The following is a 52,962-nucleotide window of genomic DNA, read 5'->3' as shown; positions in this document are numbered from 1 at the left end:
AAGCATTAATGTTGATGTGAATCCTCCACTGCAGGAGTAACAACATCTGGAGAGAACTGATGCTGCTGTCCAGCTGTTTCCTCAAACCTTTGGTGGAGATGAATCACTGCAGCAGCTACCAGACACCAAAGAGCCACAACGTTACTCCAGTGGGGCATCTTTTGTCTTCAGATATCAAATTTATGTCAGTTGGTCATGTGATGTATTAGTTGTGGAGTCAAATCCAAATATGGTATTCGGCAAAGCATAAATTTATTTCATAAAATTTTTTTTTACATTATGTGTTTTTGTGAGGAAAAAAACATGTGAAATACCTGGTTTTCCTCATGTGAGCGTGTTGGGTATTTGTGCCCCACCTTTTTGTACTGTCATGACACTGATCGGTGTGTGTGTGTGTGTGTGTGTGTGTGTGTGTGTGTGTGTGTGTGTGTGTGTGTGTGTGTGTTGCCGCTAATCTGCATATAGTAAACAAAAAACATAAACAATATGGGATATTTTTCAGAAGATAATCCAGTGTCAAACTTGGAAGCATACCATGAGTCAACCCTCAGGTAAATCTTCCAGCAAATTTGCAAAGGTGTCCGTGTTTGAAAGTATTGTTGTCAGTTTGGTTAAACAAAGACAAAAGGCCAAATCCACAAAGAATGGATTGCGCCTGCTAATAGCACCGTGAATTGCATAGCATTTGCACCCGTAACCTGCCCCATTTAAGGTCCAACTCACAAAAGATTTGAAAAGAAACTGCAGAGGGCACTAAAGCCTCAAATTGTGTCTTTAATTAGCAGAAGTGTGCACACACAGAGCTCTCCACAATCACAAACCAACTTTCATTTTTTTTTGTTTTTTTACTTCTCTAGTATTTTGCATCTCTAACATGATCTATTCAAATGTCAAATGTCAAAATACAGCTATTATTGTGACTCAGGCAGGTCAGAAACATGTTAGATTAATGTCTTACAGTAAAGGTGTTCAGGTGTCAGTGAATGTATCCGGGATTTCACAGATTTGTGAATTAGACTGTTTTTGCAACAAGGCTTACTTGCCTTATTTGCAAATTTTGCACTGAATGTATGAATATTACCTCATTTACATACATGCAGATGGTACAGGCGACCCATGATGTCAGCACAGTTTGCAGTGCATTCTGCAGGTGCTTCTTTTTGTCTCATTTGCACAGGTTTAGCAGCTGCAAAAGCCACGCACTCCTATTGTGGATTTGGCCCTATGTGTGCATGTCCCCTGACTGAGTGGCTGTCCAGAGCTAACAGTTGCTAACATTAAGCTTAGTTTGCTGCTGACTGAGCAGTTTGTCTTGACATGTTGGCGCCAGCGATATGTTGGTGATTTCAACTTGTTTTTCCGTCACAAGCTCAGTGTGACACGTTTTTGAGCTTTAACAACCGTTAGTGAGTGTATCCTTATAGTCGTCCTCTTTTCAAAATAGTAATGTTATGTGTGTGTGTGTGAGTGTGTGTGTGTGTGTGTGCAACTGTGTGCAGTGACATTCAATGTTAGCCTATGCAATAGATATATTCACAATGTTCACATATGCATTTATTAGTTTAGAGTTTAGTTTATTGGTTTGAATGTGGATTAGGAACTGAATGTTAGTTTTAAAATTATTTTCTTTTCAATGATGTTTATTATAATTATTATAGTAGTTTATTGAAGAACACTTATTTTACACTTTAATATCCTGAAATTATAAGTGTAATAAAAACAAAAACAAATACAGGATCGTTACGTCTAGGTCCACTTTTATTTGAGTACAGATACAAATAATTTTGCTGCCTAAACAAATACAGATACAAATACAAATACTGGGCTCTCTGCACATCCCTGTGATGTACTGTCTTTGATGATGATTATTCGAGAAATGTAGCACTTTAACCTCTGCTTCTAATGCTTTAAACTTTAAATGTCTAACTACTTATGTGTGACTTATGTCTTAGTCTTCCAACACACATTGCTCTTCTACTTCAAGTAACAGCTGTAACTCTTTTTAAACATAAATTTGTAAACGTTCCCACAATTTTACACATACAGTTAGTGTAGAAATTATCTCCTGTCTGTACATAAGGTCAAATATTTTTTTATTTATCTTTCCCTTATTTGGTGAACTTAATTTTGTCAAGAGGAGCTGCTACAGTTTCTAGTGTCATTTCTGTTATCATTTGTTCTAATAGTATTTATTTTTACCTTCAATTAATAAATAAATTCTCCTGAAAACCTGCTTAAGAGGTCTCCCTGTTACATCATACCTGTGTTTGCATCAAATGTTCACATGTAGGTTTAAAGGTTTTGTCCCAAGTTTTGGGAAACACTCTTGTGAAGCTTGTTCCTGATACCTGGAAAGCATGAGCTTACTTTTTAAAATTTTATCAGTTGTTGAAATGTGTGAGGATAAAAGACAAAGTTTACACTACTACAAAATAAAAAAAATAATACTAATAAAAAAAAACACACATACACACACACACACGTTCCACAAATGTTGGTTTATTTTTGAAGTACACTGAACCTTGAGTCTCAGAGTGTGTCTTTCCCTATATCACCACTAGAGAGCAACATAACTCTGAAATGTCTCAGCTGTGAGGTCACCACATAGAAACAGCTGCTAGAGCATTTACACACCTCCAACATAACAAAGAGTTTCCTGACTTAAAGTTTTCTACAGTTAAAGCAAGATTCTTACAAAAAGCCTGTTTCTATGGAAGATCAGACCAATACAGTTAAAGTTAAAATTAAAATTAAACTTTAACTTTTCAACCGTGTTACTGAAGATTTAAACACTTGCAAATTATTATCAAATAAAAAGCAAAAAAGGCCTTTAATTAAAACTTAGCAACAGATAAACAGCAAATTACTTTTGGGAACAATCACCTGCATAGACCTCTGTACTGTAAGTGATGGTCATGATGTTTTGATGTCAAAAAGGAGGTTGGGAGTAAAATTTCCTAGAAAGGCTAACAGATTATACAGACTTATATTGTCTTATTTCCCTAATGTTGTGTTGTGTTGATGACAGCAGTAACCGCCATTGCCATTTAGAAACTTTTAATGCAATTGTTGCATCTATCAGAGGAAAACAAACATCTCAGACAGTCTTCTTCACCACTTCCTTTTGAAGTCCCCACAGTCAGGTTAATGATATAAAGTATCTTCAATATGGCAATTAGTGCTGGCCTTTGTGAATTAGACTGTTTTTGCAACGAATATAAACTATTCAAATCAGCACTTATTTCATGTCAAATGAAGATGGGAAATCATTCATATTACAAAATGTGAAACACACATAAAATGTGCAAATGAATTTAGAAAATTACCTAATGTAAAATGGGGAACACGTCTCAACCAGACAACCTACACCAAACAGACAAAGTGAAGGCTTTTCAGTATAAAAACAGAGGCGTCAAGACAAAAACTTACTGACAGAGACAGACAGACATATGATTACATTACTGCAGAAAAACTACAACCCCATGATCGTGATACACAAAACATAACTACATAAAAATTATCTTAAAAAAACATTTTTTGTGTATGTTGGTGTTAGTTGTTAGTGATACACCAGTCTGATACACTGGATCAATATCTGCACTGATATTGATCTTATTCAATGTAATGCAACACAATTTTATAAACCTTCTGGAACAATATAACTAAAATTTGTCTGAAAAGTTTAAAAAGAGTGTCAGTTTTGAACATCTTCACTTGTAGTGAAGAAGTTATGTGTAGCTACAGCCTCATGTTACTGAAATAGATGAAATAGAAAAATTAAGCACTGGAATCGGGTTGGTGCTCTGTACCACCCTGAGTTTAGGTAACAGGTATCATCAGGAGAGTAAAAGTAGGATTACTCCATCCCTAATTAGACAAATTATATACATTTCTTGCATCCAAGCTCAACACACATAAAGACAGACCTGGTGTACAGAGTACAAAACCTGGAGGAATGACAAAAAAAAGATTACAGTCTGATAAACTTGGACATGTCTGCATTTAAAGAAAGCCAAAAAAAAAACCTTTAACCTACAATATCTGTTGGCAGCCATTACTTTAAACACATCAGTGATGGTACAGATGTGTCATTTTGATCTGATGATTGCTCTGCATGGTGGTAAGACAGCTGAATGTGCAAACACCGACCCCTCCTTGCTGTTGCCAAAATCACCCTCAGTTCTTGATGTGGCTAGTTCAAGTAAAAGAAAATCTAAGTAATCACGCTACATCTTCACCGCTGCAAGATCGCATTCATTTGCTTTACCTTCTCAAACTGGAGCTAAATTCTGATTTGACTTTACTGATTTGGTATTATGTTTTTGGAGCATCATCACAACATTGTATCTGTAGCTTGCAAGGTTAGGTACACTAGCTGATGGTTCCAATTACTGCTTAATAGAGTATGGTTTTATTGCAATAAAATGGGTAATAATATCAGTGTGCTCCAAAGTCAAAGAGGTGACTGGATACTAAAAATCTGCCTGAGGACATTTCCAGACACCTTAAGCTGACTTCCTTATTTTGGTGCTGTCTTGGCTTTAAAGGACTGTTTTTATAAAGAGTTTTTAATGTCAGAGTTGGCACAAAACACTTAAATCTGAAACCTCACACTGATAATAATAGAACTATTAAGCTTTTGATGAGGTCTGAGCTTTGTAGCAGTTTTTCGGGCTGCAACTAATGATTATTGTCATTATCGATGAATCTGCTGATTATCCTCTTGATTAATTGATTAATTGTTTTGTCTCTGAATGTTTGTTTTGTTGGTTTGTCTGATCAACAGTTCAAAAATAAAAGGAATTCAGATTACTGTCGTGTTTGACACATAAAAGTTTCAAATCTTCACATTTGAGAAGCTGTAAACAGCAAATGTTTGGCATTTTTCCTTAAAAAATGACTGAAGTGATTATTCGATCATCAAAATAATTGCAGATTAATTTTCTATCGATCGGCTAATCGGTTAAGTGACTAATCGTTGCGGCTCTACAGTTTATTGTTATGATGTTATACTGCAAGGTGACTTATAATGCATGAGGTGGCAGCATGTGAGTGTCCTGTCATGTTTTTTTGAGCGAAACACTGAACTTGTATAGTAGCTAAAGTGAAGTGACACAACAAAATAATGAATGTTTTGTCCATTTCATACTTTAAGAAACAACTTCTTCACAGGAAAGACAGATGTCAGACGCATTCTCAGACAGACAGACAGAAATTTGAATCAATCAATATCCTTGTCATTGAGTAGAGTCTACTTCAAGTTCACACGTTCTCAGGGGCGTCTGCAGCCGGCTGCTCATTTTGTCCGGGGGAACTGCGCTGACCCCTGAGCCACTACCAAGGATTGTCCTGATGCAAATCAGGAGGGGGAACCAATTCATCGTCGCACAATTCGATTAGACATCTGCATATTGAGCATCTGCACCCCACGAAAATCTGCCAATACCTACTCTCCCTCCCCCCGCAGCCCCCACATTCTCTGGCCCCCCCACGGGGGTAGCGCCCCACGACCTCAGGGGCAGCCTCTGTCCCTGCTCCCCACCGCCTCCCCCTGTCTCCCCCTCTTGTCCCCTCCTGACCCTGTCAGACCCGGCTACAATACCTGACCCCGCCCCAGAGACGGGACGATTAGAGTTCAAGGCCTTTCTCTGCGTCCGTCTGCAGGCTGCCCTGCCTGGCCCCTGTCCGGCCCTTGTCCGCTAATCACATGCACCGCTCTTTTTTTCATACTTTCTCACACACACAAACACACACACACACAGTTTTTCATTACAACTTTTTTTTTTTTTTTTGAAAAGACATGACTTTGAAAATGAAGGCTTTGCTTTCTCTGGAGATTTGCCATTGTGATCAATTCTGACCGCTGGCTCTTATTCAGACGTCTCTGCCACTCAGACGATTTCCCTCTTTTTTTTTTTGTGCTCTTATTGATTCATCAGGCTCTCATTCAGCGCTGGGAAGAGTGAGCAAACATGTCAAGAAGTTTAAAGCAACATGTGTTGAACTTTACCACACACAATGTTAAGTTGAGATGTGATGCCCACACCACAAACTCACCTGACTGTCTTCACTGCTTATACAGCTCAAGATTGGTTTTTGGCAATACAGCATGTTCCTAAATGTGTCTGTATTCTGTCATAAATGTAAAACATTAAGTAATTTCTGGCCATTTCAACAACTTTTGTCTGAATAGTAAAGAGTATTTCATACAGGTTGAAGTAGCACATACTTGAAACATCAAATCAGTCATAACATTTTGCTTTATCTTCTATTAGTGTCATTTTAACCCAAATAAAATATTGCAAATACTTTAGAAAGATCATCATACCAGCTTAAAATCAACAATTTATTGTTCTTATAGAAAACTTTAGTTGCAACTGGTTGCTGTGTGTGAATGCGTGTGACTGCATGATGTGACACCGTACGACACCAGCTGCTCCACATTTACATTTACCAAATAAATAATACTTTGAAAATGTACAATATAATTATCTATATAATCAGTTTGTATTGCTGCTGGTCCAAAAAGTACCTGTTATAACTATGCAGAGGGGGAGTCCTCACTGCATGTCCAGTGTTGAGGAGAAAATGACTGGATGCAGTTGTTTTTACAGCTTAGGGAGCAGACAAGACACTTATTCTATGTGTTTTTCACTCTGATTTAACATATTTTATTAAAAGATGTCTGTGTTTTGTGATATGTCCTTTATTAAATACATCATTGTTTTTTACTTGGGGGGTTTTTTTGCCATAAAAATCTCTCTGTACATCTGCGTTCCATCTGAGCAAACAGAGAGAGACAAATCAGAGTGACATTTTGACACCTTTTTTAGGAACATCCAGTATAACTGAAGATTGTACTAACAAAATGTTTGATTGATGAATATTATGTAAAAGAAATATAGAGGAGGATACACACCGAAAACTTATTTATGATGTCTGTGGTCAGTGCTAGTCTGGATATGTGACAAAAGCGAAACCTGATGCATGTAACTGACATGCACATTGTATTTGAATTACACTCAAGCTGGAATTTGCCAGTGACATGACAGTGAGTAAATCTTACGTAATCCACCCGTGGCAATCGAGGTTTTGCAGGTGCATCATGAATCTCCCAGCAACCACAGCGGTCTCCATTATGGAGGTTTATCAGAGTACTTGCTCTTTGCCTGAAAATAACAACCAGGCTTGACAAAAAGAGACATCTGAGAAGGATTACTGTGGTTACCGATTAAGATGCACTAATGTAGATATGTGTCTGTAATGAGGTGTTTACTGTGACATTGTCCTGTTTTAAAGGAACAGTTCTTTTGGGGGATTGGCTTGTTTGCAACAAAGATTTTATTAGAGCCATCTTGCAAAGTGTGACATGCAATAAACTTACATGAACGTTGCTGTCACACAGTCTAAAGGTGCATTTACTGTTGGTCTTAGAGGTGCTTGAGGTGCTGTTATTGACTCTTTTGTTGGACTTACTTTCTTTCAAAGTGTCGTGTCTATTTCCTCTTCTACTTTTCCCAGAATGCCTCTTGACAGCACCCAAAGAACAGGTGTGGCTTGTTACATTATCTGTAATTTCTGTGAAATTTTTCCAAACATTATTCGTCTGAGTTATGCAAGATTACGTTTTTAGAAAAGACAAAAACATTCATTGAAAGCAGCATGAGGTCCGATGGTGTGAACACATCCAAAACCAAATCTTAGAACACGTGTGCCAGGGTTTGTGTGTGTGATTATGTGTGTTTCTCGTCGCACGTGTGTTGGTATGTGTGCCGCTGATCACTTTGAACCTCGCCTCTCTGATTCTTGGCAGGAAGTGAGCGTCAGCAGCTCTTGGTCGTAAAACTGCTTTTGGTCGCTCTCCCAGGGTGCACTGGGAGGGGAGAGGACAGAGAATCTCTCTGTCACCTCTCCATGGCACGGGATGTGAGGAGATCGCCGGGAATGTCAATAATCGCTCAAACCGAGGACGAGCTGCTGCCTGCTCTTAGTGTGACAGAACCACCTGAATATCAATTCAAGAGAAGAGCAAATTAAATTATGGCTTCTTTTTTTTCTTCAAAAGACACCTGTTAGACAGTTGAAATGAAATGAAAATATAAGGATAGTAAATTCCACTGTCAACTATTGATGATTCACTTAAATGAGTAAATTTAAAAGTCTGCTATATGTCACAATGTTTGTTTACTGTGTGAAAACTTAATGTATCCAAAAACGTATTTGCTTTGTGAGTTTTATAGAAGGGAAATATAAGACAGCTGTTTTGTGCACATGTGCAGAAGTTCTTGCACCCATGCACTATGTTTAAAAAAGAAGAAAGGAGTTGAGCATGTTTCTGCACATCTATTTTCATGTGAGAGAAACAGCAGTTCTGCTGACAAATTTGCTGAAGAAAAAAGGATTCATAAAACAATCTGCTCTGGATCGGTATAACCAATAGAGGTATAGAATAAAAGACAGTTTGGAAAAAATCTGTAGTTTAGCTTCTACCTATCAACAGTTAATATAACACAATACTCCATGAGCCATCTCCATGACAACTGAGCAAATGTGCTGTTGAAGACTGTGAGATGTGGTTGATAGCTCTGGGAAAAGTTAGTAAGTGGGCTTTTTTTTTCCTTTTTGGTCAAAATATTGCTACAACTTATAGCCTGTTAAAAAAAAGAACTCGATTTCATATCATCATCTAGGATGTTGTGGGTCTTTCCTGGAAAATAATCCTCTGGTTTATTAACAGGAAGTGATGGTGTTTTATGTTTCTGGTTTGAAAAACTGCATAGTTAGTAAAAGCAGCAGAAGCCACTAGACAAGCAAAACAAATATATAGGATTAGTTATTGTTGTCTTCTATATTTGGATGTTTGTATGTAGGTATGTAGGTGAGTATACACACTATATATACAATATCCATCGTAGAGTGTTCATACCCAGATGTGTACAATGTATATGCTTGTTATATATAAATGCATATGACTGTAAGTTTATATATGTGGGAGTAGGTATATATGTTTACATGTATGCATTTTTGTTCCTTATTAAATTTGGAAAAAGTGTTTTTTCAGATTATCACTGTAAAAAAACAAATATGTCCTAAAATTACAAGGCTCTAATAACATTGTTTTCTCTTAATAATCATGATACGTCAACCAAAAAATTAACTTTTCTAATTTCTTTTTCGCAATTTCTTACAACTCAAATGTTTTGCGCTATTTGATTGAAAAAAAAAAAAAACATGTTCTTATGTCAATATAATTAATATCATCCTCTCAGGGAAATCCTTGAAACATGAAAATGAATTATGAAAAGTTGCAGGGGCCTGGGCCATTACGTATAACATTTTATTTCTCCTTTCTTCTCTTAGCATATATAGAGAAGAATAATCTAAACTCTCTCTTTGAGTGAATACATTTTTTTTTTCCCAGTAAAATAAAAAAAAAATAAGCATCCTATATCAGGATTTAGTCTTCACTGGTAAAGGGACAAAATAATGTTTTATTGATTTAAAAGGAGAAAAACAGGTTTTCTCGAACACTTGATCCATCCTAAAAATTGATTGAGTTGTCTAAATCGCTGTCTGTTCATTTTATGTGCTGTGGAACTTGGGGCTCGGCGTTCTCCCATCAGGGTATATTTGTAGCTACAACACAATATTCAAAAGCCTTTGTCCCTCATCCTATTGCTGTGATCTGCGTCTCAGGGCTTGTGGACAAAAGGTGTCAAACGGAGCGTTGGACTTGGCCTGCCATGTCCTCCTGAGGCTGCTCCTAATCCTATTACTGCGGGCTGTGGAGGAGTATGGATCCTGTCCCTTCATCCCAGAAACTATTAAAGTCTGAGGGGGCCCTGTGTGTTTACTCTCTGTATGTGTGCGTGTCTGTGTGTGTGTTCTTGTGTGTGTAATTGCATTGTAAGCGACTTCTTATCCACGTTGTCATAATGTGTTATCCACTGATGCGGCTCAAGGTTTGCCGTCTTTTTCAGTTTGTTACGGGGCAGGTGGACATTTTAATCTCGCTCTTCACTGCTGCCATATTTCAACCCAGCTGAGACGCTTGATGTGATGAAGCTTCACCGTAGATCATTTAATTTGGAGGGTATTTGATGCTGTTATGGGAAGAAAAGATTTTATATGTAGAGTTGGAATGTCTCACAGTAATAGTACGTAAAACAAGCACAGTATCCTCCAGAAAATGACAAATGATAAGTCTTTTTGTGGATGTAATTTCTTTGAGACGTTCGGACAATTCGGCTGGAATCTGAGAAGTTTAAGTGACATTGCGTTGATTATGGTGTATGTTACACAACCTTTAAAGCGGCTTTAATCAATATTTTTCATAATAACAATATATCAAATGACAGTGTGTAATGTGTTGTGTGTGGCTGTAGTGATGAACCACAGAGAATTACCAGCCACTCTGCAGCTCCCCTCGGCTTTATAGAATTTTATAACAAGTTTCAGCCCGTTGTTTAGCTGTCTGGCTGTAACTTCACTATTTGGTACTTTACTGTCTCTCATAGCGTCGTTTTCAGCCACAGTGGGCAGCTGTTTTTCAGAGAAAAAAGCTCTAAAAAGCCACTGTACACTACCTGCTCAGCACCAAATGACAAACAGATACAGTTAGCTGTAGACAAGCTGGTGAACATAGTGGAGCATTTAGCAGCTAAAGGGTCAGATATTTCCCTCAGGAGTTGGTAGAGACTAAAAACAGAGCTAAAAGAGAGTGAATATTGGACTTACGCTCACCAGGTGGACAGAAACACGACTCCAAATGAATGATAATGTTGCTAAGTAACTGCTGGATGTGGAAATAAGCAACTGTTTGCTAACAAGTGTCAGTGTAAAAGGTGATAATATGTAAATGTTGTGTTCACTACTTGTTTCCACTGCCCCCAAGTGGCCAAAAAAAATCAGTTAATGCATGCAGGGTTAAGGATGTAACATTTCATTGTATAGTATAAGCATATCATATCATATCATTTTGTACCGAAACGTTACATAACATATCCCATCCTGTCATATTATACTGTATCATAGCATAGCACGTTGTATCGACTGAAGAATTTAAACACTTTTTGTACAAAAACAGTGTTTGCTAGAGTGATAGTTGGTCTCGAGTCTTAAATAGTTTACCTTCATGAAGATTAATGTCAAATCAAATTAAAAGTGGAAACATAAAGCAGATTCTCGTGTGCATTATTTAGCTATTGTTTTAAAAATATATTTAATAGTATCACTGCTGTGACATATCTAGTCAAACCTTGAATTTTGTTCATCTTTACACCTCATCAGCCCCTCATAATTATCTTGCAGGAATCTAATCAGCTCCATCAGTGAAGATAAACTCGTGATGTTTTGGAGAAAAGCTAGTTAAGAACTGATGAATTGGGGAATGTAGGGCGAAGTTAGATATCATCATAAGAGCTGAGTGGGACAGCACAACTAAAACCTGTGTAATCAATCTATGAAGACGTGTAGATCAGATAACAAACTAATATCTCATTCTCTCTATTTCCTCTTATATGTTTTGAATTAAGATTTTTCCATCAACATTTTAATGTTTCATAGATTCTTACCCAAAGTGAGAACAACAGTTTGTGAAGATAGGAGTGTAACAATTCAATCCAGCAGTAATTTGATTTGATTTTGACTCGGTGCATCATCAAATCTATAACAGCGCTATCAATGGAAATTGTAAAAGAATAACTGATTCAGGCAATAATACATAAACACATGCAACCCTTAGGCTGAGACACTATTCAAAGAAAGCAAAAACTCTCATTTTTTAATATAAATTCTGCCAATGAAACAGGACTTCTACAGTAATTAGTAGGTAGCGGTTCAATAAAGAAACACCTTAATGTGATATTGATCAATTGTGATCACATTTTCAAACTTTTAAAATTCCTGATGGTGGCTTTTCTGTATCTAATCACTGCATTACGATACATAAGTGATTTTTTTTTTTTTACAGCCCTAACTAAATTGAAAGATGACAATGTTCAAAGCGGTACCAAGACAGCAGGTGAAACAAGATGCATTAAAGAGAAGTTTCAGATAAAAAAATATAAAATGTAGGAAGATTTAGAAATAGTGTTTTCCCATGTTGAGCGAAATATTGATTCATTATCCCCCTTCAGTCTTTCTTATTGTCTGTGAGCAGTTTTGAGCTCAAAACGACCGGAATGAAATCTCGTCCAATGGCCTTTTGTTTTCTCTGGGTATCACTTATCTGACTAAAGTGCAGACCGTGGCCACACAGACCGACACACACGCACATGCAGCAGTCCACATCCTCTCAATAGTCGCATTTGCGTGTACATTGACCAGAGTCAATTGGCTGTCAAATGCTATGCGCGATTAGACACCAGTGGGTATAAGGCCTAATGCAAGGGAGCCTCGAAAAGCCTGGACGTTGTGGGGCCCCCACTCTGTGAGCCCCATGGCCCTTCTCACTCCCCTTCACCCTCTACAACCCCCCCCCCCCCCTCCCTTTTTCATCTCACCGCCCCAGTTCAATGTTAATGTCCAGTGGTGTCCACTCCTCGGACGTCTCCCTCCCGCGCAAAAACCCAGAGAAGAAAGGGCGAAAAAGAGAAAGAAAACCAAATCTTCCCTCCTTCTTTTCTCACCCTGGCCTCCTCTTGTGTGCTGTCCAGCTGGCTGTGACCCTTGACCCCCTGACCCTCACTCCTGACCCTTGGACCCGTTCCCACGCCACGCCTTTTTGTGTCCACCTCGCCATGGCAACACCTTGGTCACTGCTGCTGCCACGGTAACAGATGGACAGGGGCCTGGAAATAACTTCATTCAGCCCCGCCCGGAGGGGTGAGCACCATGGACAATCTGCCCTAACCCCCCCCCCCCCTCCTCTTCCTCCTCCCCTCCCTGTCTCACACACATACACATACTTGGACACACACACACACACACACACACACACAGCGCCCCCAACCCAACTTTGACACCTCCTGTGCTACATTCTAACACCCCAATCCCCTCGGATCCATTCCCTCAGCAGGGGCCTCTGGGTATCAGGGCCTGATAGAGTCATTAACACAGAGATCCCAGATTCACCCTGGCATGTACACGGGAAATACATGGGAATAAGAATAAGTTGCTGTTGTTGGTGCATAAAAATGCATAAGAAGACACCCCAAAGTCACCCACATATCCCATTTCACACTGCTGGTATTTATAGTTCGGGGCGTAGGAGCACTAACTTCATCGCCGTGCTGTAATTATCTCTCTGCTTCTTTTATTAGCCCTATTGTTTTCTCACATCCGTCGATGAGAAAAGGGGCTGGGGGGAGAGTTGTAAAGACACAGAGCTGAGCAGCGGGGGATCTGTTTGCTAACTCAGAGACAAACGACAAACTGAATAGCATCGCGGAGGAGCTCAATAAGGTGCAGCAGGAAAATGAACTGCAACAGTTTTGGTGCTAATCAGTAACTAACCTCTAAACAAGGTTGTGTGTGTTTTGTCCCCTTCTTTAGGGAACACCTCTCGGACAGAGACTGTGAATAGATTAAAGGGGGATAGTGTAATTACTTGTGCTGAATGGGGCCCACACGGTGCAGAGGAAGAGAGGGTTTACACTGTCGAAACTTTGTCTTTGTAAAGAAGGCTCTGATCCTCTGGGTCTCATCTTGCACTCCTGCCGAGAGCAAACAAACAAATAAACAAACAAAATGGCGACCACTGACACAACTGAGTGCCTCCCATCCAACGGTTATTAAGATGGTCTTCAACTTTCTTTGGTGATTGCACAAAAAAAAAAGGAGTTCAACTTTTTTGTTTTTCCATTCATGAAAAGACCACTTCATCCTTTAATTTTATTAAGGTTTCAGGAAAATGTTGACTTGAAATGCATTAAATGGGTGTGTGTTTGTTTTCCGTTAGACCAAGTTAGCCAACTAGGGAGCAGGTGGGGGGGGGGGGGGGGGGGGGACCACAGGCAACCGCCAAAAAGCTGACCATATAGGAAAAATCACACAAACGAAGCCACTTATTCAATTTTTGGGATTTTGAATCCCCCTTCCATTCCTGCATGCATCTGCATCCCACTATCTTTCCCTCTAGTTTCACTCCCCCCCTCCGCCCCCCTCCCTCCTCACCCATCCCTCCCCTCCTCTCTCCAACACCCCCTCATCCAACCCTGCCACCCCCCTCCTTCTCTCCTCCCTCCCCTCTGCCTCTCGCCCAGTTCATTGTACCAAAGGAGATTTTCTCCATTGAGGCCCAGTCTCTTAGGTAACCCCAGCGCTGCATGAAATGAGGAGAGGGAGAGAGGGAGAGACATGGAATGAGTGAAAGAGAGAGAGAGAGAGAGCGAGAGAGAGAGAGAGAGAGAGAGAGAGGGCGGGGAAATTGAGAGTGAGAGAGGGCGAAGGAAATGTAAAGGCGGAGGGAGGGCCGGACAGAAAGGGTTGAAGAAGGAGAGGGAGAAGGACGCAGGATCAGAGGAGGCAGAGGCGGAGAGAGTGAAAGATGGAGAAGAAGGACAAGTGCGGTCAGACGTCGACAGCGATGCAGCTAAAACTCGACCCAGAACTGAGGGAGGAAGACAGAGAGGCGAGGATGTCTGTCGAACATGTAAGGATGAGTCCTCTGTGGCTGAGAGGGACTTTATCACATGCTTTTTGCAATTATTCTCGTTTCCAGGTTTTAGGCCCCAAAGGGTCCAAACACTGGGCTCTAATGCGCTTTTGTCTTTTTCTTGTTTTTTTTTTTTTCTTTGAGTTGTTATTAATTGATGTAAATTTAGGCAATTACACCTTTATTTCACTTTTGAACAGGACAAGTCTTTTTGAAATGGGGTTTAGTAGCTTATGAGGTAGCAGTACCTGAAGAGACCGGATGAGTTCAGGCCTTCAGGCCTCTTTTAAGACAAGCGTGATCACAGCCGGTTAAGAAGGTGAAATAAGATGATCTGCTTTGGAGTTTTTGTCAGGAAAATGGTGCATAACACTTTTGTTTGACTATATATTACAGGATTCACTTTTTTTATACAGGTACTAGCAAACTTTATTGCAAAGTTTATTCATCACTGGAAAAAAGTTTAAACTTTTATGTCTCATTGACATTATTGGTTCTTTTTTTACTTAAAATTAATGATTTAATCATTTAATTTGTCATTTAAGTATCATTTGAGTATCAAATGAGTGTTAAATGTTTTTTTTATGACAGAAAGTAATTTCTATTAGAAAATTCAAATTTTTCTCAGTTTACTAATTTTTGAATATATACATACACTTGTAATTTTAGAATTTAAATGACATTTGGGGTTTTTTTTCTTTTCATTTGTTAAACTGTGTGGTGGATTTTCTGGCTCTGTGACTTAACTGTAAACTGTTCTGAACAGAGACTTTAACTGTAGGGAAAGGACTCTCTGAAACGCTGCCATCCTTTGTGGCCATGCTGCTCTGCACCTCAATGGTGGGCACAGCACATGGGGTTCCCATGAATAGGCCAGGCCTCACCAAAGACCACATCATTTGGATAAAGACGGGCTCCCACAGAAAGAGAAAACGCCTCACAGAGCGAATCAGATAAAGAGAAAATTTTGCGTACGGCAAATCAGATTAAGGCGAGTCAGAGCTTTACTTTTTCGTTTTCAGGTTTTTTTCTACTCCCCCCCCCCACCCTCTGCCCTCCTGCCTCCAACTCAGTTAAATTTACTACCACTGCTGCTCATGTGTCTGATAATAATGCGCTCTACTGCTGCGCTGAGTTATCATCTCAGGCTTTTGTCTTCTTTGATCTGTGTGACAGTTGGGGGACCCACTTCTTCTTTTGTACGAGGTCACATCGCCGGCTCCTTTTGGACAGGCCTGCCCCCGGGTGGTGACCCCTTCGTTCATCATGGTGTCACCCACACAGAGGACAAGCATGAGTTAGAGCTCTCTCACTCTCTCTCTCTTCTCCTCTTTCTTTCTCTTTGCCTTCCCGCTCACTCTTCTGTTCTATTCTGATCATCCTTTCCTTCTTGTCCATCCATAAGCGCTGACCTGAGGCGAACTGGGGGTCAAACACCATTATGAAACCGAGCTTCAGCAAGTGGAGGAAGTGATTATTGTGTGGAAACTCACCATTCGCCCACTGACTTTATTGAATTGAGGCTGAATTGACCTCAGCAACCAGCGAACCAGGCAATCCTCCCAATCGTGCAAGTATGTGTGAGTGTATGAACATATGGATGACCAAGAGAAGCATGGAGGTCTGGAGCTGATTGTCCAAACGCAATTCTTGCGTCTGCCTTGGTGAAACCAGGAGTTGTGGATGGACATCACGCCCCTGACCTCTGCAAATCACCGAGGGATGGACCAACATGCACGGGATAAAACTGAGTGCCTTTGTGGATAGATGAGTGAGAGACTCTGAAAGACAGAAAGAGAGAGAGAGATATTTAATGAGATAGACTGTGTGCGAGGAAAGATTTGTATCTAAGTAGTTCTTTGAAAATCCACAGACAAAGCCAATTTAGTCAGCTCTTGTGGCAGTTGTGCTTGTTATACTATGTGCCTGTTTTTAGACATTTTATACTTATATTTTACATTTATTGTGGCTTAAAAACAAGCACTGCAGGTGTCATCTGCTCAGATCTGTTCTTATGTACTAACTCACACAAACGATGCTGTCACTGTTGTGTAAGTTTCTTTATTTTCACAGAGAAAACAGCACTTTAAGGTGTTAGAATAGTTGTCAGTTTCATTGTTTTATTATTACTCATCAGGAGAACCTGAAACTGAGATCCTGTGCGACCAAATGGATGCTGTTGATGGAGACCTGACTTCACCACCATCTTGGCTGTCCTCTTCACATTTAACTGTATGTTCACTGCTGAATATCAGGAGGAAACAACAAGATCGCTGGAGTCTGATCAAAAGGTATTTCTCAACATTTTTACATCACATCCCATTTCATTTACATTCTTTTCACTTGCATTTTCCCCATGATTGCCAAGATTACTATTAAGTCTAAGTCTAAGTTTGTTAGCATATGTAATCTTGTTAAGAAGCTTACTTCTGTGTTTGACAGTCTTTAAAATGCATGTTTTGATCATAGCTTGACAATTACAATGACAGTGATAGTAAAATATTTTTGTTTTTCTGTCATCTACAGTAGTTGTCATTAAGTTTTCTGAAGAACATGAAGCAGCAGTAGAGGATCAAAGTGAAATCACCTGGTGGCTCCTGACCTGCAAGGATCTAAAGTGGACTGAGGTGGGTTTTTGGACTCTTTACAGACAAGGATGCATGCATAGAAGACACCTGCCTACACTGGTGACTTGACTTGAGTGTTTCAAGAAATTACAGTGTCTAGTATATTGACAAGTTCTGTGATTTGATTTGATTTTTTCATAGTGGGCTTAAGAAATGGTGTCAGTATTTTAATGTCTTTTTAACATTTTCTAATGTTTGTAATACATACATTTGAAAACTTTGTTGACCTTTTGAGTTACAGAATGATTTTTAGAGGACAGAAAGTTGCACATGCTTCTTCTATGGCTAGAGGGGACGTGGTAGAATGTTTTCAAAAATTATAAGAACTGGAAACATTGAAAACTTTCTTATTTACTGTGTTAAGTTGATGCTGATGCAGTCCAAAGATTTCCTGCTATTGCTACTTCACATTAAAACCTTCTAACTGGTGTACCACTTTGTGGCTTTTATCATGAAGCATGTACAGGAAATGCAAAACTGACTGCACTATTGGACAGTAAATATTGGTCTACAAATGTTTTCTGCTGTTTGGTCAGCAGATCAGATTTATATATTGCAAAGTGGGATGGGTAAAAGAGGAAACAGCCACAGAGAGCCTGCAGCTCTTCATCTACCAGCTCAGAAGAAGGCTGTTAGATATCTGTAAACATGGTATGAACAATGTAAATAAGTAAATATGTTTGTTCCTGTTTAACAGTTAACAATAAATAATTGTCACCCAAAGAGTTGGCTCTGTACTCATTTATTGAAATATAAATGTGGTTTAAAAGTTTACAGCATTACATTAATAACTGTAATCTAATTTACTGAAAAATGTCTGGTGCTGTAATCCAATACACAGTAACATAAAATTACTATATTTTATTTGACAGTTACGTGCAGCTACTGCTGTAGATACAGTAGAAAATTACTGTGTTTGACTTCACAGTTACAATTTCCTTACTGTGATTTAATGTACAGTATCATTAAACTACTATGTTTCATTTTACAGTTACAACATTGCAACTCTAACTATAAACACAGTGAATTTACTGTAAATTACTTTTACAGTAAGTTACTTGTCAATTGCTGCCAGTTAGTTACTGTAAAAATCACAGTAAGTTTCTTACGGTGTAAATGTAAATCCTGTAAGAAACTCTCTTGACATTTTTGGAGGTCAGCTCAACTTTTCCCAAACATCGCCCAAAATCAGAATAGTTACTTAAGCTAGAAAAAGATAAAAAAGCTTTTTCTTAAAAGCTATAAAAGCTTTTTCTTCAGGACAATTGGCTTGTGCATTGAGAAGCTGATACAGTTTTCCTTCAACAGGCCAGTTATGGTTTACAAGACAGGCTGGTTTATGATTTTTTATCATCATTGGTCTGAAGTCTGAAGTGTAATGGAACTAAATGGAGATGGCAAATGGATAGCAGCCAAAACAAAAGAAGTGAGGAGGAAGTGAATTAATTTATTTGGCATTTCACACACAACTAATACAAGTTAGCCTTTGTCAAATCTTCAAACAGAACAAATGTTCAAGAAGACAAACTCTCTCTTTCACACACATATAAAAATGGGCTTTTCTAGGTTTCAACAGGTTTCAGGTTATGAAATTTACTTGAAACATAAATATTCATGTAAACTTTCCTGAAAAGAAATGAACAAATAACCGAACAGCCAATAGCATTTTTTTTTTTAACTTTTTCTTTTTCCATCTCTGCTCAGGTGCAAAGCCTAACACTCATACAGGCCTGGATCTGCAGATCAGGGGGTGTCCCATTCTGGGAGGGGGAGGTGGGGGGGGGTTAGAGTCTGTCTGTGGAGCAGAAAGGGCTGAATAGCTCTCACCGTGTTAAGTACAGTTGAATGTGTCCGGTTCGCACTTCAACACAGTCTAGAGAGGGTCTTGCTAAATTTCACTGGAAGCGGTGTGAGTGACAGAAAAGGAGAATGAATGAGAGGAGGGAGTGTGTGTGTGTGTGTGTGTGTGTGTGTGTGTGTACTCAGTCTCTCTGTGTTTGCCCCTGTGAATTTGCCTCTGTGTGTGTTTTCCTATGTTTGACAAAGTTCATGGGGGCCAGACCTGGAGAAAGAAAAGGGAAAATGAGAGAAAGTAAAGGATTTGAATGGGGCGGAGAGAGAGAGAGAGAGAGAGAGAGAAAGAGGGAGAGGGAGAGATGGTGAACAGGATGAAAAAGAAGGCAAAGATCTGACAGAGAGAGAGAGAGAGAGAGGAGGAGGACAAGAGGACATTTTTGGAGGGAAAAGAAGACCAGGCACCTTGAAATCTGTGTGGCGAGATAGTCCGCTGCTTCACAGCACGAGTGGCGCAAATTGGTGAGATTTATACATTGAAGCTGCAGGAAGCGACAACTCGGTGTGGGAAATATAGAGAAAGAGAAAGAAAGGGAGGGAGAGAGAGTGGGAGAGAGAGGGTGGGAGGGAGATCAAGAGCGAGGCTGCATTAATATGCTAATGGCCTGAGTGAATGCACAACAGGCCCACTGACCAGGCTAATCACTGGTGGACACACACTGCGGCTAATCCCTCACGCAGCTCACACACACACACACACACACACACATATGCAGGCACACATGCACATACAGTGCAGTGAAATGAAACAGTGAATATGAGGTTAAACTGCTGAATTTCAGGTTTCATTTGAGGATGTTCACATCCACAATGGCTGAACAATGTAGGAATTATGAACCAGATTTCACAATAGACCCTCAATTATGTGGCAACACATCAAGACAATGATCCCAAACATGCAGACAAAACATCCACAGTGTTTTTATGGACAAACCATAAACAACATTACAACATGAAGTCATTATTCTTAACTTAATAAGTCAGTCACTTGATTTTAATTAATTAATTATGCATTTAACTGTTAAAAAACAGATTGAAATATCCCCGAAAATAAGCAGAAAGTGAAGATGGCTGCTACGAAGGCTACAAAGAGAACATCAACAGGGAAAATATCAAGTATCTGCTGATGTTTGTGGGTTATACAGGCACTCACTGACAGGAAAGAAATATCAGATACAACAAGTTTAGTTAAGTTTGTGTTAACTCATTATATTAATTTTGTCTCCCTAAAATTTGTGTGACTATGAATAAAAAGAGGTGGAATTCCCAAACTGTTTGTCTAAATGTAAATACCATCAAATCTATTAGAAATACATTGTGCTGAAGTAAAGAGCCAAAACAACTGAAAACATTTTGTCAGACTTTAACTACTGGAGTATATTTGAGACTCGAAGAAACAGAAACAGAATTAGGAAATTGAGATGAGGAAAATAATCCAAAATAACCCTTGAATGCAGGTTCTCCAACTGTTGCTTCCCTGTATGCCATATATATTCTGTAATATGTGTGTAATTATTAATATTACGTTGTCATATTATAGGTAAAATAATGAAGATGCAAATGCAATATAATATATATAAAATAATAAAAACGATCAACTTTTAAACCCAGTTTTTAGTGTTTTTAGCTGTGTTCCTTCCTCTAATTGACACTGTAAAAGACATTTAAACCTGCAGAGCTGTTTCTGTGATAATGAAAACAAAATGCTCTTAAAGTCCTTGTGTTTGAGGATAAAAATGCATCATGAATTACCAACACCAATAAGTAAGTGCAATAAGTGTTGTTGTGTTTCATTAGTATCAAAGTTGCTAAAGTTTTCTGTCATTGTGTGTGTAATTTATATGACTTAAATAAATAAAGGAATACATTCAACCTGCCATTGTTAACGTTCACACCCTACAGATCAATATCAGCCAGACCACAGCATCAATCCATGCTTTTTTATTTTGTTTATTAAATGAATGGAAAACAAAGGCTGCCTGGAATGCAGGAAAAATCTATTCTGAAGTGTAAACTACAGAAATAGCTGGCAGTGTGTAAAGTAAAACACCTTTAATGAAACACTTATGTTGTTATTTAGATTTTGTTTAGAGTTTGGCATTTATACCAAAAAAAAATCCTGCACAATTAGGTTCCACGAGTTTTGTGTGATGCCATTATCACCCTCATGAAAAAGGGAAAAAGGGAGTTTTTTCTCGCCAAGTTGCTTGCTCATGGGGGAATGTTGGGTCTCTGTAAATAATATTATATAGAGTACAGTCTAGACCTGCTCTTTATGAAACATACCCTGCGATAACTTCTGTTATGATCTGTATATAAATTAAACTGACTTGACCTGATGTGACCGTTGGATGGTGAAGCATAAAAAAGAAACATTCTGGACACTCAGTTTTTTGTTTTTGAACACAGAAACACAGATATCATTGCTATTATCATTATTATTTACAAACAGAAGAATACACTCCATAGGTAATGAGTAAAATTCAAAGGGGAAAGCAAACAGGGAGTTACATCATCTTGTACTTGACGTAATATTTTTGTTCTAAAGATGCAGATATTAAAAGTTAATGTAGAGCTATAATGAGACCTGAAAAAATTAACCATTTAAACTTTTAATGACAAAGATACAAACATCTTTATCAGCCACAGTGAGAATAAACTGCTGACTCATGAAGGATACAAATCCTGACTGTCCCTTAACAACGGTTAACGAGAAAGCTTTAATTAACTTGAGACTGTTTGAATTATTAATGTGTGTATCAGCTGGTGAAGAGAGATGCAAAACAGACTTCATTATATTGTTATATTCTTGAATATTACCGTTATGCTCATTAGTGATGAGTTAACATTATAATTCTCACCTCTCCACAGTCTCAGTCGAACCTTCCTGTTAAATAAAAAGTGAAGCAATTAGTGCTGCAACGATTATTGCACAATTATTTTCATTATTGATTAATCTGCCAATTATTTTCCCAATTAATTGATGCAACAATTACTTTAATTATCGATTAACCTTCTGATGATTTTTTTGATTGATTGATTAATCGGTTTGGTCTATAAAACATCCAAACAGTGAAAAACGTCCATCACAAGTTTATGATGACATCATCAGTCCAAAATCAAAAGATACTCAATTTTCCGTAATGTAAGACAAGGACAGGCAACAAATTCTCAAATTTGACAACTTGAAACCATCAAATTTTGGCAGTTTTGCTTAAAAAAGACTTAAACAATTAATCGATTATCAAAATAGTTGTCAATTAATTTTCTGTCGATCGACTAATTGATTAATTGTTGCAACTGATTAATTGTTTTGTCTGTAAAATGTCAGGAAAATGGCAGGTATAATGTAGAGCCCAAGGCGTTAAAATATCTTGTTTTGTCTAATAAACAGTCCAAAGTCAAAATATATTCAGATTAATGTCATGTGTATGACAACTAAATGTTTGAACTCATCCCATTTTAGAAGCCGCCACCACTAAATGTTTGGTATTTTTCCTTAAAAAATAACTAAAACAATTATTCAAACATCACAATAGTTGCCGATTCATTTTCTGTCAATGAACTAATAGATTGATCAACTAATTGTTGCAGCTCTAGAAGCAATAAACTTAATGTGGCGTAGCAAAAAAAATAAAGATTTTAAATAGACAAAAGAGTTTCAGGAAACAACTCTCCCTCTCTGGACATCTGATAGCAAGAAGGGTGACATGAACATATTCTTGAGTCTGATATTTGCTCTTATGACTCATGAATATTGTGACACCATTTCTAACCACCACAAAATGTACAGCTGAGCATCTGTGCTTTTATTTAGCTCATCTATGTTAATATATTTTTGTGTGTTCTTATTTTTGTGCAGATACTTCTCAGGGCAATGCTGCATCATAAATACAGTTATCAAAATAAGATAAATTACAACTTCAGGTGTCAGACACTGATGGACTGCTTAACAAGATACAATAGGAAAAGATCATATTTTTGCAAATTCAAATAATCTAATTTAATTTATCGGTCTAAATGTTGCCAGAATACTTGTAATGTGGCTGCAGAGGACATGCATTCAGGATATTAATTTATTTTTTTTAGATAAATTAGCTGTGCTCCAACATCAACAGTGTTTAAATGCGGACTGAAAATGTTCCTTTTTTTTGTACATTTGATTATTTTATTATGTTTGAAGTTTCTGATTGTTCTACGTGGCTACTTGACTGTGTTTGCAAGTGTATGTATGTACAAATATATATGTGCGTATATACTGTATGTACATATTAGGGATGTGCAGAGGGCTCAGTATTTGTATTTGTATCTGTATTTGTTGAGGCAGCAAAATTATTTGCATTTGTATTTGTATTCAAATAAAAGCGTAAAGAGGCTTAAAAATCCTGTTTTTGTTTTTATTACACTTTTAATTTTAGAAAATGAAAGTGTTACAATAAGTGTTCATAAATAAACTACCTTATGAAGGAGATCCCGACATCGGGTCTCCAACTGGAGTCTCCCAGATCATAAACAACTGCGCTGACTAAACTTTACTCATCACCTCACTGCAGACAGACCTCTACCTATTTATACACCCATAACACAGAGACAGCACAGCGTGTAACGTGTAGGGAAGAACTTCAAAGGTGATTATTACTTTGCACTTTTCATTTATTGTCACATTTATTGGGAACAACAGGTTATGGAGAGTCGCTTGGGAGCACATGTGTCAGTAGCTCCGTTTTATCTTTCGAGAACACCCCCAACTCCGGGAGTGATGTCCAAATAAGGAAATGTGCGTCATGTAGCAGGTGGATGTGACTCCCCTCGTTGAAACCTGCTAATAGACGTAACTGCTGAGCAGAGGAGAGACACTGAGATAGTGATGTAACCGACCTGCACGCTGGTATTTGAGATGGGATTTTTTCTTCCCAAAAACAAATAATTTTTAAAATATTTGTATGAAACAAATATTTGTAAAAAAAAAAAAAAAAACCCGCTATTTGTGCTTTGCTGAATAATTTGTATATGGGCACACCCCTAGTGCATTTATGTATCAGGGCTGAAAATAACAATTATTTTCATTAATGATTAATTTGTAGATTATGTTCCTGATAAATCAATTAGTTGTTTGGTCTATAAGATGACGTCCTCAGATGTCTTGTTGTGTCACAATCAAAAGTCCACAACTCAAAGATATTCAGTTTACTGTCATAAGAACCAGGAAATATTCACATTAAGAAGCTGGAATCAGAGAATTGTGACTTTGTTTTCTTAAAAAATGGCTCAAAACCATTAATCAATTATGAAAATAGTGATTAATTTAATAGATGGCAACTAATTGATTAATCGACTAACTGTTGCAACTCTAATATGTATACTTGAGTGTGTGTGTTCTGTTTTTTTAATGTGAAGCACATTGAATCTGTAGATGCAGAGAAGGGCTTTCTGGCACAACTTCACCTACTTCCAAGGTGCACAGAGAAGAGAAAGACGTCTAAAGAAATCAGAACTCCAGCAACACTTGTAGTATAAAGAACAACTTTCGGCTTGTGGCCTTCATCAGGGTCATCATAAAACACATTACAGACTACATTTAAATAGAGTACATTAGGTATGAAAGGTAAGAAAAATATATAAAAGACAACCAATCATGTCCCGAACAGCAAGTTTACAACTAAACCTCTTCAAGGCAACTTTAAGTGTGGAGCCTGTATAAATTGCCAACATACCAAAAACCATCCTACCAATGGAAAGACAATTAACATTAAGGACTTTATTACCTGTAAAACAAAAAATGTTGTCTATATGATACAGTGTCCATGTGGTAACATATATATACAGGTGAGACATCTCGTTCCCTTAAAGAACGTATCACTGAACACAGGAGCTCCATTAAGAGTAATAATGTACCCAGCCCTGACGCACATTTCATCTCTATTTTTCATAAGCATAGAAGTGATTAAGTCCAGCCAAAAAGGTGGTAATGTCAGTTTTCTCAGGAAAAAGAGAAAAGCATTCTGGATTTTCTATTTCCAGAGTTTATCTCCAGGGGACCTGAATGAGGATTTCTCAGTTCATGAGTTTCTGTAGTGGTTCTTAAATACCTCTCATTTATGTGGTTTTGTAGTGGTTTTTATGATGTATTATTTTATATTGTTGTATAATGTATCTTTTTGCTCTTTCTATACACAGCATTTTATAAAGCTTTTTATTTATACTATTACTATTATTATTATTCTAATCAGTAAAAAAGTGTTTTTAATGTATGCCATATCAAATAGGCACATTTTTGGATTAACACATCTTCTGTACAAACCCAAGTACCACCTCTTAGTTGCACTTTTTCAGTTAATGGACCAAATATGATGTCACCCATGTCCCTCCTCGGACACTCCCCTTGCCTCTCTGTTAATCTGGGACAACGATTGGCCTGAAGCCACATGACCATATATCCAACCCATCTTTGTAAATGCCCCATTGGCTGATATGTGTCTGGATGGACATGATTGGTTGTCTTTTATAAAAAAAAAAAAATTTTTACCTTTTTTCATACCTAACTTACTCTATTTAAATGTTGTCTGTAATGTGTTTTAAGATGACCCTGATGAAGGCCACTCTTTAAGCATGTTGAATCTCAGAGTACTGAAATGTGCTATATATGTAAATAAAATTTGCTTTGCTTTGGTTTAATTTGCATTCATCCTCTGGAATTAATTTATACTGGGTAAGAGACACAACCCTAGTCATTTATATTAACATTAAATAAATGGTAGATTTGTTATTTGACATGATGATTGCAAACAAAAAGAAAGAAAAATCAGGCTCTCACCTCTGCAGGTAAAGATGATTCCTTAATTGTTTCATCATCTTTTCCTTCTCCCTCATCAAAAATTAAATATGCAAATATATTTCATTTCAAAAGTTTAACTGCTGGATAAAAGGTGTTTCCTACTTCACTGACAAGTACATTCTGAGTGTATGTGCACTGGAGGCTTCATGTTTCCACATCATACTTGTATAAGTTGCATACCAAACTAGTAATGATGTCACTTTTTCAGGTCTATCTTAAAACAGTCAGGTTCCCAAATGAATGTTGAAATAGTTTTTTTTTTTTGCTATAATCATTCCTCCTGTTCATAATGGCAATTAGAAGATCCCTTCATAATTCACTTACAATCTAAGTGATGGGGGCCAAAATCCACAGTCATCATTTTGTGCAAAAATGTGCAAAAGTAGATATCTTTCAACGTTACATTCTTTTTAGTGTAAATGTGTCAGATATCCACTTGATATGACTAACTAAGACTGCTGAAGTCTCATATAAGTTTCAGATAAACTTTTAAATACATTTTTGCACAAAATGACTGCATGGACACACTGTGGATTTTGACCCCCAACACTTACATTGAAAGCACATTTAAAGGAGATCTTTTAATAGCCAGTATGAACAGGAGGAACGATTACAGCAAGGAAAACCTCTTTCGGTATTCAAATGTGCACTAACTGTTGTTTTAAGACAGACTTGAAAAATTGTGAACCTGTCATTTAAAATCAGATTTTCAATGAGCACAGACAAATTTTCCACTTTTAGCAGATAAATGTGAAAAACATCCTTCCAGTGTCAAACTCTGCTCATACATCATTCTGCATATTGAAGCTCAGATATTCAACTGTAGGAACAAGACAAAACAATATTTTATGAGTGAAGGGGGACTTTAAAAAATATTGACATAATTTATAAACAGAAGAAAATAGAAGGAGAGATTATAGCCACATGATATGATACTGGTTTGTTTTCCAACTCAGCAGGTCCATCAACGCGCCAGACATCGTCACTGTGTGTGTCAGTGTCAATAACCTTTTGAGCATCTGACATACTGAGCTGAACTTGTCTTGACCTCCTGACCTCTTGCACTGGATGTGTCTCCCTCTCTCAGTGACATGACCACACGACCCTTCCCCTGCCCGAAGAAGCTAGTCTGTAGTGTCTGGTGCTGATTCGGGGCCAATGTGTAACTGTAAAAGAGAGCACTAAGCCAAATCCTCCACCATCATCATGTTTTCATCCTTGCAGGGGGAGGGAGGGTTGACTACGAGGCAAAGTGGGGGGAGAGACAGACACACACGGGGCCTAGTCGCCACATCTTTTCATGCGAAGAAGCTGTGCCGCTAAAACGTCAGTAATCCGTATTTATTTGCACTAAATATATAGTTATAACATTTAGCTAGGGCATGACTATGATAGTGTGAACGAGGCGGATGAACCAATAGCTAACTGATTTGTTCTTCGGGTCTCTCGCTTTCCTCAGATGCATTCATGCTAGCTAGCTTGCTAGCTTAGGTGGCTAATCTTAGCTAGCTACGGCGCTTAGCTTGTTTTGCCAACTTACACCAGACAGGGCATAATTTGTAGAAAGTGTAACGTTAATGTGCTGCGTGCATTGCACATCGTATGAAAATACATAAAACGGTGTACTTTATGTCGGAGCAGGGCTGCTAGCGTGAACCAGTTAGCTTTAGGGCAGTGAGTTTACGAGCTATTTGACGGCTAACGTTAAGCTAGCATGCAAAAGCGGTGGTTTGTTGTCATCTGTCTGGGCTCTCTCTATGGAATGGGACGTTTAATTCACTGCTTTGAATCAATATATCACTGTCAGTATGTGGTTATCGATATAATGTTTCATATTCATTATATAACCGAGTATCTTTGCCCTTTACTGTATCAGGACGAGGCGAGTCTGGCATCAGCTGAACAGCTGGCTGCCTTGCAAAGTCCTCTTCAAATCATATGCCAAAAATGCATCAAATACACAGATATTTCTATTGACAATCAAACAGACAACTTATATACTTGTATGGGGCTGTGTGGTATAAATTATGATGCTGCATTTATGCGATAAACTTGTATATTTTGTGCCAAACCAGTATCTAATGCGGAGGTCTTTCTTGTGCTGGAATTTCAGACCCGTTTTTGGTTTCCCAAAACAACTCCGGCCCGGGCCTCAGTCCGCGGTCTAGAGTTTGATAGCGGGCTGTTTGAGACTGAAGCACGTCGGTGTGTAGCAGCCAGCCAGTCTCCGTGCCCCTACCACCATCATGGGAGACAGTAGAGGTGAGAAAATATTTCATTTTCAGAAGTTACAAGCAATGCAAAAATATGGATGTCTGGTAAACATTGCATCTCTATTGTATAATATTGATATTAGCCACAGATTTATAGATCTTACTTGCACATTTGTTTTCATGTCTGCTGTAAAATCAGGCCTGTGAAAGATTTGGTTTATGGTGAGGCAAAGACTTGTCCAGGATTTCTTAATGATCAAATATTTATGCTTTATAAGTGTGTTTAAATGAACTCTGGCGCACAAGCACTTGTAGTTGCAGAGCAAGCATTAGTTAACAAGCACTTTAAAAGTAGGTAGTTAACAGCAACTAGCTCTTAAGGACTTTTTTCCACAAAATGATACTATGCAGGAAAGTATTATATTATGTATATTTGAATGTATATATGTGATAACTGAATTCCTGTCAGCTGTGTTGACATGGAAATAAAGTATTGATTGATTGAGTTTACCTATAACTGCATGTCTTCCAGAGACTTCAGCTGGTCTAAGTCACTCAGGGTCACTTGTCCAACTACCCAACAGATTGCTATAAAGAAAAGTGGGCTTATTTGTCTGAACATGTCTCTTTTTCAGCAGCACATTTGTGATGCACAGCAAGGAGTGTAATAGGTTTAAATGGTGCACCATAAAAAAAAACAACGTCCATGTAGTTTCAAAACTAATTAAAACACTCATTTCTCTACTTAATCGAAAACACATTAACTTGTTGATGTTACTGTGTACTTAATATGACAGTATTAATGATGTATTCTTCTATAATGCTGCTGTGCTCTAATTAAGAATTAACTCTTTCGCCTGTGTGTGTACACTTTATCTGAAACACGTAATGGTAACATGAGAGCATTGTATCACTGTGGCTGAACCTTTATTTCTACTCCGGTAAAGTGATGGTAAACCATGCCAATGTTGATGCCATACTCGTTAAGTTACACACTGTGCAGCTTGAAGTCATTATTCCTAACATGTTTTTGACCAGACATGAGAAAAATATATGTAGATAAATACATAAATAATTTCGGGAGACAAGACATGTCCTCAGTAATTGAAAGCATGACCCCTTGCATTTGTAGACTCTTTATCAGGTTGATATATTTACAAAATTGTTTGTTCATTAATGCATCTTCTCACTTTGGTTGTCTCTTGTCAGATTCCCGCAGCCCAGACAGCTCGTCTGTGTCCTCCCCTCCGTCAGGCCAGCGCTCACCCCCACTGGTTCCCTCAGCTGCAGCTTCCATGACCTCCCTGCCTCCCATCACCTCCGCCGGGGTCAACAGCCCCATCAGTAGCATCGGTTCCCCTTTCTCCGTCATCAGCTCTTCACTGGGCTCACCCTGTCTACCCGGCACGCCGTCAGTAGGCTACGGCCCCATTAGCAGTCCGCAGGTAAGAGAGGACTGCTTTATTTCAGGGATTTTTTTCTGAACAGATTTTTGCTTTGTGATTACATGTTTTTATTCCAGTTTCAAGATTCAGTCACTGTGTAGGTTTTGTGTACGATTTGCGTCAGATTCCTGCATGTATTTACTTTGCGTAGAAGAAGAAGAAGAGTCATGAAATGCATCTAAAAAACCCTTCTTATAATCGTTGTGTTCTCCATCTCCTCTATCCTCCTTTCAGATCAACTCGACAGTGTCCATGTCAGGGCTTCATGCAGTGAGCAGCTCAGATGATGTGAAACCTCCACTGGGCTTGAAGCAGCTGTCGTCCCACAGCCCAGGGCCGATGCTTTCCCAGAAACGCCTTTGTTCCATCTGCGGAGACAGATCCTCTGGTGACAAGACACCTTAAATACACCTATTTTCTGTGCCTTTTGAGTTCGGCTTATACAGTGTAACAGTTGAAAAGTTGCTACTTTTTTAAAAATTTTAGCCATGAAACAAATTGGCATACCTTTTTTTGTCTTTCTTTTTTGGGTCTTCTCCTCCCCCCTTTCCCCTCACCACCCAGGTAAGCACTATGGTGTCTACAGCTGCGAGGGCTGTAAAGGTTTCTTCAAGCGGACAGTGCGTAAAGACCTGACCTACACCTGTCGGGACAATAAAGACTGTATGGTGGATAAAAGACAAAGGAACCGCTGCCAGTACTGCCGCTACCAGAAGTGCCTGGCCATGGGCATGAAGAGAGAAGGTGAGCAACCATGTAGCTTCATCAAACCTCTCTGTAAATCACTGGTTTTCAACCCCTTCTGCTCATCACCTCTAAAAATGAAGCCAGTGCTGACACCTCACACACAATTGAGGATGTTAATTCAGAGTGGTGCCTTTAGACAATGATGAATTGTTTAAAAAAAAAAGTAGGAGGCTTCAAGTAATGACTACATAGATGACAGAAAGTTCTTAAAAAATCTCATGGCCTCCATTAGCAGATGGAGTTTGCTCAGTGGTCATGGAGATGCCTCCACTTAGCAAACTCCATCCCTTAATGTCTGTGAAGACTTTCTGTCATCCGAGTCATGATATGTCCAGGAGGAGCTGAGTCAAGGGAAACGTGACGTGTATTAAATTCTTGGAAGACGTTTTGCCTCCCACACAAAAGGTCCCGAACTTCAGAAGCCTTTGGGATGAGAGGTGAAGCGTCCGTAACACATGTCCAGTTGTCCATGACTCATTCCCTAATGAAAGCCACGAGATGTGAGTGAAAGCTAAGTGGAGTAAGTTGTCAAGCTGCTATTTCAAAGGTCAATAATGAACCTTTTAAGCTCATCTATGAACCTGAAAAAAGGTTATTTATCGGTAGCACAGAGGCTGTAGTGTGTTAGGGAAAGACAGGCAAGTGTTTGATTCAGCTGAGCAGCATCACTGTCATTATTTTGTGTCACACACTCCAGCTCAACTCCCAGATTTCACACAGTATTAGGGGTAAAAAAAAAAAAAATGTAATATTTTCAAATCATTAAAATGTATCTGGTAATATCGAACAAAGTTGATGTTGATTGATCAGAAAATTTCTGCAAGTCTCCTGTAACAACGGCATATTTGTTCTGCAAGTCTGTTGCTGCTAATAAAGAACTCACTATTTGTATTTATTAAAATAAAATTTTAAAAAAAGTTTAGCAAACTTCATGTGTTGACAAACTACTATTAATATATTCCCTGCTCCGGGGACGCGTCCTTCAAAGTCCACATTTCAGTGCAGGCGACATCATTATTGGTCATCAAAGGTCGTCTGAGGAATTGTAGCCTTACTGTGGCTGAAATTTGAAGACACAACTAGTGTATCCTTCCTTCAGTATCCTAAAATTCATGGTGTGTCTGTCACTTGTATCTAAGAATTGATCACTACCACTATTATTATCTCTGAATCTTTTTGCTGTTGATCGTTACCAAAAACCTTTATTACATCCACTGTGATTCAGGGTCTAAAAATAATAAACCACGTAAGAGTCTGGTACATTTTATAGAAATTGTACAATGGTGCAACCTGGTGATCTTTGTCTAGTCATGTTTCTACCAGGTGTTTGTGTTTAGGTGATCATCAGTCACAAATAGACTAGTCACTGCTATTAAACTGTAACATTGTTTACCCACCATGTTTGAAATTAAACATCAAACTTGAAAACTCATAACTACGTAGGCAACTCTTGCTCCCTCTAGTCATGAAAGTGCTTTACATTAAAAAGGAAAACACATTTACAAATTAGGACTAAACTGTTTGCTGCTTCATACGAGTGTCTTAACGCTGAAAATCATGTGAGATCCAGTTTAAGTCAATCAGTCTGAGATAATCTGGTGCTAAATCTCTTTGAGTTTAGCAGTTTAGGTAAGGTATAACTACAAACTACATACTGTTTTTTTCCCCAGATTAGATTAAGATTGAGTTCATCAGAACTTTACTACGCTAAATTTCATAATTCAGTTTGTGTGCGATTAGTCTCTGAGATGTGTGACTACTGTTGTTACTGTAATGTTTGCTGTAGTAACACAGTTCATGCAGATTAGTTTTTAGGAAAGGAGCATTTGATGCTTCTATCTGTGGCAGATACTTTCTGGGCTTTCAACCTGTAAGCCTTCTGACTGTAATTTTACCCTTAAGATTAAATGAGATCTTGTAAGGATAGTAGGAAATGAGTCAGTGAATGATGAAGTCAGTGTTGATGTTTTTGCTGTGCGTTCTTTTTACGCAAGAGAGGTAGGGCTGTACCGAATCCCTCGAAGCTTCGTTCATCGCTGTTGTATTCGAACGGCGAAATCAGTATTTGAATATTTGTATATTTTTTTATTTTATTTTTTTTCCTCCGGTGGTCCAATAGGAAGAGGGGTGAGGAGAGCGAAGAGAAAGAGGGAGAGATGACGGAGGCAGCGGGGAGGAGAGTGAGTCACAGTGCAGGTGCTTTCTCCTCCTCCTCCCCGCCCCGTCACTTGTGCTACCGGTGTTTTGTCGGTCTGCATCCAGCTCTCGCTGAAGCTGCTGCTCCTGGCGGGTCCTCGTGCCACGCGCCTGCTTCCCTGTTCTCACCGATGTGTCGCTGCTTACAACTGCAGCTGCCGCTTCAGCGCGAGCTGGACGCAGACCGACAAAACACCAGCAGCACAAGGGACACCGAGGTGGCCGGCGGGGCAGGGAGGAGGAGGAGGAGGAGGCACCTGCGCCGTGACTCCCTCTCCCCAGCTGCCTCTGTCGTCTCTCCCTCTCTCTCTCTTTCTTCGCTCTCCTCACCCTTCACACCTATCAGACCACCGCAACCGTTGCCTTGAGCCCCCTGCCCTCGAATAATTGCTGCCGAAGCCCAAAAAAAAGGTATTCGGGACAGCCCTAAAGAGAGGTTTTATAATATCTCTGCAGTAGGGGATAGACAGAACGAGTACAGAGTGGTAGAGAGGGAGATGGGGGTGGGTAAGCCTTGTAAACACTAACCCCCTTTCCCCCTCTCTTCCTCTTTTTGTTTCCTCTCGTTCTCTCTCTCCCCCCTTCTCCCTCCTTCTGTAGTGGCCAAGATGAACGACAGATGTAAGGAGAAGAGGGAGGGAGGGGTGTGTGTCTGTGTCTGTATGAGTGAGCGAGAAGCAGAGAGAGAGAGAGAGAGAGAGAGATATTACATTGTATATCAGTGAGAAGGAGCTAGTCTGAAATGTTTTCCATAGTTTCTTGCCAGTGCTCAGAGGTGGACCAATGCCAGCCTTGAATTATTTCCCCATGTTTTTTTAACCTTTATGGATCCAGGGAAAGTTTGCTGAGTACGCACACTCTCTTTTAATCACCATCCTACCGTACTGTATACTTACCCAGGTGCACAGTTAGAGCAGCTCCACTTCTGTCCAGCAACATTAATTTCCTCCCTCCATGTTTGTAGGAGAGGAGGAGTAAATGTTTGATTTCCCACCCAGAGTTTTGGGCAGCCCTCCATCACAAACCCACTTCTCAATTTCTTTTTTTTCTCAATTTATGGCCACTGTCAAGCCTTTTGTTTTCCTGTATCAAATCCAGACACAGTGACCAGTGCAGATTAAAATCAAAGAGTGTTTGAAACATTTGACCTTGTTTTTACATTAAATGCACCTACCAGGATGCAAACTTAAAGCAACTTCTTTAATAGATTATCAGACATATCAACGGTCAATAATGGATTCATCATTAAAATAATACAAAATGCATGTTTTCTTTAAAACAGTCGATACAGGCTACTTTAATATCACAACCAAGAAAAAAAAAGATTTGAATTACAGGTTAAATGCAGTCACTTCAAATTGCTGCTCCTCTTTTAATTCTGTTTGTCGCTATTCATCAAAGGGCCAAAAAAATCCCAAAAAATTAAGCATAATTATTAGATATACTGGAGAATGTAAATTTGATGAAACTGTAGGTTAATATGATGCCATCCATGAACAGTGTAGTGACCCCCCCCCCCCCACCACCACCACCACCACCACACACACGTAAAAAAGAGAAGAGCCGAAGCAACCACGTTTTCAGAGCCCAGTCACATGATATTATTGTCTTTTGACAGCCATTTACTGTAAAGGGTTTACAAAAAATATTACATATGAAGATTTCAATTACATGTATTTAATTTGTCCAAAGAATTTTGTCCCCTAAAATTGGAAGATTGTTCAAAAAAATGGCTTCGGTTCATCTGATGTGGGGCCGATAAAACTCTCCGTCCATATTTAGTCACATGACAGCTCGTCTAGAACGTCTGAAAAATAGAAAATGCAGCGTGACTGCATGGAGTCGCATTTATCATGTTTACATGTACTTATATAACCTGGTTGCTGTCGGCTTTCTGCGGTAACCTCATTTCTTAAATGTCATGAAAACCCAGTTTCCTCCATCTGGGTAAGGAGTTAAGAGAAACTTTACTATCACACATATCTGCTGGAAACCCCTGATTTCCTGGCAGTGAAACCTCGGCAAAATTCCTGTTTTCTGAATATCAATGTTGTATTTAATTGGATATTAAAACAATTAGTTAATGAATATAATTGATGTTGTGTTTGTCACATATGGTCCATTTCTGCCTTGGTAGTGGGGCTGAAAGAGGTATGAAAGACAGTGTGAAAGACATTGAATTGATCATGAATCGTACATATGTGTGTGTCTCTTCTTTCCCACTGTTTGTTTCTCACTGTTATTTTTTTTCACATATTATTCTTTGATCTTTCCCCCGTTCTTTTTGTTTTTCTTTTTTTGTCTGCCAATCTTTCTCCCATCATCTCTCATCGTCGTTGTCCGCACATTTTCTCCTAATCTCCGATTCTACTCCCCTCACGCTCTTTCTCTATTCTTTTGTCTGCTGACCCATCCTTCCCGCTCACCCTCACGCCATTCCTGCACTTCACCGCCTTTCATTGTCTTGTTTTTGCTGTGTTGTTTTCGTCGTTCTCTGCCTTAAAACCCTTCGCTTCTCTGTTGTCGTCCGTTCCCTTTCACCTTTCCTGCTTCTATGCTCTTATGTTCATATCGACCTCCTATTCATCCCCTCTCCTCACCCACATTTTCTCCTTTTGTACTCTTTCTGTTATTTCTCGTCCTTCATTATTTTTCTCCTGTGCTCCTCTCTGTCCTCCCCGTCCCGCAGCTGTTCAAGAGGAGCGGCAGAGGAACAAGGAACGGGAGGGTGAAGTGGAGTCGACCAGCGTGGTGAACGAGGAGATGCCCGTGGAAAAGATTTTGGAGGCTGAGATGGCTGTGGAGCAGAAGACGGAACTTCATGCAGATGGAAGTTCAGGAGGCAGCTCTGTGAGTAGTGGGGATGCTGGAAAATCCAATCAAAGAAAAAAATGCCTTTGAGGTACTTTGTGTAACCTGTATGCAGCTGTGCATTGTTTTTTATATTGCAGGCTCTTGGTATGAATAATACTGTGTCTCATAGTCGAGCTGTCTGATGAAATAATAACTTAAATCCTTTAAATCTGCTCTCTTCAGCCCAACGATCCTGTTACAAACATCTGTCAGGCAGCAGATAAGCAGCTCTTCACCCTGGTGGAGTGGGCCAAGAGGATCCCTCACTTCTCTGAGCTGCCTCTGGACGACCAGGTCATCTTGCTACGTGCAGGTAAATGTAAATTAGGGCTGGACGGCAGGGGAAGTAGGGTATATCGTGTATATCACCAGCCTTAGTGTAAACGGTTTCATGCACATCTCTGGATATTTTTCTGTGTTTCTACTTGACAGTGGCTTCAGACAGATTTTTTTTAACTGCATGAAAATAAGGGGCAAGTAAGCTGAGAGTCCAATGCTAAATGAGAAGCTTTTACCTTTTTATATGCTTTTCATGGCTTTGTGCTACTCCATCATACTCTGTTGTAGTACCATCATACTGCTCCCAATACAGGGTTTGAAATGCATACTCTAATGTGATTTTTAGCCTACAGTAAACACTTACAAAAACTACGACATTCCATGCTAACATTTTATTGAATTCAGGCCGTTACATTAAGTTAATGGTCTCCCTCATGTATGTACTCACTGGTGGATGAAACATTAGCAGCAATCAATATAAAGTAATCCAATACAAAACCACTTACTGTCACTTAGAATCAGCACCTCTCTGACACACTGTCAACAGAAACTGAACATTATAAACTTCACACTTTTTTCAGCTCCACACTGAGCATGAGTTGTATCTTTGTAAAGGATTACAACTATAAATTAATGACAGCAGGTGTTAAATGACACCAGGAACATTCAGTCCTATTACGTATTGAAAACATAGTAGAATATTTATGCATTTTGATTCACTAGAAATATTGAGACACCGACTCTTCAACAGGTTGGAATGAACTCCTGATTGCATCGTTCTCCCATCGCTCCATCTCAGTGAAGGATGGGATTTTACTGGCCACCGGCCTGCACGTCCACAGGAACAGTGCTCACAGTGCAGGTGTTGGAGCCATCTTTGACAGGTAACACACAGGTGCATTCAGTATATGGACAAACAGTTGCTGAACATTATTCTGACAGGCTTTATTACTCTAGTGATCCCCCCCCTTAGTGATCACACTAGTGATTCTAAAGTTTGGGTGGATGACCCAACTGGGAGGACATGCCACCATTTAAAAAAAATAGCACACACTGGAGAGTTTTAGCAATATATGATTATTCTTGTGCTTGTTCAGAGTCTTTTCTGCTCTACTTTGGATTTCAAACTGTATAGGATTAGAATAGATGAGCTTCAACACAGTATTTGGTCCACCTACTCTTAGCCTGAAATAGACCGACTCTGAAAAGCCACATCAAATCCACAGTCCCCTCCTGAATCCACCTGGTAAATCCACATCAGTGCTAACAGCTAGATGAAGAAAGAAAGAACTCTGGCCTTTATTCATCCACATGCATTTCTTTCTGTGTGATGGTTTCACACGCTCTCTGTTTTTTTGTAATCTAAACACACATTGTTCAGGTTTAGCTGGATTTAGCGATCGGGGGTAAGAAGTTAGGATTCTGTGTCTTCATCGCTGGTTGGCTGCAGCTGCTGTGTTCTGCGTTGGCTGTGATTGGCTGAGAGACTCTGCTTCTTTAGTACTGCCTGTAGGGTGACAGCGCATGCCGGGGAGGCTGGTGACTAATAGACAAGCATGTGCACACACACAGACGCGCACACACACTCAGTGGCATAGCACCTATTGCAGCATTTGATAATGTTATAATGGCTGGCTAATGTACACTACTAACGTGTAAAATAGGATAAAAAATGCCCCTAAAATTTATTTTAAATACGATAATGTAATATTTGACATCCCATTGTTGCACAGAAGGCTGGAGAGGACATTTCTATTTCTACCACAGAATAATTACTCAACATAAAGAGCTTTGTTTTCTTGTGATCATAAAATAATTGCAATCTTAATATAACCCAGACTGTCTTTTCATGAGGTAAAAATGTAAAAGATTGTGATAATTATCTATAATCTGCAGTTATGTGCCTCATGACTACTCTGTTCTCTTTAGGCTACTGTATGATTGATAACCACAGGCTCACTATCAATCCCTTATAGGAATCTTATAGGTTATTGCAGGTACGTCAGTTAATAACTGTAATCTGCTGGCAGAAATTGCCTCATGTCTGCTGGTTAAACATTACTACCACATGCATTTTTATTTTTTAAAAATCTTAAAATCTATTCTATGATCACAGGAAACCAAAATAGAAATTACAGTCGTGGCCTCTGCAACCTTCTGTATTTTTGCATCAACCATCAGTTATTACATCAAATGTAAAATTACGTGTTTTTAGTCAATTACAACAAAATTTTTTTGTAATTGTCAGGAGTTGTTTCAGAATATAAGTATTATTGCATTAAAATATCACACTTCTTATGCTGTAATAAATGCTGGTTCATGCCATAATGGGATGTTATATTGTATTATCAATCAGTATATTATTATATCGTTAGCGCTTTGAGCGAGACATTATCACCTGCCTGAAGTAAAACCATGCAGATAATATGACAAATCATAACGAATCTTCCATAAAATCCCAACTGCATCACAGCGTGTCAATTCACTGTTAATTACACAGTAATTACATTGTTATAAAGGAACAATTCCACCTATAAATCTAGTCAGGTTTAAATGAAAGCAAGCTAACTAGGCTCATGGCAAACGGCTCAATGTTTTCCTTCTGATTTTTACTTTTTTTATTTTCATAGCAGTGCTCTCTTCTAGCAGCAGGCTTCTGTTTCAGCTTGGTATCTGTTTGAAGCTACTGGATTGTATTTTTTATCAGACAGGGTGTTAATAATGAAATCCTAAAAATGTAATTTCTTTAACACCTTATTCGAAGTAGATTTCTTACTAGGGTGGCTGTGAAGTGCAAAACACGACAACCTCTTAATAAAACAACTGAACAAAGCAGAAAATATGTCCACATTTCAGAAAACACAACACAAATGTCAAAAGAGGAAACACCTTTAGAAAACTAAACATTTTACTAAGTGGAAAGGGTGCATACCAACTGTTTTTTATCATTCTAAGCAGCTGGGGCTCTTGTAATCGCAGGAAAAGCACAGCTGGAAGTGGTGACATCAATGATGGCTCAGTCCCATTCAAGTGTACAAGAAACCCACACTTGATGCACTAAAGCCGTGTCATGAATTTGGAAAAACTAAACGGGACTCAGCTGTCGTTAATGTCAAAATGTCTGCAGTGACAAAGGTCTGTTGTCTACATTCAGTCAGAATTCAGAACGATAAAGACAGTTGATACCTTTTCTTCTCCAGTCTGTGAAATGTTGTGTTTTCTGAAATGTTCTGTTCTCTGTTTTGTTGAGTTGTTGTGTTTAAATGTGTTTTCTGTGTTGTTAATTGGTTTTCTTAAATGTTTTATATGTTTTGCACTTCAGAGTTTTCACACATAACAGCTACAGCTCAGTGAAACTTGCTTAAGTTTATAATTTTTAATGATTTTGATTCAATCACTCGTAGTTTTTATGCTATATTAACAACATTTAGCCAGTAACACCTGTTGAAGGTCGAGGGTTAATTTTTTTTCAATTATGAACAGTTTCATGTGTACTAATGGGTTTCTGCTGCAAATGCATTTGGCTCATAAGATTTATCATAACCTTCTTTCTGCTTATGTTGATACATGTGAATATAGTAGTTCCTTACGTCAGATTACAGATCCAGATGGTTTAAAACTGATCAGATGTTTCTCAGAGTTGAATTCTGGTGCAGGAGCAAGATAAAGCAAAGCTTGAGCCCATGTTTAGTGTTAAACAGGTTTTAATATATCAGAAACTAGTTTGTAGCACCACAGATTTCGTAGGAACTTACAATCTGTACAGCTGAAGGGCTCAAAAAAACAGACAGAATGCTGTAATAACAATGTAACTGTGTAATGACATTGTAATAACACATTGTGATTGAATACACAGGGCGCACAATGCCGAGGTTGGGGCCATATTTGACAGGTAATTACCACTTGCCACTACACAAACACTTCTCTTGAACCCCTCCTCTTGAGTCAACATTAAAACAATCACAGAACCAAAAGCTTTAAAAGTTGATGCGTTTGAGGCTTTTCCGCAGCTTTGCCGAAGCCAGCCGGGTCTCTCTCGCTACGATGATGTTATTCTGAACAACATCTACAGAGAATCGCTCGACCTGATCACTCAGCAAACACCGGGGGTGTGGGTTTCGATGATGATGATGATGATGACAAATAGCAGTACCGCAGTTTTGTATTTGAATTCAGCACCATGTTTGGTTTGTGGCTTCGAGTGCTAAAACGCTGGTCCAGTTGCCTGCAGAGTACTTTTCATCTTCTGCCCATTGATGATGCCTCTTCTTGCCAAGCCAAACGCTTGTCGAGCCTTGCCAGACCATAATGAGCAAATCAAAATGTGTGGGCTGGCTTTTGTGAAGCTAGCTTTTCCCATGGCATTAATGGTGGGATATGACTCGAAATACTCTGTATCTCCTATACAGGACGCTGTTTCGCAGTTCTTGTCAGTTAGTTTTGATGCCTTTTTTTTTTAGCTTTCGAGAGATTTTAACGGCCTTCTTCGGTGACGCCTCTGTGACGGGAGGTGTCTGTTTTATAACATTATTGACGTACACTCTGGGTGTGTAAAATCACTCCTTTCCCTCACTTTCTCAACCAAATATGAATATAACTTTTTTTATCCTTTGTGTTGGGTATGCATAAAAACCTTGATTTGGCAGTGTGCTGTATTGTGGGCTCAGGCAGTGTCATTAAAATCGTTCCCCGTCAGGAGCAAAGCAGGAGTAGTTATAAAGGTTTTAGGACACATCTGTTCTCACGGCCCACACAAGGCCTCTTAAAGTTAAACTGACATTCTGCTGTTTACACAGTTTTCTGCAAACAAATTACCAGACAATAAAGGTGAAGGTGAAGAGAGTATTTTTTTGTAATCCATTCTCACATATCTCATATTACATCTAATGCAGCATGATAAGTTTGTTAACAACATATTGATATATGGGTAAGACACCTGGATAAGGTCTTTGGTATTTGTTCAGTCTTTACCATGTGAAGTTGTTGTTTCTACTGGTTGCATGTTTGTTCCTTGAATAACGAGACACCTCTCTTAGATCCTCGGGTTCTGAGATTCGTGAAGCATGTTTACAAATTAACGGATGGCATTTAAAGTATAGAATATAACCGTCAAATTCACCATCATGTCTTTGTGTCGGCTCTTTCTTCATTCTTGCACCATCAAGTTAAAATCTCCTTGTTTAGAGGTTTATGTCGATACAGCAGTAGGGGATTTTAACCAAACCTGTCTCTTACCCTAAAACACGCCAGTTTTGACATCCTGGTGTCTTCATTCTTTTCTGTGAGTGAGATCATCTGTTAAATACTTGAACAGTTTGTTTGAGCTTGGAGAATTAAAGTGTTTTTAGCCTCTGAACCCTGATCGCCATATGCTTCAACCTCCTTAGAGTCGTCTGCTGAGGTCAGAACCGGGGCTGCAATGATCATTTTCATTATCGATTAGTCTGTTGATTATTTTGTCAATTAATCAATTAGTTGTTTGCTCTATAAAATGTGGACAAAATTTTGGACAATGTCAATCACTGTTTTCCAAAGCCCAAAGTGACGACCGTCAGTCAACAATCAGAAGATATTTAGATTACTATCACAGATGAATGAAGAAACAAGAACATTTTAATTCATATTATATCCATTTGAGAGGCTAGAACCTCTTAAAAAGCTGTAGTCAAGACAAAATAATGTAAAACTGAAAAGAAACTAGACAGGAAACTAACCTTCTTACTCTCCAGCCATGGTAGATTTAAAGGTTTATCAGCCACTTTCATTATCTTACACACAACAGCGTGAAGCAAACATTGTAATAGTAAGTAGGAGAACCAGAACCAGTCACAGCCGCAACTTAACACCATTTGGTGGCAGCAGTTTATCACTCTGGCCATTTTGTAACCAGTGTGTTTTGTTTTGTTTTTTTCACAGAACCAGCAGTTCAGCCATACTCTTAACTAGTTTGGACATTAAGTCAATGACAGTGTGATTATGGAGTCTGGTGCCTCTCTGTTGTTCTTACTCTCTTCTTCCCTCCCTTTCTTTCTCTCGTTGTTTTTCTTGCTCTGTCACATCTGTCTCTCCCTTGTTCTCTTTTTCTTCCTTCCTTTTGCTTCTTCTCTCTTCTCTAATTTGATGTTATCCTCCTGTCTTTTAACTGTGCTTCCCCCTGCTTCTCCTCTCCTCTCCTCTCTCCTCTCTTCTTTCCTCTCCTCTCCTCTCCTCTCCTCTCCTCTCCTCTCTTCTCTTCTCTTCTCTCCTCTCCTCTCCTCTCCTCTCCTCTCCTCTCCTCTCCTCTCCTCTCCTCTCCTCTCCTCTCCTCTCCTCTCCTCTCCTCTCCGCAGGGTTTTGACAGAGCTCGTGAGCAAGATGAGAGACATGCAAATGGATAAGACGGAGCTGGGCTGCCTTCGAGCCATTATCCTCTTCAACCCAGGTACACAAGCAGGCAGAATCTGGAAAACATCAGACACACAAAGAAAGTGAACATATTAATGTCTGGAAAAATAAAAAGGATTTGTGAAATATGTAGCAACACATCATTTAATTGTCTTCTATCTCCTAAAGATGCCAAGGGTTTGTCCAACCCCAGCGAGGTGGAGCTCCTGAGAGAGAGGGTGTACGCGTCTCTCGAGACTTACTGCAAACAGAAATACCCCGACCAGCAGGGCAGGTACGTTACAACACCCAGACATACCCACACACGAGAGGGGGAGGCTGCTGGTTGTGACGGGTCTGGGAGCCTGTGGTGTGTGTGTGTGGAGACATAACAGTACAGTTACATAATATTCAGCTCAGCAGTTTTATGATGTCACTGCATCCCAGCAGCTGGTTGAAGGCTGGATGTGATGCAGCGGTTTCCCCTGTACCACCAAGATGAAACAAAAACTCAGGTTTGTTTCCTTAGGGAACTCTAATAAATGCTTGGTCACTATACATGCTAGACAGTTGTCCCTCATAAAATATAACTGTTAAAGGGAATAACTACTGCATGAAGAGCTGCCACCCAGTGTGATTGATTGCCGTATTGGTACTTTCCACTCTCCTTAACAAAGAAAAAAAAATCCTATTACTCATCCAGCAAGATTTACACACAATGATATAAAATTTTACATTTCATTTCTGTTTATTTCTGCGTTCATGGATGAGTAAAAGCTCTCGTGCCTCGCTGGCTCTGGCAGGACTGTTTCTGTCATCAATGTGCTTAATTATCTCTTGTTCTTCCTGTTTTTTTTAAGGTAAAGAATAAAAGCAAAGCAAGGAGTCCTGTATCTTTTGTCAGGAGACTGTCGAGAGTGTTGACATGTAAAGCATGAATTAATCTAAGCTGTTAGATACTATCATATATCCTTAGATATCATCATGTTAAATAAGTTTTGTGGCGTACACACTTGACCCCCCAACTTGTTTTAATTTGTTTCACTCTAGTAGTTTTTATTAGTATGATTATTATTGCAGTATGATTTTGCTTTCAGTCAGAGGTTGGTGATCACCCCCGTGTCTGTGTGGCACAAGTTAAATTTAAAGATGAGACTAAAATGCCATCCACACCTAACATACAGTGTATTTTGTTGAACGCTGTAACATTGTGAACATCTGTATCAGTCTGTATTTGTTTTGTGTCATCTTGAAGATCCTTGGGCTACAGTCTATCTCCCAGATTATCCAGTGAGAACAATTTAATGCATTATATCGTCATATTTTTTTCTGAATTCTTGTTTTCAGTTCATATAATTGATAGATTTATGGACGTCTCTCACTCTAGTCTCCTCTTCATCCCTTCTTATGTCATCCAGGTTTGCAAAGCTCCTCCTCCGGCTCCCAGCACTGCGCTCCATCGGTCTAAAGTGCCTGGAGCACCTGTTCTTCTTTAAACTGATCGGTGACACGCCCATCGACACCTTCCTGATGGAGATGCTGGAGGCGCCTCACCAGCTCACCTAAAGGAGCCAGGTTCAGTCCGGTCAGGATCCGATGCACACCAGGATTACCTACAGCCTGCCCCGTGTTGGGTCGTTGGCTCTTGCCATTGGGCTTCACTTAACTGCAGCACCTGCTGGTTTTACTGTACCAGCTCTCACACTTATACACACACATATACTGTAGACCTACACACACACACACACACACACACACACACACACATATGTTCTCAGTCACCGGCGAATTCTCTGCACACACACACTGTTACATGCAGATGCTAATTTGCATCAATGAATCAACATGCAACGTAAATATTACACAGATGATATGGCTCTGAATGAACAGGATGCTAACACACACACACACAAACACACACACACACACACACACATACATTTTCACCCTCTTTTCCCATACTCAGTTTTCCCCCATAGGGGTTAAGACTCAAGGAATATATCCCCTTTTTATCACAAAATTACAGCTAATGTCTTAATTTTAAGTTAGCCTTCAGTTTTCACATCTTCATCTCACAGTGGGTTTTTGCTTCTGCATAACTGGTGTACTCCCCCTGTTTTTACTTGGTTACACTGCTAGCTGCACCTCTGTATATTGTATCCATCACTAGTCGGTTAGTTATCCATGTATGGTTTTAGCTTAAAATCAGGTGCGTAGCATTTCAATCAACTGTCCACCATCAAACAAATTAACTTCTTATTGGTCAGGAGGAGTCCTATAACGGACAGGCAGACACACACCCTCCCAGTGAGTTCATCCAATCTTGTTAACCTTAAAATATTTTATGCTTTTTTTTTTTTTTTTTTTTGAATATTCATGCTGAAACTTGTTTGAGTTTCTATCTTGAAGTACTGTACTCATGAAATGAGAGCTTTTTCCAAGGCATTGTAATCCAGGAAAAGGGGGCTGGGAGCACTTTGTTGAACAGATAAACTTTGTCCTTCCCACCCTGATGCGCACAGTGGGCTTTGTAAGACAAGAAGAATGACTTGAATTATAATTTTTTTTTGTTTGTTTGTTTTGATTTTTATCCTTTTCTCTACTTTGGCAGTTGGTTGGCATTTTGAACAGTTTGAGGCTCACAGGAAGTACAGCTTCATGCAAGACAAAATAGTATTTGTTTCTCTTTTATCTCCCGTTCCTCTAAATCCTCCCTTTCCTGGTGGTCATTTATGCACTTTTGTGAGTTGTAACTGTGTAAATGTTCCTGTTTTCTCAAAATGACCATCTATTCTCAGACACCTAAGATGACCTTGAAGGTACTATGTGTAGGGTTTTCTCATTATTGCATCAATTTCAAATCAGATGAGATGATTTGTTATAGACCTTGCAAAATAATATGTTACTTCCTGTACAGTTGATAACCAGGTTTGGGAATTAACACTAGTTAACCAATCAAATGGTTGAAAATTTTGGCCGGCAGCAGGTATATCGACCTGTCCAGTCCAGCTGATAGTCTACTATTATTGATAGGTAGCTCTTTATTCCAAAAATCTACTTTGTATCAACTGTCTATTGGCCACAGAAGAGGAGAATAACGCTGTGTTGCACTGGCCAACCTGTATCTGTGTTGTGTGGCCATACTGGTCAGGGAAATCATCGAGTAAATAAATTAGTCTAGGCTTGACCCTTCTTCGCCGCAGCTATGGAAGTGTCCTTGTTCAAGATACTGAATGAACCAGTTTCTGAGGCATTGCTTTGTATTCAAGATGCTGCACTTTGCCCTCTTTGTCAAACAAAGTGCAAAAAGCTGAATTTTTTTTTTTGTGCAACACAAAAAAAACAACAGCAGAGATGGTAAATATAAAGATTAGAAATGATCCTACAGTGGCAATAATGCAACATTTCATTTCACCTAGTAGACAGCCGGTGATACTTTTTTAGCCCGTCGCTCACGGGATGGATCGCCGACTGTGGATATCGATTCTTGAAACAAAGCACCGGTGTTTGAATCGCAAAGGACATTTTGTGTGCCATGTTACTGTAATGCAATAATGAAATGAATTAGTTCTATTTAATGGAAATCCTACACTTACTACCTGCAGCTTTGAAAACTTTATTCAGCGTGTATCGGCTCAATGCTTTGCGACTTTTGTACAGTAGATGTAAATAATAGAAGAAGAAGAAGAAGAAAAAAAAAAAAATCACACAGGAGTCATGCAGAAACAAAGGCCTGTTCACACTCACGTGAATGTGAAATACGTGGCTCTGACAAATTTAAAAGCTCTATTTTTTTGCTGTCAAATCAACATTAGACTCGCCTCCCATATATTGACGTCACCATGAAAATTATTATTATTATTATTATTATTATTATCGAGCCCAGGGCCAAAACCACACCTCACTGCTGCTTTTGCACCAACTTCTGCCAATGTTTCCTGATGTTCTTGGTAATTGATTGGCTGGATTTTCATCGACAATGGCACTTGACATTTACTGTGATTGAAAATTTGCGGGCAACTGAATCTGAGCGTTGCATTGAGAAGTCTAATGCAGCTACCACATGTTCAGGATATATAAACTATGAATTAAACCGTCTACGCACGCTCCAAGTCGAGCAATACTGGGGTACACATTAAGACTTATTACCGTTTTTTTTTTTTGTTAGTAAAGTATTTAAAGGAGTGTTGAAGTTCAGAGGTATATTTAGCCTTCTTATTAGTCACCACATTTCATACAAATTAGAAACGTACATTTTGCAGTATCATTCTACAGGGAAGAGGTACAGCTGTCCTCTACCAGGTGCTAAATAACTAATGTGGTCTTTTTAGTTGAAGACTTGCACATTTACATCAATGCAAATACACAGACAAATCAGACAGCCATTTCTCCACCACTGGTCTGCTTAACATGTACATTTATTTTTCTTTTTTGTTTCTTTATGACCCCCTAACTTTATCGCAGACTCCCAACTATGGAAAATGAACACCAGCTAAGTGCTTGTACATTTTGGCTGTGGATGATAAGACACAGCCACAGAGTCTTTTGTATTTTAGAAAAGGCTGGTGGAAAACAGTGAAAGTAGCTGTTGAATTTTTTCACCAGATTTTAGCAATGAGCTTCCTCCCCTGCAGATAGTCCAAATACTTCTACTCAGAGAGGATCCTCGGCCTCCCTCCCCCCCATGTGATGTGGACTCGGAGGCCGGCAGTTAAGACGACCTGTAAGACAGGTTGTTCTTTTTAACACGTCGATGAATTGGTCTAACCATAGAGTTTGGTGTTGTTTCCGTTTTGTTTTGTTTTTTTTTTCTCCACTCATGCATGGCCATCTCAACAAAGTAGTCTCCAGATTAATTTCGTACATGCAGAGGAAAGTCAGCCCCCCCCCCCCCCCCCCCCCCCCCCGCGTACACCGTTACTGCCTCATTTTGGTGTTTTGTTAGCATGGAAAAGCCAGGTGCAGCTGATGCTTTGGGTGAAAAAGCACCAAACACCTGTTTGAATTCTTATACTGTATACGCTACCGTGCGGTCGCGGTGCTTTAGCGGATTGAATCGGTTCTGACGAGCGAATATTAGCAGTTTTGAGACTTAAGTGAAAAGGATTTTGCGGCCGCCGGGCTTTGAGATCTGTGATCCGGTCGACCACACTTACTCAGTCTTTTTATTGTCGGAGCATATCTAGATTAGAGGTAAAAAATAAATAAATAAATAAATAAATAAATAACCTTTAAACCCAAAATGAGATTTTGAGAGTAGCCTGACTCTAGGACGTGCGCTTTTGTAAATAATCTCACCTTCTGTTTGTTTGACAGCTCAGCATCTTTATCTGCAGGATTTTTATTTTTTATTTTCGGAGCTTTTCCTCTGTTGAATGTTTAAGCTTTGCTGCTACAGCATCATGTTTTAAAGCCGGGGATGGGAATAATCACGCAATCAGTCGAGTGCTGAGTGATGCACTTGTTAAAAAAAAAAATATCATAAACATACACAACTGTCTGAGCAAATGCCAATCTTTGTTGACGATTCATCATAAAAGTCAACATATGCAACTTGTATATTCATATTGTGGTAACGTGGTTAAACAGTTGTCATGCAATATGCACATTATGTTTCCGGCATTTGTAAATTTTAGCTTAGTCTGTTACATCAGTTAATAATAACTGGCAGTGAAATTATCTAGAATTTCCATCCCTCCATATAACAGCAATGCATTTAAGTTTTGCTACGCCATGTTTGTATTTCTTTACATTTTGCTACGAGCTTAGAGGATGATAAACAGATACAGTAAACAAAAAAAAAAGCTATATAGATAGTTCAGGTTCTGTACGCGAAGCCACTTAAAGCTTTGCTGATCAGACGGCCTGTTTTAGCAAGAGCTGGTGATCGGGTGTTACAGTTTGGTTTGTTGTTGTTTTTTTTTGTTAAAGAGTATGTGTGGCCACGTGCGTGTACTATTACACACGTGTATGGGATCTGTCTGCAGCTACGCCTTTTGATTGGCAGATACTGTAGCTTTGGCTGTGACGTGATGTGCTGAGCGCTGTTAAATTGATTTGCAAAATAACGAAAAGGACGCACAGAGGAACAGGAGCCAGGCTGGAGGGGTGATTTAAACCGGCTTGTCGACCCGATGCTTTATCAACACAACCCAGCCTCCTCCCTTCCTTCACTTCGCCCCCCCCCCCTCGTCTCCACTGCTTTTTTTACTTCAAACTTAACAAACGCTTATTCACTCACCCACGCGGGCTGAAAAACGCCTGAGCTTTGCGTCGGAATGGACTCGTAACATATGATTCTTGGACTGTTTTTTGGGGAAAAAAAGGATGTGAAGCTTTTTTTTTCGTGAATCAAGCATCGGAGAGCTGTAAGGAAGGGATTCAGTACCGTGTGTCCCTCTTTGCTTACTTTACTTGACGGCAGAGCAGCGACGATCTGCGGTCGCCGTGGGAGACCGTCGGATCGCACCGCAACGCCCACAAAAAAAAAAAAATGTTTGTCGTTGCAACCGTGTGCACTCAAGGCAGACGCATGCTGTGACCTTTTGACTGTGTAGCAGTATCGTTGTCGCCATCTTTGTTACATTTTTGAAATTACTCGCTTTTTTTTTTTTTTTTTGAAAATAAAGACATTTAATTAAGTATGCTTTTTCTTTTTTAAACGGATCACAGGCTGTGACTGAAGAATTGATCATTTTGTATAGATTAGATAATCAGGGTGGCGTTTTTACCTATTGACACAGGCCCCCTGGAGCCAAGGCCCATCCCATTATGATCAATGAGGCGCAGTGTGTGCTATGCAGCCTTGAAACCACCACCCTCACTGGTTTATTTATCACTGCCAAGCTGTTAGCGGATGTGGCCGTTTTTAAATGCAGGGCCGCTCAGCGCCCAGTGCTTGTTTGTCATATATGTTGTGATTATTGTGCAGCACACTAAAGAGTGTGCCCTAACGTCGCCCTGTGTAGTGCATACTAAAGAGGGGCCCTAATAGGAACGGAATGACAGCTCGTGTGGAGAGGGGAGGACTGGTCTTAGGAGAGATGAGTAGACCAGTGTGTGGCCCCCTCTGGGTGCTCAAGCTGTGCATTGGTGCTTTTTTTTTTTTTTTTTTTTTTTTTTTTAAAGGGTCCCCCGGCCTGAAAACGTCTGCTTTGGTTTCCAAAACACAGGGAAAATTGCATATATGAGTGAAATGCAAATAAGGAATGGTTTGACCGGCCTAGCCTAACCCTAGACCTGCTCTACTTGAGCTGCATTCGGTCGGATGTTTTCTGCATCCAGGTCCGCTGCAACTTTTTTGTGTGTTTACTGTGTTAGGATCATGTGTGGCTGTAGCTGGATACTGCCAGCAATAAAAAAAAACCCACAAAACCTTCTGAATCAGTTCTAGATTACGAAGGAGAAACTGTGGCTCTAATCGTAGACACACATCGCAAAGGCCGCTGAAATCCACACGTCTGGGGCCCCCGCCCCCCCCGAGCAGGATCTGGATACATTGAATGAACTTGATGGGAGGCGTCAACTTACTATGATTGCTTTGGAGGTTGTTGTTGTTGGTTTTAAAGGTTGGAGGAATTGTGAAGGGTTGGTTAGAGAGAAGGAGGGAGGAAAAGAAGGGCAGGGACTTTAAAGAACTCTGATCAGGTGTTTATTTGTCGATCAAGAAGAAAAACAGAAAACCCCCTTTTTTTTTTTTTCCAGTAGATCCTAGAATCTTCCTTAATTGTTTACTCTTCACCTAAACAAAAATTCACACACTGTTTCTTTGTCTCGTTTCCTGTCTCCCTCTTCTCTGACTATGCTATTCATCTTTTGTTTATTACAAAGTATTAAACAAATACAAAAACTGTAAAATCTGAATGGAATCTGTCACTCTTATTTTTTAATTTTTTTTTCTCTCTCTCTCTATCTATTTTTTTTTTCTCGTGTCTCGTTCTTTGTCCTGTTTGTATCCTACTCCATCGTACATGTGGAGCTGATTGACTATTGTGTGCTTCGGGGATTGAAAGAAGAAAAAAAAAAAATCTGAATAATTTTTTCAGTCATTAATTCTGAATCTTGTTTCTGTTTGTTGTATCATGTCCGAGTAAAGGTTTTAATACTGTACCCGAACTGTTTTTCATTCCTTTTTTTTTTTTTCAAAAAAGCTCACATTTGAATCTCTGCAGTGCATTTTATAATTCAACTGTTTTTTTTTTCCAAATAATATCAGATATGGCAACATGTAAAAGAAAATTGCTTTAATTACAGTAGTTATATGCTTTAAAACATAATCTGTAGGTTGAAAATTACCAGAGTGCACTCATTTCCTTCCTGCACCCACTCACTGCTTATGAAATGGAACGTCCCGACTCAGCTCCCACTGTGCCTCAGAGAGATGATGGTACACTCCTCAGTCCAGCAGGACCCCAGGGCCTCGGGTGACCGCTGGCGCCGCACTCCCGCCTTACGACCTCTAGAGGGAGCACTGACCTCTTGTCCTCGTCCAAGCTTCCACAAACCGTGGTCTCCCGTGGCACCACCTCCTCCCCTCCACTAAGAGTTGTAGAGTGCCCTTTTTATTGCCTTCCCGCCCACTTAACGCACCTCAGCCAATAAGGAAGCAGCGCAACTGAGATCAGAACATATTAATAGGTAAATTTCATGGCTCTGTTCCCTCTGCCACAGATTCAGATGTCTGTTAAGAAGGATAGGAATGTGGTTATGAGTTTGTATTTGTGTGGCCATGTAGTCTGAGGCTGTACTCTCTCTCTCTTTCTCTCTCTCTCTCTCTCTCCTCCCACCTCCTTCAGTCCGTCTCCTCCCTCGTCTCTGACAGTCTGTCCGGAGTTACTCTTCCTCTTCTTCGTCCTGGCCTGCAGGAGCTAGACTGTACAAGCTGAAATGATGTGCAGAACTTAACTCACTCTGTTATCTAAATTCTGTAGACTCAAATACATTATTAGGTCATATGTGAAGCCTGTCATGATAGTTTTAAAGTTTCCTCTAAACTGAATATGAAAGGATTTAACAGCAGTTATCTTCTTATGTTCAGCCTCTTTCTAGTAAACTCATGTTTAGAAAGCAGCCATTGATTGGCAATTTACCTTTACACATCCCATTATTTAGCCTTTTAAAATGCCCCTTTATGATTCTCTTAAATCTTGTTTTGATACTAAGTAGTGTGTTAAGTCTTGTATAAAATAATGTAGATATAATAGTTACAGTATAATGTTTCACCTGAGTTTTGTCCCGGATCCTCCAAACTCCTTAGGAACAAGCCTGTAAGCTACCGGGTTAAACTGTTCACACTCGAGAAGTAGTCAACTAACTAAATACGCTCTCAAACATGAGTTTTGTTACCCTGACATGACTAGCGTAAAACAAATCACTCGGTGGTTAAAGCATCACTTTCCCATGTTGCAGACATCTGTGGAAAGCTGCTCCTGTAGTTCCAGCAGCTGCCAGCAGAGGGAGCAGGCACAATGAGATCTCTGTTCAGGACTACTACGCAGTACATTACAGCCGTGTCAGCAGCATCATATTTGGAGAAGACCTCTACCTGTAACCTCTCAGCTTGGAGTGATAGACAGTAAGTTTTGATTCAGGAGAAGAGTCAAATGTTTATTAAAGATCGGTGCAGAAAGTGTCGGGTTTGTGTCGAGGTTTTCACGTTTTCTTTAAGACTGAGCACAGAAGCACTTTAAACACCTATTGGTCTGTCTGCACATCCTTTGATCAGGAGGAACTACACTTTCAACTTCACCTTTTCCTGTCCTACATCTTTCTTTTCCTGTCTCACTTTTCTTGTCTCACCTTCTTACACTTGTACCTTCCTCTCCTTCACTCCTCTACCCACCTCTCTCTCATTCTGACTCCCTCCATCCATCCTGTCTGTCAACTTTTTCGATCCCCTCCGATGTCTTTCCTGCCCTCCTCTCTCCTCAGTCTCCTTCTGGCTCTAACTCCTCCTCTCCCTCCTGTTTTTTTTTCTTCCCTCTCCCTCCTTTTCCAGTGTGTGAGGGCGAGCGCTGCAGAAAGACACCTTTTATACCAAGGGTCAAATTCCTCTTAATTTCTGCTTCACAAATGTCAATTTTCACCAGGTGAATGTTAATGCTGTGCGAATCCTGTTTGAAGTCACTTGCCAGCAGCGATTTGGTGGATTCTGTGCGGTAAAAATAGCTACCTCACACATTGCGTTCATACACACACACACACACACATCTCTGAGAAACACAGAGCTTTATTGAGTTTGTGTACTCTATAGACAGGGCAAGTACCAAACAGCAGGGCAATATGCCAGGTGTGTTTGCTGCTCACTGTTCTGTTCTCTCAGGTATAATTACACAGTAAGATTAATACTATAATCCCCCCACTCTGAACTTCAGGGTTGCAAAATGTTCCTTTACTGTACAAAAGAGATTCATTCAAATTCTTAAACATTTACACTCAATCACAAGCACACAACTTTAAACCTGCAGTGTTTCGCACGTTATATCCTCCCTGCCTGGAGGACAGATGCTACTCTGAACCACCGAAAACTGATTTATACTGATACTGATTTGTACCAAGAACTACATAAATCAGACTGCAGTCACACAATCTCAAAAACATTTAGCTTGCTGGTTAAAACCATCTACTGTTGGCAGCTTTGAGTGTTTATTGTGCCAAATGAAAGACAACACGTGCATGTTTACCTGCACGTGGGATCAAAATGTCATGTCGGTAAATGGTGAAAGCAACCATTAGTGTGGAATTTTAACCAGATTTTTGTCAACTTAATATACAGCCATGACTGTACTGTTTGCTTTTTTAACAAAAAAAAAAAAACAAGCTAAACAAGCTGTCTGCTGTATAAGGACAAGAATGATGGTAAGGGGAAAAAACTTTGGAATGACAAGTGACAACATTTAGCAAAGTCAAATTACTGGTCAGCCACTGTCCCCGTGTTCTTTCAGCTGTAATGATA

General features: G+C 39.4%; 2 protein-coding genes across 8 annotated transcripts in view; both read left to right on the top strand.

Annotated features, from left to right (window-relative positions):
- Nucleotides 1-1,573, top strand: part of LOC122969369 (major histocompatibility complex class I-related gene protein-like) — a 47,530-nt gene extending 45,957 nt beyond the window's left edge. For 2 of the 3 annotated variants that reach the window (XM_044334983.1, XM_044334987.1), the window contains exon 8: nt 35-1,573. In XM_044334983.1, coding sequence (XP_044190918.1) covers nt 35-60 — 26 coding nt within the window. In that variant the 3' untranslated portion in view covers nt 61-1,573. The remainder of the gene's footprint in view (nt 1-34) is intronic. The other variant, XM_044334984.1, reaches the window with a different exon arrangement.
- Nucleotides 1,574-26,783: 25,210 nt separating this feature from the next.
- Nucleotides 26,784-50,117, top strand: rxrba (retinoid x receptor, beta a). 5 transcript variants are annotated; one of them, XM_044334982.1, is made up of 14 exons: nt 26,784-27,238; nt 28,026-28,174; nt 29,335-29,570; nt 29,805-29,958; nt 30,135-30,314; nt 33,114-33,134; nt 35,203-35,363; nt 35,550-35,679; nt 36,397-36,529; nt 39,502-39,537; nt 41,975-42,066; nt 42,198-42,303; nt 43,264-43,298; nt 43,427-43,559. In XM_044334982.1, the coding sequence occupies exons 2-14, from the start codon at nt 28,159-28,161 to the stop codon at nt 43,474-43,476; spliced, it is 1,350 nt and encodes a 449-aa protein (XP_044190917.1). In that variant the 5' UTR covers nt 26,784-27,238; nt 28,026-28,158; the 3' UTR covers nt 43,477-43,559. The 5 variants fall into 5 exon arrangements, with proteins under 5 accessions (XP_044190917.1, XP_044190913.1, XP_044190915.1 ...); XM_044334978.1 differs by lacking the exon at nt 43,264-43,298 and having other exon boundaries at nt 26,949-27,238; nt 43,427-50,117; XM_044334980.1 differs by lacking the exons at nt 39,502-39,537; nt 43,264-43,298 and having other exon boundaries at nt 26,952-27,238; nt 43,427-50,117.
- The last annotated feature ends 2,845 nt before the right edge of the window (nt 50,118-52,962 follow it).

Source organism: Thunnus albacares, chromosome 19 (assembly GCF_914725855.1).
Source record: "Thunnus albacares chromosome 19, fThuAlb1.1, whole genome shotgun sequence".
NCBI lineage: Eukaryota > Metazoa > Chordata > Actinopteri > Scombriformes > Scombridae > Thunnus > Thunnus albacares.
This window is presented reverse-complemented; position numbering and strand designations above follow the sequence as displayed.

Bases quoted from the DNA above. Each gene is read 5' to 3' on its own strand.
- rxrba (XM_044334978.1), top strand. The intron at 29,959-30,134 runs GTGACAAGACAC...CTCACCACCCAG, and splicing joins CTGCGGAGACAGATCCTCTG to GTAAGCACTATGGTGTCTAC. The intron at 35,364-35,549 runs GTGAGTAGTGGG...TGCTCTCTTCAG, and splicing joins GAAGTTCAGGAGGCAGCTCT to CCCAACGATCCTGTTACAAA.